The 72,089-nt window shown below is 41.6% G+C and overlaps 1 protein-coding gene and 1 long non-coding RNA gene across 2 annotated transcripts; one reads left to right on the forward strand and one right to left on the reverse strand.

The window, feature by feature from the left end:
• Positions 1 to 20,273: 20,273 nt before the first annotated feature.
• LOC128853897 (uncharacterized) lies at positions 20,274 to 27,742 on the reverse strand. The gene is made up of 3 exons (XR_008452718.1): positions 27,630 to 27,742; positions 23,999 to 24,052; positions 20,274 to 21,573 (listed from the first exon to the last, which is right to left on the reverse strand). It is a non-coding gene; the product is annotated as an uncharacterized LOC128853897 (long non-coding RNA).
• ISX (intestine specific homeobox) lies at positions 26,248 to 50,927 on the forward strand. Its single transcript, XM_054082353.1, has 5 exons — positions 26,248 to 26,639; positions 33,004 to 33,243; positions 45,506 to 45,657; positions 49,881 to 49,994; positions 50,691 to 50,927. The coding sequence occupies exons 1-5, from the start codon at positions 26,300 to 26,302 to the stop codon at positions 50,925 to 50,927; spliced, it is 1,083 nt and encodes a 360-aa protein (XP_053938328.1). The 5' UTR covers positions 26,248 to 26,299.
• Positions 50,928 to 72,089: the final 21,162 nt, after the last annotated feature.

Here is a 72,089-nt window from a genome sequence, read left to right on the forward strand (position 1 = left end):
AAATTTTTATTACCTGTTCTCTCAGTGTAAATGTCCTCTGTAACATCACAGAAAGATGTAATATTTGGTCGTTTGTGCAGCGTATGCACTGGTCTGAACTGCAATTTTATGCAGATATGTGTGAAATACAGTAGCTGACATAGCAGACTGGCAGTCTGCTTAGTCCACTGTTCTATTTCCAACAGTCATGGATACACAATACATCTAAAGAGACAGCCCCAGTTGCCACCTCACCTCAGAATCATTGCACCTTTCTTCCAACACTGCCTTAAAACTTTCAAGGTCATTGTGGATTTCAAACCCTGCTTTCATGAGAGCTGCATCCCTTGCCTGTGTTATGCAAACCGTGGCTGTCTAGAATCCCTGCTAGGTGACAGGATAGCATGGAAAATATCTTTTCAGAACAGAGATTCACAACCAAAAGAAAAACTGTCACACTGTACCACCTTAGGCAGATACCGTGGTAGCATCTGTAACAGTGCAGCTGCCAGTAGTATTTTCTTCCTTTCCACTAGACCTGGCACTGCTTTGGAATGGCTAAGGTGATACCCTCAGGGCCTCTGTTGCCATTTGAAAATATGAAGACTTTAGGATCTGGTAGACTTTGCAGGATGCAAAGTGACATTCAAGTCAGGTCTAGCCCTCAGGCAGAGAAGCGGAAAGTCAATTCGGGCAAATATTATTGAGTGATTTTAATACATTTCTTGTTCTTAGTCTTTTTTTTTTTTCTTGTTGGTATAATTGATGCTTTGGAAATTAAAAAAGAAAGGTTCAGCAAATTCATTTTGGATTATAATGAATAACAGCTTTTGGGACGATTGCAAAGTGCCTGAATTAGGACAAAATATAAATTTGTAGATGCATACAGAGAAACAGGATAAGGAGGAATGAAAATTCTAAAGTAACATTTATGATTTATGAAAAATTCTTCATTTTACTGCTAATCATAATGGACTCCCGCCGCTTATAACCTTATTGTAATCAAAGGGGTATAGTCATTTCTTGCATAGTTATGTGCACATAACTCCTATTGAAGCTAATAAGTGCTATGTGCGTGCTGTGAGGGGCAAAGAGGTGCCACGCAATTAAATCACTTACTATAGCGACATTGTAAATGAAAAAAACCAGCCTAGAATGTTATAATTATAGATAACATTGCCCGGTTTTATTTTTAAAAAAATGTATCGCATTGGCCTTTTGGCCTTGCGCTTGAGGGAAGGCAGGAATGGTGGCAGGCATTGGAAGCAGTGGTAGGATAGGTTTCTGTGCATGGTCAAGCTCTCTACAAGCCTCCAGCAAGTCGTACTATGTGCTGTAAGGTGACTGCTTAATCACTTTACTATAAAGCTTCCCACGGGTGCCTGCAGGGCTGGGTAAAGGCCACCCACTTCACCATGCCTGAAGCTCGGGAAGAACTTGTTCTTGGTGGGGCCAGACACCCCACTGAAAATATCACAGACAACAGCTTTGAAAAAAGAGCAGAAATGTCTGCATTGACCAACAGGAAATTGATATCTTTTTTTCAGGAGTATTAAGGAACTTGCAAGTAAGTGTATTGCATGTCTTTGGTATATTTCACACGTGACCCATTGGAAAGGGTCTGACATGAGAGTTCAAACCAGTGGTAGGATGTTCAGCCAGTGCAGTTATTTTGTGTGTACCCTTCTGGGAAAAATGTGTCTAGACCTAACTCTGACAATGTAAGCACAACTGCAAGTAAACTGGAAGAGGATCATATTTCTATATAAATAGGGCTATTTTGGTCGTATCATTTCAATTTTGTATGGCAGGCAGAGATAAATTTTCGATACTGAAAGTCAAAATGGTGCAGATCAGCTATTAGTCTGGAACTAAAATCTCTTTTGGTAATGCTGAACCAAAGCATTTCCATCGTGATAATTGAGATAATTTCATACAAGGTGACATAAATTAAATTGATAAACACTAAAAAAAATGCTTTGATTTTGGTAAACTGATATTTTCTAAAAGACAACCAACACAACATTGTTCAATCCTGAGCGGATTCTCCAAACTTTTGTATTTCGCTATAAAAAGAAAACAATGAAAAGTTCACAAACCTGGATAAGGGACTACACACTTAGGTATGATAGATAGTGAAAAAACAATTAATCATAGTAGAGTTCAACATGTATAGAAGTGTTTGAAGGGCCACTATCTTAGGCTCTTGTGCTTCACACCGTCCCAGGATTTTCTGACACAAGTATTCTTGAATACAGCAGTCACAGGGCATCTTAGGAAACAAGGATAACGCAAAAATCAGAAAAAAACCCAACCAGGTACCACAGCTGAATTCTTCAAAAATTTTATGTCATTTTCAATTTAGATAGCCTGGTTTGGAACAAAAAGCACTTTGTGCATTGATGGAATTCACAGCAGAACTACTCTTCCTCCTACTGTATGGTAGAAATCGACATAATTTTCTTCTCTTGTGAGACACAGCATTTAATGGAGGAGCTGTTACTAGTAATTAAAGCAGCCAAATCTTCAGTGCTTACACAGCACACACAAGCCTATGAATGTTACAATCTGGAAATAAGGACAAATATCCAAATCCCAATTTGGTTAACGAAATAAGTAGCACTTATTCACAGATGTGCCAGACCACCCAAGCCTCCAGTTTAATTGCTTTGAGAGGCTGTGGACAAACGTCCTCTTTCAGATCCAGCTGTGCTGCTGGATATTACCACTGCAGCTGCTCATTTGTTGTATCCTCTGTCCTTTTCTCCCCACCTCTTTTCTCCCTTAGTGCTAAGGAGCCTTTTGAAGAAGCTTACACAGTGTTTTGTGTCAGCATTCCTTCGTTTGTGCCAAGTAAAAGCACCCAGGTTAGTTTAATTGGTTTAAATAGGAGGTGGCAGTATGACTGTAGGCAGGAGAGGCATTGGTCTTTGGTCAGCAAGGCAAGGATGAACGGCCAGCAGGCAGCAGCCTGGGAGCTGATGAAGAGAACTAAAGAGTCGAGGAGCAGAACAAAGACAAAAAAACAGTTCAGACCTAATTCATCCTTTCATAGAGCTGGAATTAAAAAAAAAAAATCCAGGACACCGCACTGGTCACTCCCAAAGCTCTGACCTGCTGATCATATGTCATCCTGTATATCTGTTTTTTCAGCTTCTCCCAGCATCAGAGATATCTCATTTGCCATGAATGGAAATATACAGCTCAATTAGTAACTACACACAGTACCCGGAGCACATTCTTTATTCCTCTGCCTGAGAACGCTGTACCACTGGCCTTCGAGATCCTTGTTTATTTGATATTTTTCAGGGATTCAAACACTGCTAGTCAAGTATCATTGTTTAGCACAATCAGTTCAGAAAAAAGTGGCTTTGCTGCCTCTAAGATACACATTTAGCAGCTGTGATGCAACCAGGGAGTGTCCGGCCCCTCGTGTGTGTATGTACCTGTCCAGGAAACCTCAGTCAGAAATGTGGTAGCATTATCTGAATGGTACACATAACCGTAAAAACTTAACTGATCCTGAATATACTATTTATCCTATGTTTTGGGATGCAACATTTTCAACTGCAACACATGTCCTCTTTTGGTCAGTGACTCCAGACAGCAAATCCTTTATCTTTTCTCATTTAGGAGGTGATTCAGGCTGACTTTCTCCTCTCTCCCCTTTATCCAAAACCAGCTCTTTGAAGATGCTGCCATGCAGCGTTTGCTAATAATACTAGCATGTCAAAATGACAACATTTCAAAATAGTAGCACCTGCAAGAGAGACAATCCAAGTCTCCTCATCCCTATCTTTGAGGAGCTGTGCCTAGTGACCCATGAAGCACACCAGCAAGTTTCTCATCAAATGAAGTTCAGTTACAGAGAAGTTAGAAATCCCCGTCCAAGTCAGCAGACGAGGCTGGAGAGCTGGGATGTGGGAAGGACTGCAGTCCACGAGAAACTGAATCAAGAAAGTATTAATTAAAGTCACCTTGCTCTCAGTGAGGACAGGTCATAGTCCTCCCCAAGTTCCAGTGGGAACATAAAAGCTTAAATACTGAATCTCAAAGTCTCTTCTGTGAAGTACCATAATGTGATACCTCTTGCTCCACTATAGCTGTTTAATTCCCAAGAAATTGCAGCGAACTTACAGATTCTTCTCTAGTACACAGAGAGTGACGGAGCATCGACCAAGGAGTTAATATTATACTTTCAGTCATCTCCTGCCCTGCCCCTGCCAATTATGCTGTTGTAATCGTGACTGTTAAAAAGTGACTCTATCCTGCCCCAGAGCTAGCTGCATTCAGAGAGGTGAGCAAAATCTTGGCTTTTTCCAGATTCAGTGTCCTCTGGATTAAAAATTAAAGAGGAGATTCTTGTGTTAAATTTTCTTACAACCTCGGGAAGAATTTAAACAATTTGAAACCTCAGCCCACTTCAGAAAGAGATTCTGCAATTGTGCTATCAAGTACAGTTAAGCCTCGTAACCCCAAGGAAGACAGTACAAAGGCTTACAGTAACAAGTAGCCCTTTTATGTCTAGGGACTCTTATTTCCACTACCCTTACAATGGAGTGGGACCTTAAGATGAAAGCAAATATTATTTTTGCACAATTTTTCCTTGCTGTTACATCAGGGATAGACTTAGAGGGAAGAAGGTTGATGGGGCTATAGCTCTGCTTATTGCATGTATTGGATGCCGTGTATTCTCATAGCCACAAGCTGAGGAATGGCTGCTTCTCTTTCTCCATTTCCTTAGGTCGTGGTCACATGCCACTGAACTCTAACAAAATTTGTAAAAAGGCCTTTCTGTAAATTAAACCAAAAGGCCATATAGACTTATATAGATCATTGTTTTGCAACGGGTAGTGAAAGAAATTATTTCCATAGTTTCAGTTGTGTTAGAGAGTTCTTCCTGGAAACTTTCTAGAGAAGGATTACAGAGTAGCAATAATAGTATTTTGGTCGATAGAACCTGCATGTTCCAGGGTGCCTCAAAGGCTTCTGTCCCCATTATAGGAAATAATGAATGGTTCTTTAAGAAGGTCCAATAAATTATGTCCTCAAATGTTACAATGTTACTAATTTTCTTTGTACAAGAAGAAAAACATTAAATAGAGGTATAAAGGACACCTCTTTTATGACTCATGTCTGCCCATCTTCACAACCTTTTCTTCTGGACTCACTGTTTGAAGTCTTTTTTTACTCTTCACTTTCCAGAAAATATTCACACTCTGAATGCCTTGATTTGCTAGGACAAATTCATCTAATTCACTGTAATTAGGAACATAGTAAACTTCTGCTCGTTTACAAAAGATGAAAGGTAACAGCTAGCAAGTGATTATTTCTATCAGTAGGTTTCTATAGAGCATTTCAGACAAAACATTCCTGCTCTTAATAGCTTGAATGTCTCTGAAGAAATCCATGGTAACTTGATCAACAGTGTCTGAGTCTTTTTGCAGGCTGGAGGCTTTTCAAGAAATAATGATATTTGAATCATCTTTCTTAATGAAGATGATAGCACCAACACGATGTGCCAGTTCTAGTACTTAGCCACTCAAAATTGGCACTGGATTCACAATTGGGTTGTACAATTGGTGACTGAAGGGTGATAAGGCCCTGATCCAAGCAATGTAGTATAGGTGCCTAAACATAAGCCTGAGGGTCATTCTTGAGACTGTCTTCTGTTCAATGCCACACTCCTTCTCCAAGTACCTTGCAGAAACACATTGGGAAAGCCAGGCGGGAAGGGAAATGGGTGTTATTTGCAAACAATTTTGACAAACAGATCCCAGCATGGAAGAACTACTATGCAGGACCTGGAGTGGTGGTCTCCTGAGTAGATCCAGAGTACGTGAATCATTGACATTGCTCTTCTTAAATGCCTCAAAGACCAGGAGGCACAAAGCCGTTGTACTGAACTGCACTACACTGGACTGTTATAACTGACACCTCTGAGCATGATAGACCCACAGGAGCATGAGCCCTGGTACTAGTTCTGCTGGTTCTGAACCACAGACAGACGTGGAACCTGGGAACTATGTAAGCCTGAGTTCATCCTTTGCCAGGGTCTAGAGAGTTGTTCAGGGAGCCATACATCATGCCTCCAGTAAAACAGCATACGTAGCTGATCTGTAGGCAGAGAGTGAATTCGTCTCTCCCCAGTATCTCAAGTTCAGCAACCAAAAGAATCTGATTTGCCCTGTCTGCAAGCCTTCTGGCATGAGAAAATAAGAAACTTTAGCCTGAAGCAATGGGGTTTGGCCACAGAAATCACAGACTTCGAGGTTCCTAGATTGAGGGAAATCTGTGGTAATTGTTGGGGAATTATGGTTCTGCAGAGACCCAGTAAAACAGGACATGCCCGTTCAACATTAGTCTGCACAAGAGGTAGGATGCAAATGGCTGAGTTAAACAAACCTCAGTTTATGGTGACAGTACTGAAGGAGGACATTGTTGCATTTTATTTCAAGTTAATTGTGTGCATATTTCTCATCAGTATCCCACGATCAGACTAGAATATTGGAAACCTCTCCCTTTCTTTTTTCCCTCAGTTGCATTCCTATTCTTTGCAGAAGCAAAATCACTCATGAATCTTAAACAGCTTTTGCACAGAATCAGCTCAACTAATGAAAAAACACAGAAGATTGCCATAATCTCTTGAATCTAAGGAGTAATATAGAGCACTGATTCCATCAGGATGAGAAAGAAAGAAAGAAAGAAAGAAAGAAAGAAAGAAAGAAAGAAAGAAAGAAAGAAAGAAAGAAAGAAAGACAGACATGAGAAAGGTGGCCAGGTAGATTATGATTTTTTTGCAATGTATTTCCTTAAAAAATGTGAGGGAGGGAGCAGTGACAGTATTTAACAATACCATTATTTTACATCATTCTTCTCCTCATTACTTATGGACAGGCTGATGCTGAGATTTAGCACAGGAAATAGTTTTAAGAATCCATATATTCTTGGCTACAGTTCGTGTCCTCAGACTGTGCCGGAACTCAAATTGAATGTTAAACATCTGATCTACCTATGCATTCTTAATGCCTGCATTACCATAACGTTGAAATAACACTAAACATTAATGGCAACTTAAAAAAAAAAAAAACAAAACAAAACAAAATGAAAAAACAACAGAATCACAGAATCACTAGTTTGGAAAAGACCTACTAGATCACTGAGTCCAATCATTCCAAACAACCTCTAAACCATGCCCCTGAGCATCTCATCAACCCGTCTTTTAAATACCTCCAGGGATGGTGACTCAACCACCTCCCTGGACAGCCTGTTCCAGTGCCCAAAGAGCCTTTCTGTGAAGAATTTTTTTCTGATGTCCAGCCTGAACCTCCCCTGGCAGAGCTTGGGGCCATTCCCCCTTGTCCTGTCACTTGGAAGAAGAGGCCAGCACCCTCCTCTCTACAACCCCCTTTCAGGTAGTTGTAGAGAGCAATAAGGTCTCCCCTCAGCCTCCTCTTCTCAAGGCTAAACAACCCCAGTTCCCTCAGCCACTCCTCGAACAACAACAAATAAAAGTGTTACCCAGAAACTCTGTTGAAATGGTAGGTGTAGCCAAAACTGATGTACACTTCAAAAACATATGATTTCTTCCTAGATATGATGTGCCATGAACAACGTAGCAAAGAGCATGGAAATAGATGTGACCACATTTGTGGTTAAGGTTTGCTGGACTGGGAGCTTGTAATTTGGGAGACTTAAGCAGGTCTGCAATTTATTCTAGCCAGCGTGGGTTTATGAAAGACAGGTCCTATCAAACTAACTTGATTACCTTCTATGACAAGGTGACCCACTTAATGGATGAGGGAAAGGCTGTGGATGTAGTGCACCTGGACTTTAATAAAGCTTTTGACCCCACTTCTCACAGTATTCTACTTGGGAAACTGGCCACTACTGGCCTGGAAAGGTGCACTCACTGAGAGGTTAAAAACTGGCTCGATGGCTCTGCCCAAAGAGTGGTGGTAAATGGAATTAAATCCAGTTGGAGGCCAGTCACAAGTGGTGTTCCCCAGGGCTCAATGCTGGGTCCAGTCCTCTTCAATATGTTTATCAATGACATGTATGAGGGGATTGAATGTACCCTTAGTAAGTTCACAGATGACACTATAGATGGGAGAAAATGTCAGTCTCCATGAGGTTAGGGAGGCTCTTCAAAAGGATCTGAACAGACTGGATCAATGGGCTGAGGCCAGTGGTATGAGGTTTAACATGGGCAAGTGCAGAGTCCTGCATTGGGACATAACAACCCCATGCAGCACTACAGGCCTGGGGAAGAGTGGGTAGAAATCTGCCTGGCAGAGAAAGACCTGGGGGTGTTGGTTGAACATGATCCAGCAGTGGCCCAGGTGGCCAAGAAGGCCAATGGCATTTTGGCTTGTATCAGAAGCAGCATGACCAGCAGGACCAGGGAAATGATTCTGCCCCTGTACTCAGCACTGGTGAGACCACACCTCGAATACTGTGTTCAGTTTTCGGCCCCTCACTACAAGAAAGACATTGAGGTCCTGGAGTGTGTCCAGAGAAGGGCAACGAGGCTGGTGAAGGGGCTGGAAAACAAGTCTTGTGAGGAGTGGCTGAGGGGACTGAGATTGTTTAACCTTAAGAAGAGGAGGCTGAGGGGAAACCTTATTGCTCTTTACAGATGCCTGAAAGGAGGTTGTCACGAGGTGAATGTTGGTCTCTTCACCCAAATGATAGGTGATAGGACAAGAGGGAATAGCCTTAAGCTGTGGCAGGGGAAGTTCAGAGTGGACATTAGGAAAAGCTTCTTCACTGAAGGGGTTATCAAGCACTGGAACAGGCTGCCAAGGGAGGTGATTGAGTCATCATCCTTGCAGGTATTTAAAAGATGGGTAGATTAATCCTAAAAGGGATATGATTTAGTAGTGGACAGGTATAGTTAAACTTTATGATCTTAAAGGTCTTTTCCAACCTAGGGATTCTATGATTCTATGATGTTGGATCAGGGGAGGTTTAAATTGCATATTATAAAAAAAATATTTACCGAAATAGTGGTCAAACATTGGAATAGGTTGCCAAGGGAAGTGGTGATGTCACCATCCCTGGAGGCATTCAAAAAATTTGTAGATATGGGACTTTGGGACATGGTTTAGTAGGCATGTTGGTGTTGGGCTGAAGGGTGGACTTAGAGGTCTTTATCAATGTCAATGATTCTATGATTCTATGTAAGTATTTCTTTTCCATAGAAAAATTTCAGAGGCTGACCATTTCAAAAATAAGATAAATTGGGCTTGAGATCTGGAGAGAATGAGAGGAATGTTACTAAACCCTGAAACTTTCAGAATTTTAAAATGTTGTCTTCCATTTCTTTAATTATTTCTGGACAAGAATACTAGGTTTTCATTACTGCTCAATTCTCTGATCCATTAAGCTTTTCTGTTGAAAATAGGAAGACTCAATGCAAGGAGAAGAACTGGAGATCAGCTGCTACAAAAGCAATTAAAAAAAAATCCCTGGAATAGATTCCCCCAGACCAAGTCCTCTCCTTCTTGCCTTCCTAAAGCATATAGCTTGATGTATTCTGCCATTTGTATTGCCTTCTGCAACACTCTGCTTTGGTTTTAATTACTATTTATCTAAAACATTCTTGTTCCAGTAATCAGGACCCAGTTCTGAGGAGTGGTGCTTCCTCGCTGGCAGGTCTTTCTTCAATACAAGGGAATGAAACCCTAGTTACACAAAGTAGTTACAGCTCTGCAGCAATTCGCTAACAATCAAAAGTGGGATCCCTATTCAATAATCCTGCACTAAACAGAAATATTTATGCCTTTAATGTAAATACCAGTTAAGCTTTAGCTCACTCATTCTGTCGCTGAGACACCTGGAAAGCATGGGTACTTGTTACATCTCAAAGACAAATAGTATGACATTTATTTTCCTCAGGGAAATTAAGTTCTCAGCTCACGTGTTTACCCCAAAGTGTCCAAATACCATCATCTTAATTTCCTATTTCAGGTGCTGAAGAGCAGGCAGTTTTAGTTGCCTTTTTTTTCCGAAGAACATTGCATGTATTTTGTCATTGTTTCCTCTGGCAAAACAGGTACTGTGGAAACCATGTGAGAGGAAGAAGTACCTCAATTGCCTAAAGAATAAGTACCTAGTTCTCAACACCAGCTAAAGTTAGCTGAAATTAATCCCACTCATAGTCACTGCTGCTTTCTCGGTACCTCAAAGATACGTGTTACAAGCTGTTCATGCTGTGCCAGCAGTCTTGCTTCAATCAATGCAACACCTTGCACAGTGAGACATGACCCAGCTAAAGGCAGAACTGATTTCCCCGTTCTTTAAATCAATGAGTTCTGCCACTCAGTTTCCTTAGGATCAAAATATTTCTTTATCTTTAGCATAATGAGATATATTTATGGCATTGTTGGCTAAAAGCAAAGGTCTGTGCAACTCAACAGATTAAAAAAAGTGTTAGAAGAAAGGCTGGGATAGAATGATTATGCCCACCCCCGTATGTCTTTCCAGCAGAAGGCAACTAGGTTATTTACTGAGCTGGTAGTTATGTCTACATCACCAAAAAAATACAGCCTTTGTTTGGCCTAATGCCAAAAGATTTATTTAATTGTTGTTTTAATTTCATTGCAATTGGACTTGTAAATTCACCTGTGGCAATGAGTTCCACAGCACCATCGCCTCTTGAAGTCTTAAAAATTCATTTTAATCTGCTGCCTCATAAATTGCTCCTTCCCTTTGATGAACATTGTCATCTTTCCATGAAGTTCCTAGTTGTATATTTTCCACACATACCTCATAATTCTTTTTATTCTGCCAGAAGACCAGAACTGCAGATAGCATTCAAGATGTAAGCACAGCATAGGTTTGCATGGTAACAAAAAGTATGTCTTTTATTATGTTCTCTATTTCTTTCCTAATAATTTCTAATATTCCATTTATCTTTTTGACCACTGCTAGCTTTGAGTTGATGTTTTTGACAAATCATATGTAGTGATTCCAAAATCTGTCTTCTGAGTGGCAATAGCTCATTTAGAGTCCATCACTGTGAACGTATAGTTAAGGTTGTTTTCCTCTATGTGCATTACTTTGCATTTATTGACACTGAATTTCATCTGCCATTTTATTACCCAATCAGTCAGTTTCTCAAGCTCCTTCTGCAAGCCTTCACAAACAGTTTTAGCTTTGACTGCTGTACATAACGTGATGTCAGCCGCTAGCTATGCCAATTCACTATTCACCTCCTTTCCAAAGATAGTGTTTAGAATCATAGAATCATACGATTATGGAATACTTTGGGTTGGAAGGGACCTTAAAGATCATCCCGTTCCAACCCCCTGTGCCATGGGCAGGGAACCTCCCACCAGACCAGGCTGCCCAAGGCCCCATCCAACCTGACCTTGAATACCTCTAGGGATGGGGCATCCACAACCTCCCTGGGCAACCTGTGCCAGTGCCTCACCACTCTCATAGTGAAGAATTTCCTCCTGATGTGTAGTCTAAATCTTCCCCTCTCCAATTAGTAGCCATTCCTTCTCATCCCATCACTACAAGCCTTTGTAAAAAGTCCCTCTCCAGCTTTCCTCTAGCCCCTTCAGGTACTGGAATGTTGCTATAAGGTCTTCTTGGAGCCTTCACTTTGCCAGGCTGAATAAGCCCAACTCTCTCAGACTGTCCACACATAGGAGGTGCTCCAGCCTTCAGATTATCCTTGTAGCCCTCCTCTGGACCTGTTCCAATGGCTCCATATCTTTCTTATGTTGAGGATTCCAAAATTGGACACAATATGCCAGATGAGGTTTCACAAGAGAGGAACAGAGGGGCAGAATCACCTTCCTCGCCCTGCTGGCCACACTTCTTTTGCTGCAGCCTGGGATACGGTTGGCCTCCTGGGCTGTGAGTGTGCATCGCCGGCTCATATCGAGCTTCTCATCAACCAGCACCGCCATGTCCTTCTCTGCAGGGCAGCTCTCAATCACATCATCCCGAACCCTGTACTGAAACCGCAGAGTCATGCTGTGCCTGCAGGACTTCCCTCTTCTGCGAAACTGCCCCTATCTTCTAAGCTATTAAAGCACAAGGGTGCCCGGATAGCTCCCAAACTGCCCTACATCTCTGGGCTCCTCATACCCTGGGCCGTGCGCACGGCGCCCTCTGGCGGCGGCCGCGGTCCTCAGCAGGGGCCTGAACGGGCGTCAGCGCGGCGTTAGAGACGGGGGGAGCAGAAACCCACCGGGTGGGAAGGAGGGAGGGAAGGTACCAGGTCTGCGGCTGAGAGGCGATTGTACGGGAAACCTCCATGATTGCAGTGCGGGAAGTACTCCGGAACTTGAAGTTTGAAGCTTTTGGAGAGGTTTTTGTTAGTGCTACAGTCCCTGATCCCTGCTACAGTCATTGCCATTGTCCTTCCCAAGCCATGGCACTGTCACAGCGCTTTAGAATTTACGTGGGTGCAAGCAGCAGTGGGAGAGTAATGCTTTAAAGGGGAAAAAAACAGATTCTGCTTGCTGTTCTGTTCACATTTTCCTCGAATGGAGATGGGAGAAGAAAACTTAACTGAAGCTCTTGAAGAGGAATAGCTGATGAACAGAGAGCCAGGGATCACATCAGGGTAGTAGCATCTGGGAACTTCTCTGCTGTATCTCAGAGCTTTTGTTAGTGCGCTGCTAACTGCTGGCTGACTAGACATCTGCGCTGTACAGTGCTGACCGAGAAAAGCTGAGAAAGAAGGAGTTATGTAGTTAATTCTTTGCTTGCTTAGGGAGAGGTCACTGAGAATGGAGAGTTCATCTTCCTTACTCTGGGCAGCACCGTGTGCCCATGCAAAGTCAGTGCAGTAAAAGGTAGCTCCTTCCACCAGGCTTATTCCCCAGAACAGGGTTAAATAGCCTGATTCAGGCTTTGTGCTAATCCAGATAGTTCCATGAACCTTGGAAGCAGCATCTCTGTACAACAAAATTCAGCACGGTCTTACCTGGAGGGATCAGCATGTTTGAAACTAGCACGTATGTATCTGCATTGCAGGGTGCTAATGCACCCTGATGTACCTAGAAGGAAGTTCAGATACAAATTCTCAAACTACAGCCTCAATTTAACTCGTCTCAGAGCATCCTATCCCACCAAAGATGGCTTGAAGACTTAAGGTTTTTTGGTAAGATTTTTGTTTTCATAAGATCACTTCATTACTTGGATATCTCTCATTTTACATGTCTCCTTGTTCTATACTTTTACAGCACCTAGCACAATGATGTTCTTGGGTGCTAGAAGAGAGATGGTCTGTAAACTCAGTGCAGTGCCTTCAGAAGTCCAGGTGGAAGCTAAATTTTGGAGAATCAAACAAACACAGACTGCAAGCTCAGTGAATAATATGAATACAGTCCTCACATTAGCAGAATATCATGTCAATTTGTAGCATGTTTCCAAGCCCACAGCTTCCAATGTTTATTTGTGAATCGAGGATATTTGTCTGAAGGCTACGTGTTTAAACTATGCATAGAGAGTGCCCACTGCAAGACTGAACACAGCCACGATGTGATGGAGGACCTGTGAAGACACAGAGCTATTTCCCTTTTCTTCATGTGTTGTTTGATCTCAGTGAAACTTCAGGTGCCAAATGAGGCATTAAATAACCCATGATCAGAAAGCTTTTTAATAGTTGTAATTATAAGCCAAAAATCAAAACCTCAGCTGATCAATATTTCAGGCCAGACAACAGGAATCAGGTACATTGCACAAATAGCAAATGGCATAAGTCCTTTTTTCTGTGTTCATCCAAATACTCCCAACTGCACTGTATTAGTGTTAGCCAAAACCCTAATGCTTTCCTCAGCCACAAACTACCTCTATACGGGCAACGCAGAAAGTGGAATTACCTTATTCCCTCCACATGTAAAGGTCTCTAGTGGACTTATAGCCCAGTACTTGAGTCCAGCGATAAACAGCCAGCACCCCAGGCAGGAATCTTGGCTGTATGGACATAAAAAGTATACAGATTATTTTTTGGTCATGTTTTGCCATGCAGAAGGTCACTAAGCAAATGCTTGTTGTTGCTCTTTTTCTCTCTCAGGAAGCAAATAAAAGTAGTCTGAAGCTGCACTCATCACATCTTCCTCATCACACACACAAGCCTGTGCAAAGTTTCTCTCTCTCTCTCTCTCTCTGTGTCTTTAAAACACTCTGTATGTATTCAGTCTTCTAAAAGGTCACCAGGAAGATTTGCCAACAATTCCCTGTGGAGACAAAAGAGGGAGAAGAAGCTGACCATTAACTCTAAAGAGCAACTGCAAACTGGGCAGGCAGGAGCCAGGTTAAGCAACCGGCTTGGACATGAGGTTTGAGACCTTGTTTGCCTGTTTTTCTCCCTTGTCCAGCTGCAAATAGAAGAGATATGCAAGCCAGATTCATATTTATTATAAAAAAAGAGGAGTATATCAGGGCAAACAGACTAAGGACCCTTGCCCTGTCTTTGAACTGAAGTATTCTGGATTTGATTAGCTCAGCTACACATGGTGAAAAGTTCTTAATGGAAAGAGGTAGAGACCGTCTTTTTTAAGGGTGAAGCAGGAAACAGAGTGATTACACTGCAGCTTTCCTTGATTCTCTGTATGCCCATTATCCAGTATGGATACTAATTCTGCGGTCACCTGTGGATGCTTCACATGAACAGCTATGCAATTTCCACATCCAAAAAGGACGTTTACATGGTTCTGCATAGTCCCAAGAGGGACACTGTCTCTGCTGGACATTGGCTTGAGTATGTATGCACTGTCATGGTCTCTCACCAAATCCTCTTCTCTATTGCATTCTCTCTGTATTCTCTTCACTGTATTTCAAATGCATTCAGTACCTGTCTTACTGCTTTTTGTGAATTCCGTTATGCCATCTGTATCACTGTTACCTTGCATTATCAAGAGAAAGCAGTCCTTTGCTATGTATGACTCTGTTGTTTGTGTGTGCATGTACAATTTTTTTACCACTGTGTAGCTGTGACGTATTAAGGTGGGACCAACTGAATATTTAGCCATTTAGCTTGTTATGCCTGAGGTGGATTTTTATTGGAATGTGATTTATCTATTAGAAACTGCAAGCCACAAGTCCAAACGTGTATCTTCAGAATTTCTGAATTCAGAATACAGACTTGGAAAATTAGTGTCTCAGAAACATTTGGTAGTTCTAACACTTGGTTATTGATGAAAAAAGCACAGACATACTGCAAGTGTGATCCAGCCACCATTTCAGTCAGAGAAACCTTTTATTTGTCTTTCATGAGAGCCAGATTGGGCACTGAATACACAGCATTTACTTTTTTTTTTTAATTTTTAAGTTAAACTATAGAACTTCAGATATAGGCAGAAGTATGCTTGAATGCAGTGCTCAGATTCCTTGACAGTAGAGTATTGTTTATTTAGTATAATTTCCAAATAACCAATGCCAGAATATGTAAATGTACTTCCTCTGTCACTATTGTTAGTCAAGTGACAGATTACATATATTGTTATCTGAGCACTGATTTAAATGTGACAGATTTGGAGATGTAAAAATAATGTGATTTTACATTCCATATTCTTCATAGTTCCTCAAAGGAGTAAAAGAAACTTATTATTTAAAGTAAGAAGAGATGGGTAATCATAAACTCATCGTTAAACTCATTCATGTACTAACATAACAAAATTTAGAAAGGTATTTACAAGAAAAAAAAACAAGAAAAAAACCTGGCAGTCACTGTCTTATGTATTCATCCAGTCATGTCAATTATATAGGGACGGCAATTAGTATTTGGTGTCTGCAGGGAAGTTCCTGTGTATGAAGCTGTACCTGCCTTTGCAGAGGCAGATGAACAAATCTACATGATGCCCAGGACAGATTAATGCACAGGCATGTGCCTAGGGCTCCAGCTTTGCTTTGATGACAACAACATCTCTATTTTCATTATTGAGAAATGCTTTTAACCCTCCTGGACATGAAGGAAAGCTGGAAATGGCAACCTTTATGTCACAGATAGAGCAACACCTGCTTGAATCTGCTGTCAGCATCCAGCAGAAGGAAAGGCTGTACCTGAAGCTAAGGGGAAATTGCAGGAACTTTTGTTTTCCTTAAATAAATAAAGATGATGGAAAAGATTTTTCATTTTTAAAAATGTTGTTTTTATGAATTTCATTAAAAGAGCACTGATGGTCTGAAAATGTTTTCATTTTTCAAAACTTGGTCCCATAAGAATACAACTAATGGAACACTTCAGCCAATTAGTTTGATTTTTGCAAACTAAACTGCTAGTAAGCTTCGATATCCAGTCAGAAAGGAAACTCACTGGCCTGTTACATTACCACTGGTGTAGGCAGGGGTAGGGGGAGAGGAAGAGACCTGCACTAGCAGTCCCTGACAGCCCTCACTCATACTTGATCAGATTTCTTTGGCTATGCAAGGGGGCTTCTCAGAGCCATGCTTTTGCCATGAACAGCTCAGATGCTCTTGCACTCTGTTGAGGAGGGAGCGATAAATCTTTTTCTTCTCAGGGTAGGCCATGGAAACATTTAATGGATCAGAAAATAGCACTACTTTTGTAGCTCTTTTTCAGTGCCTCACCAGCAGTGACTGACAGCTCCTCACCAAAGGAAGTTGAATGAGGCAGGAACAAACCACAGAGAGAAGTGATCTACCTAGCAGCTCCTATATAGAAGTATAAGCCTGAAAACCCCCCTCTTGCCTTCTAAGCTGGAAAATGTCCTTTCATCCCTCTCAGAGCTTGTCTGAAAAAGCAGGCAGTCCTCATCTGCCTCCTCCTCTTCCCCTGTCTACAGTAGAATGCCATGACAGAGGACCATGGTATTAATATCTACTGGAAGTTGCAGAGGACACAGACAGTGGACTAAAAAACTGCAGAGGAAAAGTAGTTTGTGGGCATGGTTAAAGGAGAGTCCATGCCAACAATTCATTTTTCAGGCGGTTCATCAGTTCTGTCTATGAGACAGATCCTCCCACCTTCTGCAAGAGTCTGATTGCCTACAAAAGCTTTTAGTATGTCCTAATGCATCTACCTCTTAATATATGAGCAGAAGCAACTTCTGGCATTGACTTAGCTTTCCAGTACTTGACTCTGCAGCCTCAGCTAATAATGTCCTTAAGACTGACTTTCTGGTATGTGATTTTATGGATAAAAAGCAGACAGTGCACTTGAAGAGAGCCCAGGCTGGCATACAACTACAGAAAAGTTGCTTTCCTACAATAGACTGCAAGGGAAAAAAGAAAAAAATACTATATGGCCCAAACAATTTTCAGAGCCTGTGGCAGCGTCAAATCAGAAAATACAGAAATATGTTTGAAATGTCTGTGGTTATAAAAACATAGCATGGCTTCTTACAGGAAATTTATTTGAAATGCATGAAAGTGGCCATGTTAGATGTCACCCAGGGAACTGTATTAGGGCTTTTCTGCCCCAAAAGCATAGGCAGCTTTAGTAACTGGAGCTAAACCTTTGGCTCAGTGTATGTAGTTTGTGGGCCAGACCACAGAAGGACCTGCTGTCACATGCAGGTCAGAAATGTCCATTTCTATCGAAGTCTGAGTTCTTGTGCTACTACATGAGTGGAAATACCATGAGTCACAGAACAGCTTAAGAAGGAGAAACACCCAAACCATACTTTTGCCCTGTAATCAAACAATTTATTTTGATATGCAACTCAACCTCCTCCAGCAGATCCCCACATGTCTGGATAGCTTTGGAGATTTCTTCCCCTTCTCCAAACCCTAGTGATGTCTTGCTGCTCCTCTTCAAAGACCCTGTAATTCCCTGAGCCACAAGAGCTCTCTTTTCCCCTGCCTCTGCCACTTCAGCATTTGGCCTGTCTTGAGAAGGATGCAGCAAGGAAGCTCTTAATGGGCCCCAGCGGGACATCACAGAGAAGTCCACGAGCAAGGAAGAACATCAGGCACATAATTCATGACCTGCGTCAGGCGGAAGAGTGCAAACAACAACAGCAGCAACAACCACAACAACAAAAAAAGTTCTTCTCTCTGGAGTGGATTAGTAGGAGCTCCCACTGGACCCCATTAAACAAAACAAAATGCTGAAAGTCTAGGTATATTGTGGACTTCATCATTTTCTCAAGATCCCCAGGGAGACGATAAGGAAAGCTGCAATGCTGTCAAAGTGGAGGGAAGGAGCCTGGGAGAGGGCTGGCTCGGTAGGGAAGAGTGAGTGGCTCATATCTCTTGCATAAGTGGATCAACATCTCCTTTGTGTGCCTGCAGGTGATATTTTTCCTTCTGTAATCTGTACACAGATATCTTGTGCTCTCCCAAGATTTTGCAGGGCCTCAGTGGACTGTTTGCTTGTTCTGCCATTCTGCCATCTGGCCGGTCTGACACGACTCTCCCTGGCAGAAGTTGAAATTTTGATGTATTATCTAAATTTGGAAGTGACATTTTCCCCAGGTTTTGTAAGCAGAACTAATGAATCACTACAGTACAATCTCTCTTTTACTCTCTCTTCATGGAGTTTGACCTGGATTTTAGTACTAATGAAGATGATGTGTTAACAACACAGGTTGCAAGGATAACCTTTCCCAGACTGGTCTGCTAATCGATCTCACTCCCGCCCAGTATCTTGTTCTCTATCAAGACTTTTTTGTCTGCTGCTCTCACTTTGCTGTCAATACAGAGATTATTTTCCTTCAGGGACTATCTTTATGTGGCTCTGAGGATACATCTTCATATCCTCCTGCCATTCCTCTTCAGGACCTATAGAGAAATTTGATAATACAAACCACCCCAGTTCCCAGCTTACCCTGAAATAATACTTAAGGTCTTGGCAGGCAGGAGGCTGTTTGGTCCAGCAGGGCCTAGATCAGGACCAGTTCACTTCCTTCATTTTGTGGGACAAGTAGGGTTTGGGGTATTCAACAGAAAAAAAGAATGAAGGATTGCCATTTATCCAATTATTAATTTCTTTTAAAAATGCATATTTAAACCCCAGGAAGTTTCAAGTTTAAAGAAGACTGGACAACTCTTAGGTTGTCTTGTGCTTTCTAGAATGAGTTACATGAAAAAGGGGGGAGAGGGGGGTTGGCTTTAGTGACCGGCTTTTAAGTGATTTTCATTTACTGGCTCTTTTTTTAAATATTTCTGTAATTCTTTTACACGCAAGGCTGCAGAAGCCCATAGACGTAAAAAAACCAAGGTTATTCTTAGTTTGTAAATAATGTATTTTACTATTTAAAGTAACTGCAGGAGAATCTTTGCGTAGAACTCACACGGATGAGACTATCACTTCTCATTCTGTGACATCTTCTCACCATGGGGATAACTCGACTTAAAGTGGAAGACAGGGATATAAGACAATTTTCACTTCCCCACCTGGGCTGTTGCAGTCCCAGTGTGATGTCCCAAAGGACACACTGCCTTCTCCTGCCTGGCTCTGCGAGGCAGAAATGTTTCAAGCAGTGATCACCTACTACTATCTCAGTCAGCCTGAGCATTGAGTTAATTACTGGTAACTAAAGCACTGTTTCCCAAGGCTGTTTGCAAAGCCTATCATGAGAAAGCTGTTGACTGATTACAATCCATGAAGGGTGTCAGAACAAGCTGGGAACTTTATGACACAGTAATGTTTCTGGTTTTTTTTTTTTCCTGCAGAAATCAATGCAATTTTACAGAAAGGTAAGGCTGTCAAGCACTTCAGAGTACACGCTGAAATCTGTGTCCATCTCAGATAAATAAAGCCCTCTTGTGCATGCAATACAGAATTTCTTTAGTTCCACATAAATTATCTGTATATATGCAATAACTTCTTTCCAGTATGCCTCACAATTTGAACTGCCAGATTTGAGAATCATAGCTATAGAAATAGAGGAAAAGCCTTAGAAAAAAAGTAGATTGGAAAATATAATATGAGTAGGTAGTTAACTATGCCTCCTGTTCATCAGGACAGATAGCAGCCTTAGGAAAAACATACATAATATAACTTTTCCTGAGTGGGGTTCTCTTTTGGCAAACAGCTGATTTTCCAGTTGCATCTAGAAGACCATGAAACTGGGTCAGTAGGAGACACATGCATTTACTCTACATGCACAGAGCACTACACCACCAGGCAATGGCTGTTTGAATTCGCAATTCATTCAAGAAAAATTATGAGAATTCTTCAAATTCTTGAAATGTGCTGTTCCAAATGTTTTTAAGTTGTTTTTCTACATTTGAGGTTACTTCTTTATTTAAAAACAAGAATATTTCGTTGAAAAAATAATTGAAAGACATAATTGAAAGTTCAACAGAAAAACAAAATATTTTATTATGATCAAAATTAAATGCTTTTATTAAGCTGAGACTAATATATTGGGGAAAGAAAAGCCCTTTTTTTTTTTTTTTAACTGCTCGGAAGTTTGAATTTTCTTCCTGATTTTGTGTAGGAGCATCTCTTGAAATCTTAAAATACTCCCAGCAAAAGAAAGCTACTACCTATAGAACTGTACCCTGGATGTAAATGACTCTAAATCACTTTTGTCAGGAATAAGGAGATAGCTGGCATCTCCACCCCATTAGAATAAGATAAACATTTGCTATACAGCCAAGACACTGATGGTCAGCTTAACCTTACTAACTTCTGCCTACTGCTAGGCTCGCTTTATTCATGTATGCTTTTTTCACATAAGTGCACTGAAGAAATCTGTCTACCAAAACAGAACAGTCCAGTGCACACGTGGTGAAAAACGCAGGACAAAAACATCAGTCTCACACTTTCAATTTGTGCATTTCATGGTTGATTTGAAGGAGGGGGGCAACATTACCATACTCTAGGCTCCTAACTTTAGGTGATTAATCTGAACTACTTGTGGCTTTCGGTCTCAAAAATGGAGACAACTGCCTCCTGAAGGAGGGTAGGAGCACCTCGCTCAGACATTTACCTGAGGATAGCTTGAATGGCCCATTTGGAAGTGCCAATCCCCCTCCCATTGGCAAATGAGATAGCTTGCTGTCTTCTGCTGGGTGCCTCCATCACAGAAAATGCAGTGAAGGCCTAATTCTTTAATTGCAGATACTGCTACAAAACAACAACAGTCCAGCATAGCACTAGTGATTCATGGAAGAATTCAGTGCCTTTTCCACGTCTGGATGATAAAGAATTGTTCTGGGACACAAGAAGTTCATTTTCATGCGTTGCTACAGATACTTATTCACTACTAAACTACAACCAATTTAAAATAATGAGCTAGAGGTCAGGGACTTGCTGTTTTACTCTGTTATTGATTTCTAGACCTTTTTTTCCCCCCTGGAGAATTGTTTCTAGTTCTGTATGTGTAGATTCTGTAGTAATCTTCAGTAGGTGAGGAGAGAATTGTTGTGCTTCCTGTGTTTGCTACAATGGGCTAAAATTAAGCAAATTCCTTCTTTATTTTTAACCTTCTATCAGCCAAACAGCAGACAGATCAAAGCCAGTTTATAGCCATGACGGACACTTCTCCATGGCAATTGCTGCTCAGAGGCCTGAATTGCTATGAAAAGGACAACCTTTGATCTCTTCCGCCCGATAACAGCTCCACCTCCATTCGAAGCAAACAGCCAGGCTCCCCATCATGGATTAACTGAAGATTTTTGATAGAAGAAAACTCTATAAAGGGCTTGAGGGACCTGGCAGGGGTGAAGAAGCATGAAATACAAGAATAGATTAAACAGAGGAAGAAGTTGCTAAAAGCCAGCTCTAAACTATGTAATCAGTGACCTGCACTCAAACCATTTTTGTCCTTCTCTTGCAGTCCTGCTGCTGCTGCTGTTATTATTTTTGGCCTGGGAGAAATATCTTCCTGAATATTTTTCACCTTGATGGATTATGATGCCATTTCAAATGTCAATTGATAGTAATTGTGCCGTAAAAAGCCATAATAAATGTTACCAGTTTAAAACCACAGTGTCCCTTTTATTAATACTCTAATTTATGAGTTTGTTGAGAAATCTTTGGAGACGACAGGTTTAATAAATCCGAGGTTAAAAGGACTTCAGAAGGCAGGCTGCATGGGCTTTCCACCAGATCATTACCAGCTGTTGAACTTTGAGAAGATCAGAGCAGCTCAGCTGTCACAGGAGAGATTGTCAGAGTCCAGTAAGGCGTGAAGAATGGAAGACAACCTACAAGGACATGAGGCTCCAGAGGGCAATATGGGCAATTTGCAGCTGTACCCTCACTGGCAGTTGCTGGTTCACCTATGCACCAGTGCCCATGATTACCTGATCCCATACACATGCTCTGAACAGCTGGCTGAACACAAGCCTTCCGAGATCATGTGTTGTCAGCGGCAGCATCCATGCTACACACAAATGCCAGACAGCTCTGACTCTGAGTGACATACGAAAGTGGGAGCTTAAAGGAAAAACTTCAGAGGCATTGGGTGGCATATTGTGCCATTATCATCTTTATCCAGAGGAAGAGTCCAGTGGGGCAGGAACAGTGAAGCTCCCTGACTAACAGCATAAACACAGTTTTTCCTCTTCAAGACAGGCAATATAGAACAAAAAAAATTCCAAATATTAATCCCAATTTGATTTCAAGTCTGCACATTCAGGATTTTTCACTTTCTGAAAGCACTACCTATTTTAAAAACATTGCAGGCTTTGTAGAGATCTAGACTTGCTAGCACAGGCAGGATGAGTTCAGAAAATTGACATGGCATGATTTTGTTCTAGAGAGCTGTCTTCTGATATAAGAAGTTGCCTTCAGAGCTCAGCAACCCCAGAGGAAGATGTGTTTCCTGCCTCAAGGAATTTATAGACTAAATTAGACAGGTAGCAAAATAATTGTAACAAATGAGAGTCATCTGCATTTCCAGGTCATGCAGAAATGTAAAAATATCCCAAAACCTACCCTACAAAAGCCATCATATTAGAACTTGGCAGAAAAATAACTTCTTCATTCTTTGGTAATTTAAAAGTAAATCATTCTTGTTTTGAATATAAATAATTTGTTACATTTCAGCAACTCAATCATTTGAAAAAGGGGGTCAGCTGAACTATTTTAATTTGCAAAATGTTCATTTGCATATCAAGCTTCTATTTTTTGCCACTCATCTTTATTTTAACAGAATACAAAGCAAAGAAGTTCCAAAATAGCAGTAATTCCAAAGAAAGTATTTGATATTTAAGTTGCTGAAGTTGTATTTATCACTGTTTTTCCTTTTTTGTATTAAAATAATATTAAAACATTCGAGTTTTTTGATATTATTTAAACATTTTAATACCAAATCTACGTCTTTTTCTGAAGAAACTTTTGAATGCAAAACATGGGATTTATGCATCATTACACTGCTGTTTTCTAATCCCCTTTCAAGAGTTGTCACTTACTCATCCTATTTCCTACTTTAGTGCTTGTTGTGTTTTTCTATACAGAAGAACGAAAACATATTTCTCACTTGGCATTGCCTTCAGTTTTAATAAAAAGAACAATACAATAAGACAGAACAAAAATAAAGCCTTCACAAGGAAGCTTTCAAGTTGTAAATTTGCATCTGCACATCTCATTTAGACGCATACGGCAAATCAACCGTCCCTGTGAGCAGCAGGGAGGTTTAAAGTCACAAAACTAAGAAGGAATAGTTATACAAATACACACAGTTTGATTTTGTGACATGGGACTACAACGTTGTCTCAGCAGGTGCCTACACAGAGCGTGTTGGCAGCGGAGACAGGCAACCCGTACTCTCTGAATACGGAGCTATTCGGGTTTCACTTGTTATGTGTTGTCAATGTGATCACTGAATAAAGACATTTCACCAAGATGAAAACTTAGAGTGTGCCCGTCTCAAGTTTCTTCAGAAAAATCTTTAACATGGAGGTGAACGTGTTTCTTTAGGAGCTGCTTGTGTGAGTGTTCATGAAGACATACCTGCCAGAAGGCTGCATTTCTTCCTTTCGAAATCGTCTGTATTTAACTCAGCAAAAATGGAGCAGGTGCAAAGAGGAGGGACAGGAAGTGCATTTTTTTGCCCTGAAAGTCTCTAGGCTAATTTACCCAGCCAGTGACCTCCAAAGATATGAGTCCTCCCATAAGGAGTGTTGGACTTACCAGGCTTTCCTGTGAAATCCTACTCCTCCTCTATCTGCAGCAAAAAATGACCCCCTTGAACACACAAAAAAGCATTAATAACAAAACAAAGCCAAAGCTTTACACAGCAAATGAAAAAGTATCCTTTCTTGAACTTCACTTGGCAACTGAAGCACACAAATCCGTGGGCTTCACTCCTGCACTGACATAGAGCCTTTGAAAAATGGACAGTAGGGGAATTTTTTAAAACAAAGGCTCCTGGGCCCTAGAACTGGTTGTCCTGTGCTTTAAAGTTTACAGATAAAAGATAGCACAGTAAACATCAGAGTCCAGACACTGTCATATGTGCTAAATTAATACAGTGGAGGCTGCATCAAGGACGTTGAATGCAAGACATTCAGGGAATAAGATTTGAAGTCATTACTCTATAGGAAGCCAGTAAAAGCAAGAACTGGCCCCTTTTTTAGCGCCTTTGACAAGTTGAGTAGGGAAAGGAAGCATTTGAAAGAGAATGTACCAGGCTTCTCCTTGAGTTTTTCATGTTTTTTCAATCAGAAATCATGAGATAAAAAGGGAGCCTTGTTATTAAAGAGGCAATTTTCATCCAAGTTGTAGATTCTGAGCATCTTTCTTTCCCTTCTCTCTGCACACAGATGACGCTCTTAGCTTTTCTCAGCCTTTAAATTACCCACTCTCTCATTCTTCCTAAGCAGAGAAGGGGAAGACATCCCTTTCTGTGTGACCAGCCAGAATTATGGGCACTGACAGCAAAGCAGGAGAGGACAGCTTGGCCAGTGCCATTTCCCCTGCACACATTGACTGAAATGGCAAGGTGTCCTCTGCTTACAGAGAAGGCCACACCACCTTTTACACCCTGCAACAGCTGGCACCTCATCACACAACCAGAAACACACGACAACCTCCTTTACACAAACTGCTTCATTGAACCATTGGGCAGAGGGATGAAAGGGATAGCACTTCTCACTCTCTATTCCGTGCATTTCATCAGTGTGAAAGATGCTCACTTGTCTACCCTGTTGCCTGGGGAGAAGCTTGATTAATAAAATCGGATGACTAAATATTCTTCACCTCGACTGGCTGCACCATTTTTTACCTCTTTCATTGTTCTTTTCCCCACTGCCCCCACCGCTTTTCTAGTATCTTGAATCTGGAAAAAGCCGAAAGCCTTTCATCTTATCAGGTGTGGTTTATTGCCTCCTGGTTACACAGTAATTTGGTCTCAGCTCCATGAAGAGGTCATATGATGGGATATCAGCTCAAGAATTGACAGTTCATTGGACAAATAAGGCAGAGCCTGCCTTTACAATTATAACAGCCCAATAAGGAAGGCATAGAAGAGAACCGGCAGGAGAGGGAGACACAACAATAGCAATTTAAAAGGTGAGGAGAAATCCTGGAAAAGGGCAAGAAATGCCAGTGAGGGTAGGGAGAGGGAAGGAACGGGAGTGCATCTAATCACATGTTCTTCCCAAAATAAAAACTAACGAGAAGATAGAAGTAGTTCAGAAGAGGAATAGCTGGCATTCATCCACATTATCTAGGAAATCTTCCCCCTGCGGTAGATGCCTGGCTGGGAAGTCCAAGCAACTGGTGGGATTGTTAGCAAGCTGGCTTGCCTCATTGCTCAGGAGAGAAAGGAAATAGTGTTTTATCTTTAGAAGTATAGGTGGAGGGTAGAGGGCACTTATTCCTAAGCATGTTGCAATGGCCATCTCTTTTTCTTTTGTAACTGATAAGACGCAATGATGTTGAGAAGCACCTGTTTGGAAAGTTCAAAGGATTTCCAAAGTAGAAGAAAAGAGAATCTGAACCAAAGCTGATGCCTTGAGGGGGGTGGCTGAAAGATAAACTGTGAATTGCCATTGAGGGAAGTTTCTATATGTAACACCTTCCTGTATGCCTGAGAAATTTACAGAGTGTCTCTCTTGCTGCTAAATGGCATGAGGGGAAAGTATTCATCCTGCCAATTGTTTTCTTAACTCCGAAGTAGTACAAATCCTTGTACTATTATCATAGATTTCAGCCTGAAAGCAGAAAAGGATGGTAACTGCCCCACAAACAGGATTTACCAACAAGAAGCAACCCTTCCCCAGGCATTTTTTGCCTGGGTCTGCAAGGAGCACACCTCCTCCTGGGATAGCCGTGCGATTGTTCAGAGCTCCCTAAATCTTTGCCAGCTGGAGGATATTTGGCAATGGGTGGAGCTGGTAAGACTTTTCAACCCTACTTCTAATGCTATCTTCCCCAGACACCGGAGCCCAGGTCTTGGTCCCACGCTGATCAGCAGAGAGGAGAAGGCGCATGTGCTCACTTGTGGGTCACCTTTTTTCTCCTCCTGGGACTCCTGCGGGTCAGCCAGGTAGGGGTGGTGAAAGACGCACAGCTTCCCAGCTGCATGTTTCTCGGGGTACATCAAGAGCTGGGAGAACAGGAGAGGACTCTCTGCCCTGTGGCCACTTTGACAGGAAGATGACAGACCCCCAGGTGTGTGCGGGCCAGGGGAAGCCTAGCCTGTCCTTTTCCATTGAGGAAATCTTAAAGAAACCTTCTGCCATCACCGCCCAAAGCAGTGAAACCAGGAACAGAAGTAACTATGCTGAGAGACCTACAGCTCTAAAAGCAGGGTCACTACTGGCCTTTGGTGAGTACCAGTTATAACACGTAATGAGAATACTCCTTTCTTTTTAATCTCTAAAGCTATCCTGTTTGATCATGTAGAATTTTTGTTCTTTAGCTTTTGTAGGAATCTGGGATTTCCCTAACCAGGTAAAAATCATTCATTATACATACAGAAATAATCTTTAAAAAATAATTTGCTTTCAACCTCCCAAGAGACTGGGCTCTGCTGCCAGCCTTTGGTGGGATTTTGTACATTATGAAGCCCCAGTGTCATTGGGGAAGTGAGTATGCAACCTGAGCAGTTATTGCAGGAAACTCTCTTCAGTAACATTGAGAAGTACTTACTGTAAACAAATACAACATCCTGGTGTCTTTCCCTTTAAAAAGCAGTACTGTTGTTGTTTTTTTTAAAAAAAAAATGCCTCTAGTAAGAAAGGACAGGCATTCAAACTCAGGAAGCCAGGCAAAAACTGTTGAAACTTAATGAATTTGTTACAGTTTCACTTATATCAAGAGCTGATGGTTGTCCAGAATTACAGCCAGTAGGATTTTCTGATAAATCTGACCACTCATCCTCAAGTAGGAGAAATGATCTGTAAGGATAATAGTAGCTGAAGAGTGTTAGACTCAACTGATGCAACAAGAAAAGAGAAAGCATTTATGTATAATCATTTCTCCTTATCATCGGGGACAGCAGGTCCTTTTGTGAACTAAATCAAACCAGCTAGTAGAAAAATAGCATAACTCTGATCTTAGCCAACAAGCAAGTGCATTAGCCTTCAGTTTACTTCAGCTTCCTCAGTTTCATTACTTTGGCCTTGCATGAACTTTTCCCCCAGCAGAAATTGTCTCTTTTTTCCTTAAACAAAGAACGATGGCCAACATTTTCTGAATTTATCATTTATTCTTCTTTTTAAACCTACATCTTCCATGAAGGAGATGTTTTATGTATACAAACGTATCCAGTTAACTGAAAAATGACTTGCAGTTTTGATAGAAAATTTTCACTTACCTCTTGTTCAACTGCTTTCAACAAAGATTGTTGCTACACTTTATTCCTTTTAACGCAGAGACATCCTTCATGGATCAGGACCTCATTTCCCAGGACACTGCATGAACCATCCAGTAGCAAGGGAGATATTCTTTTTTCAAAGACCTGGCAGTCCAAGTAACTGTCTCTTATTTGCATAGTTTCAGTTCTTTTTATATTTAAACTGGATCCTTATCTGGACTGGAAAGGAAACAAGACCTAAACTGGGCAGGAAATTACAGCTGTGCACTCACCAGTTTAGCATTAGTCACCAGTCCCACTAATGCTGCCTCTCAACCATGCTTTGCACAAGATTTGCACCTTCTTGTTCGTCTTGGACACAGGGTAACACCAGTCACTCTGTTCAGAGCTTGCTTCCTGATTGTGGGTCAGAGCAAGCCAGGGTGTCAAGAGGGGAAAATGCTGGTGTGAATTTGGTGGGAGTGAGCTTTTGTGAGCTCAAAGTTTTTTCCAGAAGGCCCATAGCAGTCGTTTTGTGCCACTGGATCCAAAGTGAGACAGATAACACCACTGAAAATGAAGTCAGTGCTGTTCATAACATGGACCATAGAACTGCATTTTAACAATAGGAGACTCTGCCCTGGGAACAGAGAAGCATGGCACAGACAGGACCTTTTTATATTAAGTGTGGTTTGTGATCGATATGTTGAAGCCTTGTTTCACTGAGTGTCTTACCTAAGCGTGCTGCTCCAAGCCCAAGGTCTGACAAATTTGTATGCAAGATGTGGTGGGTTCCTAGGATTGCATTACTGCACTGCCAGTACTGTTTCATCCGAAATTGCTCCACCTGAGAGTACGGTCAGTTTTTCACCTTGAAAGCAACACAGACAGAACAGCCTTTGACTTCGCTTCATCACCTAGCCGGAGAGAGACTGTAGCTGTAGCAAGAGAATATAATGACTCTTCTCTCCCCTGCTAGAAAATAAGGTTGGATTAATATACTTAAGGCAATGTAAAAGGTTAACTAATGAAAACAGTATATACACACGAAGATTCACTTAACTGTCGCTATAGCTGGTAGAACAGGAAAGCTGAAGAGATATTCCAAAATGTTGTTGTGCGTTGTTTTTACAATTGATCAACGATGTTTTGAAAAGAGAAGGAAAATGAAACTTTTTTCACTGTTGGTTTCCTACTAACACCAAAGAAATACCTAAGCTTGTAACCCTTTGCTTTCCCAGCAGAACTGCCAATTTTTGCAGATAAGGTTTGTTTATTTTAGAAGTGTAGTACCCTATGCTGTACATCTTCGGATAACTGCTGTATTTCATCAAAGTCATTCAACTTCATGCCATATAACAATGGCACTAAACAAGTTGTGTAGTCAGCCATATCTAACTTAGCTCAGTTCTGGCCAAGGTCAGAGAACTGAAATGAGCTAGGGAACTTCTTGGAAATTCCAGGATGGGACACAAATCTAGCTGCTTTCTCAGAACAATTTAGGAGCAGCAAAAAAAGAAGTACTACTGGTCAGGGCTGATTTATATCTTACTATGGGTTTTAAAAGCTTTTCCCACATCCTATATGGTATGTATCCGAGCCAAGCCATAATCCATATGAGAGTAATACCTGGCACCACACATATTCATGACTACAATAAGGTGTATACCTAGGCTGGAAATTAGTATCCAGCTTTTGTTCTCATCTAGGCAGTCTAGGTACCAAGATCACATTTGTCCCGAAGTCGAAGTCTAACCATTAAGAGCTGAGGAGATGTGTAGGACCAGAGGACCAAAAGATGCAAAATGTTAGAAACAAGTGATACAGACAAAGCTGCCCTGGAGTCCTTTCCCAAGAAAACCCAGGAGTGCTGGACCAGATGACTTCTAGAAGTTTCTTCTAACCTAAATTAGTCTATGATACTTTTGCAAAAAAACATATTGTGCTGTACAGTGCCTGACTTTCATGGAAAAAAAGCTGGGGCAGAACTTGATAATATATGAAAAGATCTCTGGACGTGACTCCTAAGTTCACAGGTTTTTGTGAGTGTAATTCCAGTGGGACTTGGAATAAAGAGTGTGCAGTCTTCCCGGACTTAGTACACGACTTCCCAGTTGCAGCATTAGCCATTTTTTAGTTTACTGCACAAGCATAACTAGTAGACAGCCTGGAACTGCAGCTGTTGATCTGAAGTCTACTGAAATTTTTGAATTTTTTAAAGACTCTTACCAAGTTAAAAAAGGCATAGTGAACAAGAAGACATTTAGTATTCAGCCTGTGCTTTCCCTCTCTTTTTTGTCACAGTGCCATGGCCTTTCAAGGGACACAAATAAACACCCAGCAAGTGCTGATCCCCTCCCTAGTCAACTCTTTCATTTTAAACAGAGAAGATTAACAAGCCTATTTCAGAAGAAATCCTTCTTCAGAAATCCTTCTTCTGAAATTCCTGTGAACTTGATTTCAACATACTTGAAAGTACATCTCAAATAATTGTTCATTACTTCCCTGGTTTCTGCCAGTGAGACTCCACCAACAGGAGGTCCTTTATCAAGTCAAGGAGAGCTTGGGATGAGGACACTACACCTTAGAAATTAATAGTAAAAGCAGTAACAGATACAGTAATTTTGTCATTCTGCCTGTGTTATGGCCTATTATGTTAACAATATTCAAATTAATGGGACTACAACTACTGGTTCACACACGAATGTCAATATGGTGATTGTTTACTTCACCCTTAGCAGTGCTCCACCCAGCTTTATTGCAAAAGAGGGAACAGCTGAAGGAATATAACTGAATATATACCACCTGGCCAATAACACTAATTCACCCCACCTACTACAGAGAAAAAAAATCCACCTAAGAAAAACAGTGTTAGAAGTAAGAGAAAAACAGCACAATAAAAAGCTGCTTGCCCTTCTCAGTAACAGACTCTTCCTTGTTTACAGTCTTAGTAAGACCCTGAAATTATAAGCCTTATGACTGCAACAGGTCTGTCTCTCACCAGTGATTGCACAAAAAGGCTTAGATTGAGCTTAGACCATCTGAAACAACTTCTTCCCTCTAAAAAGAAATCTTGCTGTCTTGCCTGAAATTTCCTGTTTTCCTACACAATTGAAATTCAAGCCAAAAATGACCACTTTGAGCCATGAGTCAAAGTCATTTCTGTACATGACAGTAATAAATATCTCATGTTGTGCCAGGCTGAGATGTCATTGCCATCTCTAGGAAAACAAACAAACAAACAAAAACAAAATTGCACTCTCTGGAGGGAATTTTACCCCATGCCAATTCATAGGTATTTTTCAGAGCTCTCTGCTGGAGTCACATGAATATACACCAAAAAATATTGGCTGGCCTTAAGAGCTACCACTTAGAATCATAGAATGGTTTGGGTTGGAAGAGACCTTAAAATTCATCTATTTCCAACCCCCCTGCCATGCTTGTTCAGGACAGTAAGCACCAGAGAAGGTTGCAATGTAAATAGGGCTAGATCATGGGGCTCATAACTCTCAGGTGTAAACTCTAAACCCAGTGTTATTTACCTTCAATCTTATCTTCCAGAAAACTTCCTTGATTTTTGCAGCCTCTCTGTAATGTTGATTCCACTCTAATTTTCTGCTTTGATCTCAAACAGATCCTCCCAGTCTTTTTAACTAGTTCACAGAGACACTGGTATTTTCCCATCTGCATAGGACAGTGTTCTGTTCCCTCCATATTTTCTCTTCTTCAGCCTATGATAATTCTATCCATGCTCATACGTAAGTCATGCTCATCACAGGTGTATGTGAGCATCTCAGAGAAAAATTTTATGGAGGAAAGTTGTGTATGAAGAACAACGGCATGAAAAGTCTTCTCTGATGCAAACCCCAGAGCTTAGATGTAAGTGACTGCTCAGAAGTGCAGTCCGCTATTGTGTTAAGAGTTTAACATTCTTTGGTGGTAATAGCAGACAAACCTGTGCTATCACATTCACTTCAGGGTCATGTCAACCATGGAACCAAAATTCCCCAGTGAGTCCATTATGGGTATGTGTAGCCTCTTACTCTATCTTTCCAAGCAAAGAAATCCAGGCATGGAGGAAAACTAGATCAAATTCTAGGTTTGCCATCAAAGCAGAACTGACCCAGTTATCTTGACCCCGAAGAGTTAAGCCTGAGCCTTGACTGCATTTACCAAGGGCAACACATAAACACTGAGAATTGGGGCTTATGGTAAGGCTTTAATGCAGAAATATTTGGTGTACATCACTTGGGATGCTATTAGCCACACACAGCTGACTGCCTTGAACCACAAGGCTTCCCAACATGTTATATTTCAGTGCATAGCCTTGCAAGGTCTGCTTACCTTTATAAAGAAGAGTAAGGACTGATACTACATTCATGAGGGCAGAAAAATAACCTGGAAGGTCTTTACAGTGCCCCTGCTATGCACAGAGACAACGGTGCTATTAAGAAGGCTGAAGAAAGATTATTGCTTCTGTAATGAATTTCATCACCTCTTAGGGTCGGGTGTCCTGGCACATGTCACCATGGTTACAGCTGAGGCTACCTTCAGCTCCCAATGAGATTGTTTATAACACCCATGCTCAAACGCAACCTAACCTTATGGCTGTCCTTCCTGAAAATGGGCCAATATGCATTTCCCTTATGCTTTCCTGTAAACAAGAGCATGCAGGTGGTTTCCTGAGGATGAGTTGGCTGTCAGTATCTTCTATGATATCACTAGTGTCACCTGTAACAAAGGCAGATGGGAAATGTTGACAGCTTGGGCAACAGCTGCCTTTAGCATAATCCAATACACAAATCTGAGCAGCAGGCAGCCCAGATGTAGGAGAAAGGACAAATGGACCAGAGAAAAAGCTGACCTTTAGCCTATACTCTGGCCTATCTTCCTATAGATTAGATATACCTGTGAGGACATTTAAGAAAGCAACAGACTTTTATAAAAACATGTGGCATCCAGCAAGTTCCACAATAATCTTGCTGACAGATTTTCAGAGCAGCTCCTCATCCACTGTGCTTCTGAGTTCTTCAGGAAAGGCAGCCACCGATTTGGATTCTGAAGGGGAGCTGAGTTTTCTTGATCATTTGGTTGTGTTTCCTTACTTCTACAGTCCTTTTTTGTAAATCTTCCACAACGACCATTGAAAGTTTTAAGGTTGAAGTAAGCAGAGGCTACATTTTGGTGTCAAATTCACCAGGATCATGCCCCTGCAATATGGGATCATGCTGGCACTGATGGAGAGCACAGAAGGATTAAGACTATTTTCAATATGATCGGGTTTGAATGGTAAAGCATCTAGACCATGCATGTGCTTCTTTTGCTGAACAAACCAGAAGGTGCACTGAACAACAGTTGCTTTATTCAAAGTTGTCTTGTGCTTTGTTCTTTACAGATTCCAGCAGGAGTCAGTTAGACTGTGACTTGCATTCAAGCAAAATGTTTCCTCCTTCCACATGTGCTACACCCATAGTCAGAGCAAAGAATGTGCAAGCAGCAAACTGCAGGAGACCTACCGAAAGCCCAGCTTCTTTCCTTGGCGAGGACACAGGACGTGAACACCTGGAACGCAAAAGAAAACATGAGAAAGAGGAAGATCAGCTGTGTGATTTTCCAGTGGACCATACACTTCATGGTGAGTGCCTCTATATCTAGTCTTTCTCCCAGAGTACCCCAAAACACAGCTCTAATTCTGCCATGGTGTATATGGCCATATCTAGTGAAAAGACGCCACAAATATTTCTACAGCTAAGCTGCTGGCTGAGTCACAGAAATCAGGCTCACGATTGAAAACATGGAGACCCCACCCCTTGAGCTAAAGATCCAGCTCAGGTCTGTCAACCCTACCAATTGTTGTAATAGAGACTGCTTTGGGTGTTTATTGCCCTCCTACTTTGAGTAGCAATCTGTGGAGCTACCATGTTCAGCAGCCTCCCTCCCCAGGTTGTGTAATATCCATTTCCTAGTAAATGGGCATTGCACAATGAGGATACTGAGACTGCTGAACATGACGAATGAGCTCAATGTGTTCTGTACACCTTGGACCCACTGCAGAGGTGATGAAGAGGTCATGTGCACAGGCAAACTGTTGATCTGCAACAGGTCTTGCATGCAGTATGTGTCAGGCACAATTTTCAAGCCTGGCCACGTTGGTAGGGCTTCTAACGTCCTTAGTTGTGAGTACTGGTAAACTGGTCTGTCTCTTAGCCAAAGCAAAGAACAATATAAATATACTTTGCCACTATGCTGCACAGAGTAAGCAGGATGTGTGCTATGGGAACAAGAGAAGCTCCTAACAAACAGACTGCAATTTATTAGTAACGTAGAATAAAAACTGCTCTAAGTCCTTGAGTTTTAGGAAAGGACAATCATACTATGCTCCAGAAAACAGGTTCTCAGTAGCAGCAGTATGGTGTTTCCTGCATAGCTATTATTCATTCTTTTCTGGGGGAAAAAAAAAAAAAAAAGCACAATTTCAATTAAGTCCATTGAAGGCTCCTAACAAGCTCATTTGACCATAGATGCAGGATTACCCAGCTGGCTTCACTGACATCCACACATCTTCCTCAGGCCATACTCTGCAAGTTGTCGGAGGAACGATTTCTTTCTGTGAAATACATTTGAAAGAAAGCCTTGCTCCTGCTGCTGTGGTATACGAGGCTTGCAACAAGCTGTTGTAACGCTCTCCTCCTGCACAAGACGGTGTCTGTCAGAATGCAGATGCAGACAGAAGACTTGTAAAATAACTGGATTTTAGCCTACCTTTGCCCTGTAAGCTGCAGGATACTGATACCAGCAAGGCAAAATAACATTGCCTCCTCACAGAAAAGACAAAACTGTATGTATCTGGCACTTGGAGTTGCCTGTGAGTGCCAAAAAGGAGTATATTTCAGGCAGGAAGGAGTTCTCAGCCATGTGGATTACACTGGAGCTGGGAGGTGCCTTTCCCAGGGTGACAGAGAAAGAAAGCAAGTGTCCCAATTTAGCACTTAGCCTGATTGACCAGAGCAATGGTGTGTTCCAGCATCATCCACAAAAGAGGGGGAGAAGCTTGTAATTATCTGCACAAAACCGAGCTGATCTGAGCACGCCCTTTCAATAACAATATGGATTTTAAAGGCATTTTAAACAAAATCCCTCTGTTCCCTGGTGGCAGTGGGGTTTTGAGACCAAACAGAGGTTTAATGATCTGCTATTTTCTAGGGTACTGGTTCCCGTGGTAGCTGAGGCTTTGACAGAAACTGGCTGAAGGAGGGGGGAAGATCCTAAAGCACTGGATTGGCGTTTAGCCAGTGGTGCACAGACAATGGTGCTTCGGATCCCATTCACACACTGTGTCATTCTTAGCAGAGAGCTGGAGGCCTGGGTTTAAAAAATCCTTTCCAGCATCATAAGCTTCAGCCTCCTTCCTCCTCTTTGCATAAGAGGGAGAGTTGATGGCTCTTTTTTGTTCTGCTTCTGGCTGCAACTGGAGTCACCTTTCCCAGACAAGGTCGGTAGCAGCACCTGCAGAAGAGGCAGACTGCACTATCCCTGGAAGAAATCTGTAATCCTTACAGCTCAAGCTGGTAGCAAATTAACTCTATTTCCATGACTATTGACTCCACGGTGCTTCAGATATGCTTCTGGCATGGTAGCTATATGCCAGTTACAGGTCCTCTAAGAAGGCATCTGGGCAATGCTATATGCCCATAGCATAGCCATGAAGGTGTACCCAGGACCTCACTCACACCCACACTGAGGATGCCTACAGGCTCCCAGGGGAATGACACCAGCCTCAGTGGTGGAAGAGTTTTCTGACATGAAAAACTTGAGAAGTCCTTGGCTAGGCATTCCCTCACCCCTTTCTCACAGCCTGCCTCTATCTGTAAAAAACATCTGCATAATTTGTGAGGAAGGTCACTAGGCTTCAATTAAACATGCATACCTGGATAGTTATCAGGGAGCAGAAGAAATCAAGCATTCTATACAATTACCTTAGAGGTAGGAAGGCTGAGGTTTGTGTGATGCTTTTCTGGATAGGAGGGAAAGATAATGAGAAGGCTATGACAATATGCCCTTCATGACCAGGTGGTCTGAAATAGCAAAAGCACTTTGACTGTGACCCTGATCGTGAATTTGGAGCATCTTTCCAGGAGCCCTGTAATATTGTAGTGTTTTAAAAATTTGCTTTTCTCAGAAAATAGCTTCTGCGATTAAGGCATTTAAAAATGTAGTATCATTTAAACTAAACAGAATTGTGACCTTATCACAAACCATTTACAGGCAGCAATGCCTCTTGCACTTTGAACGTAGAGGCTGCATTGTAAGCAAAAAAAGAGAAAAGCCTATATGTGCTAGAGATATGCTGACAGTGACATTTTGTTTTGCTAAGCCCCCGTTTGAATTAGGAAGTCTTCATTCTGAATTTTGGGTGCTTTCACCTGTAGCTTCCTTGACAAATAGGTCAACAGATTTTTTTTTAAAAGCCTGGTTCTTGGGAAGCAGCACTGTCAGTGCATTTCAGAAGGAGACCATCCCAAGAGAGGTCTTACTTTGGATCTGTGGGTACTGACTGTGCCTGGACCGCCTCTCTATGAAATTATTAATTACTGCCACCTCACCATGTGCAACAACCATGACTGCCAGAGTCTTCAAAACTTAAGAACAAGCAGGACAAATTCCTGTGGCTGTCAATCAGCATCAGAGCAACTTGTCCATATAAATGGCCACATTAAATCCCGAGGTCCCACTTTCCTTTTAATTCCTTCTCTCTGTGACACCCCTGGGACTTGACAAGTTTACAAGAGACAAGCACTGGACCCTGAGTGGATTACACGCCCCCATGCCGGTCTGACCTATGGCTGCTCCTGACAAAAATTGCCACATACGGAATCCTAGCCTGGTTCAGATCCTAGTGGGCAATTCTTTTGCAATACCTCTTACATATGCTGGGTCTGATTTTATACAATTGTGTATGTGAGCTGTAACTATTTACATCCAAAGGCAGTGGATGTGTGTGCCCTGTATTGCACATGGGTAATTGTTCCAATCCTTTGCTCCAGTGAAGGAGCAGTCAGTGCCTCGGAGAAGCCAGATAACATCATCACCTTAAGCTGCTGGCAGATGTCCGGTCTTGTGGGATTTCTTCTGTGGGCAAAATTCAGGTACAAGGTAGATCAGGCTTCAATAAATGTAGCTGGCTCATAATCCCATCAGAAACTGAGGGTTTCGGGCCGTGGAAAAAAACTGGACTATGTTATTTCCTGGAGCTCATATCTCCTTTATTCACTGAAGAGGAGGCTGCCATAATGAGTCAACATCACCCAAATATTTCCATAGCAGAAATTCTCTGCACATTGCTGACTGGGAGCTCAGGGATCTTTTTATTAATATAATTGTTTCATTGTTATGATAGCATCTTTGATCCCAAGGCATATTGACTAATTCTGGTTGCAATTATCATAAAGACAACAGAAAATAAAGAGATAATCTCAGTTCTGGAGAACTTCCAGCATAAGTCATGTTCCCTCTATACTGATGCCAGTTGCAGGCATCTTTAGCTCAGTGTTTATGTTTTTTCTGATGCTGTAAAATAATTTCTACTGTTCATTTGTGGACAATATGGTCAAATCCATGTACCCCTGTGAAATGGCATAGTTTATCTCTTGCAGAACAGTTTTTCCCCCAATATGCTGATTTACCTTAATGCGTTTAGAAAACACCAAGAGACAATGCAGCACTGTATAATCACAATCCCAGATAAATATTGGCTGCCCAGAATATGCCAATGGGACTTCAGGAAAGGGCACAAGCATCCCATTGCCCTGCAGAACAAAAGGAAGTCATTCTAAGTGAAAATGAAAAGCATGAGAAAAATATAAATGCCTATATATGTATTTTTCTGCCATTAGCTGTCTTACCAGCCTTCTGTTTATCAGTGTGAATAGATCCTGCAACCCTGTGTCTCTGAAATGCATTATTCCTAATACATTTGCAAATGCAGCAGGCCATTGACCTTGTTTTAGTGGGTTTACCTGAGACATTGTTGAAGGCTGGTTCTTTGTTTTCCTTCCTCTTTGAAGATTGACTATTTATAATAACACCCCAGGCATTAAACCTGAATCCTTTCCTCCCATCCTTCGGTCTCTATTATTATAGAAGCCTTATTGATACAAGCAAACACTGAAGAAAGCAAAGCTGCCAGCAGTTGGGAGACTATTATAAATTCTGTTTGTGTTTTTTCTTTGTGTTTTAGGGGGTTGGTTTTTTTTTTTTTAGTTAAAGCAAATGTTAGCATTCAGTGCTTTCCGTCTTTCCTTGGAAGTTTGGATCCAAAGGGTATGTTACATGGGACCAAGACCTCAATTTGTTCTTGCTAGTCAAATCTGTAAAATGTGACCACTTGTAATGTCGATGGCACATCTTGGTAAGTTTATCTCAAAGGTCTTATAAGTACTTATTGGCTTCTCCTAAATTGTTTGAGAACTTCTCACTACATCATTGGGATTCGCTATTTTTAATTACTGCTCTTTGAAATTGAGGGCAGACCTTTTACCTACTGTATTAGCAAGTGCTTTATGCTGAAATGAGAAACAACAGAGACTACATACCAAAATAACAGTGGAATTATCCTTTCTTGGAGGGAGAATAGACTCTGAGGCACAGATGTAAATAAGCAGTCCTGATTGATGTCTAGAGGTTTGCAGGTACAAATAACCACAAAGAGCAGGAATAAAGTAGAAAACAGGCTGTCTTTGCAACATGCAATAAGTTCAGATTTCTCTATGGACAAATGGCTGTTTTCTGACAGAGATGGTGGAACGGGCGACGTGGGGAAAGTGGGGAGAGAGCTGGTTTTGTTGGCAAGAACCAACCTTTGTTGGATAATGTTGGCCATTACATTTAAGGTGAAGTTTGACAATGGCTGAATATTCATAAAAGTCTATTTCAAGGTTGAGATTTAGCTGAATGGGGAAAATGTACATATATCTATCTCAAGTCCACTTTGAGTTGAAGGAGTTCAGGAAGGCGTGGATCATTTAGCCAAGATACACAGTTGATATCAGGTGATGGAAACTAACACACACCCCTATCAGTTGCAGTCCCTCAAACCATGGCCTACAAGCTTCTTTCTCCACTGCCTTCTGGTTGTGCCGGAGTTACACACAATGCCATTTAAGAGCAGCAGCATTTGCAAACAGTCATCTTTCTTTTTTTGAAGATGGAAAGGGTTAAATTCACTAGAGGCTCAGGTTGTTGGTGAGAATCATACTCCACGACGAACTGTCTACATGCATGGTTTCATATATACAGTCTGCTCCTTGCCATCTCCTCTGACAAGCAAACTAAGAAATTCCCTTAACTGCTACTCTACAGTTTCTTTAAACAGGTTTCTAGCCTGGTATTTTTAGCATTTCTGCTGACGTCATCTAAAGTCTGTACCTCTCTGCATTTCAGCCTTGCTGTCAGATAGTTAGGCTCTCCATCAAGGAGTTGTGGACTGAAGTCAAGCCTTTAAAAGTTCGAGTAGTGCTGCTCTGGCTTAACTTTGGAAATACCTGGATGCTAAATGCTGTATTTCACTAGTAGGAATTTCTATACAGAGCACTTTGTACCTATGCAATTAGGATAATTCTCTCTGGCCATGCCAGTCCTTCTTAGCACAGGCTGAAAAGCCACTTTAATAAAGATTAGCCACACTGCCATATTCCCATCTAAATACTGCAGCACAAGCTCTTTCGAAAGCTGTGAGACTTCAAAGAAGAGGGACTGCCACGGGCACATGTCTGTACACAGAGAAGCATGTTTTGTCCTGATGCCATCAGCACTCTGTAATAAGTCTTTGATAGAGTTGCAATTGGGTTTTTTTTACTATGGGCTTGGCTGCCATGAGCAGAATGTCATCAGAAGAGAACAACATTCAGAAAAGCCACAGGAAGGAACCAACTGGGAGACCAACATATCTGTAACTGGTTGAATTAAAAAAAAGAGGGAGAGAGGAACTTCTTTTAAAGAGGCTGAAAGGGCAACCCAGAATGTAATCAGATATAATAGGGCCCTTTTTCAATGCTTCTAAGTTTCTTTCTGAAAAACAAATGATACAATTAACTTGTTAGCCAGAGTAAAATATATTCCTGATGTTATGTTGCTAAAGACACCTGCTTACTTCTGTAACTGCTTTCTCTCTCTTCTTGTCAAAGAGGCAGCAAAATCTTTGAAATTGGTTATTGCGTACCATGAGAAGGTGTCTGTCCAGGAATAGAGGACTGCAGCAAGATAAACTGATCCCACAAGTTTTCATCTACCTGAGTAACATACTCCAAAGAAAGCATGTGCCAGCACTGACTTCCAGCCCTACTCTCGGGCTTCTAGTTCCTTATCCCTCAAGTGTATGCACCCTTGTAATGAGAACAAGTAGGCTTGATATAGTCTTAGATAGCTAATGGACTAAGTGCAAACAGGAGGTGCAATTGCAGAGATCTCCCTGAGGGAGATCTGGTTCAGGTGGGCAGGGCAGATGAGAAACACCAGTGCAATGTGTGTCATAGGGTACATATGTGTTGTACTGGATAGTGGAAATAATCTGTAATATGCTAATCTAAAAGTGTGTGTATGTGTCTATGCGTAGTATTAAATCCTCAAATTTCTTTACATTTTAGGAAAGTAAGGTGGGGGGGCAGGGGAGTCATCAGTCCATGTGGATATTTGGAGGTCAGAAATTGCATAATAAAGTAAGTTGTGAGCGACCTCTGGAGACCATTTTGTCCAATCCTAACTCTAAGCAGGACCAGCTTAAATCAGGTTGCTTAGGCCTTTGTCCAGTCAAGTTTAGAATACTCCAAGGACTGAGACATCCCAGTCTCTCCAGTCCCACTTCGGATTACCTTCATAGCGAAAACATTTTTCCTATTATGTAATCAGAATTTTCCTTGCTGCAACTTGTACTCTCTCTGCAACTTGTACTCTTGTAATCTCATCCTTTCACTGTGCACCTTCAAGAAGAATCTATATTTCTACAAAGTTCAAATGTTGCAACTTGCTCTGAGTCTGACCTAGTAATAAAGCCAGATCTGCAGAGGGCAAATGGAACCTGTTACTGGATTTAAAAGAGCTATACTGTTTTATCAGCATGGAGACTCTGGCCTTTTCAATGTCAACAGCAAGACGATGTATAGACAGCTGTATGTATCCCTAAGCACCTGTGAATGCTCACATATTTAGCCACCTGCTATTTTTTAGGCTTGGTTTCAGCAGTCAGCTAACCTGCAAATGACTTTCACACAGCATAAAAGCACACTTGAATATCCCTGGCTTTTACATAGAAAATACCTCAGGAAACTCAGACAGAGTCTTATTTCCCCAGAGACTCCAGAGCCACGTTTGTAAAGCCAGTGTTACACTTCCAACACTTTCTAGTCTTATATCTTCCACCTACGTTCTTTATTAGACTGTAATTCTGAATGCTGTTGTTTGCTGTGGGATCTCTGAGCTAAGATTCCAAGGCAAAGGGCAGTATCAAAGCTATAGTCAGAGAAAGTTTCATCTTGTAAGAGAAAATGTTAACATAGACTCCCAAAGTTTTTGCATTTTTTTATAGTTCTTAAAAAAAAAATGGAATTACTGATTACTTACAGAAAAAATGCACTCTTCTAGATTTCCTACTGGCAAAAGCCTTGATTAGTTCACAAGAGTCTATTTTGTTAGCAATTTAATTTCATTTCCAGTTGAAATCAAAGCCTGTCCTTCAGATTCTACTGGCCCATTGCTGACCTCATGTTGTTTTATTTTGTTTAATCTGATGAGTTTCGGCTTTGAAAAATCTGGTTTCAGTAGGACTGACACTTCTGAGCACTGTGTAGACCACTCTCTTACATAAGAGTCTCATCTGCAAAACAGTTCACCTTTCAAGGGGGAAAAATGTGGAGGATGTAAGATTGAACCGATAGTTTCTTTTGCTCATCACCAAGTTATCTGGGTCATTTTCATACCAAAGAATGTGATATTAGGTATCAGAAACTCATAAGCCTGTTCCTTTGAAGTCATGCTCTCTAGTCTTGGATAGTTCTTAGCTGCCAGTGGGACAGAATACAGGAAAAGATTATCTGGCAGATCCGTTCCCTTTCCAGTCTCCAGCTTTTTCTCCACAGTTAAAATACTGTGTAGTTCGAGGCAATTCATCTGGCTCTCAGGTACCATAATATGTCCCAGCTCAACTAGAAGTTTCTTGTCAAACTGACAACAGCTGTGCACAGCCTTTGCCTTTTCATTCTTATATATTCTTTGTAGGGTAGGTTTTCAGCTGCTTCTAGAATCATAGTTTTCTCTACAGAGTTTGTTTCACACTTCAGATATGTAGAGATGGTATTGGATTGATTTTAAAAGCTGATTTCATCAGTCTATCTAGGTTGATTAATCCAGTGAACTCTGTACCAAGTGTCCTGCAAACACCCACAACTTCCTAAGCTGGTTGCCAAGGTTAGAGATCCACAACATCCTCTCTGTCTCTGCTGTGTATGAGCATACTCTCTATGGAGAAGTCCTGGAGCTAGCATAGTCTAATAGTGTAAATCATTCCTTCCTAACTCAGGTAGTAGTCTCTGGTTTGGGCACTGAAAGTTTTCTCTTAGCTTTGATTAACTATTACAAGGAGGAGTTGATAGCTGTCATTGTATGTGCTTACAGACAAGAAATATTGATTGCTGTTTGTATGGTGCCCACTGCAATGATGTCTGATCCAGCTGGTCTTTGGCATTCACTTCAATCCCACCATGGCTCGGTTCAGTCATCCCAGTTCTGTAGAGTCTGGTTAATATACAAGACAGAAGGGTTTATACTGGACTAAATCATTATTTGCTGTATTCTGATAAAATATTAAATATTCCTTTTTTTTCATTGTTATTTGATGTGACATCTTCGATTTTAAAATGTAGACACTTCCTTGCTTTGCATAGTCATGAAATTTTATCTCAGCTCCCTAATCTAATACGTTTTTTGCTAATTCAGAAATCTTCCGGTGTGTAGGCAGGTTTATTCTCTTTCTCCTGAAGGCTTTTTGATTGCTAGAAGGTATATAGACTGCCTGGGCATACAAAACTTAGCGGGGCAAGAACCCTGCCTGCAAACCCTGCCTGCATCCCAGATGTTTACGTACCAGTTGGGACCATAGGAACAGGGAGGTGGTCACAGTTTGATCTTGTATCTCTTGCTCCACTATGAAAAGGCTGTAGGTAGACAGCAACTTCTCCAGCTTTGTGGACCCAGTCTTCTATCCTAGAGCCAGGAAGGAGGTCACCTCATTGCTTGGGTAGACATATCTCAGGGAGGCCTCAAATTTCTGAGACTATGACGAGGTCAGGGAAAACTTCTTGTTCTGGGTCTGCTATACGAATTGCCTTGTGCTAGGGAAATATAATTAGCATACATTGTAATGATACACATACAGCAGAGAGATTCATGACTGTATGACAGAACATGATGTTCTTGACAAAATATCAGCTTGATACTTGATCATACCTGTCTGCAGTATCTCCCAGGAGAATATGGAGGCCATCCCCAAAGAGAGGTGTAAGGTAAACATCTAATACACAAGAGACACCATTATGAAACTTTAGCTCTACCACATCTACAGGGGACGTAGTGTCCTGAGATTCATATTCTCAGCATTGATGTTTCCTTTTTAATCTGTACAACAATAAATCCCCCATGCAGCGATATTTTGGGGAGATTCAAGTAGATGCAACTTTGTAATCAGGGCTTCTTAGGAAAGCATGCTAGGTTCAACATAAACGTACAAAGATATTTCTCATTTCAGGTATCTGGCCCAGCAGTGCCAACAAGATTCAATGTAAATAACGTCTTTCTCTTGGGGCTGAAGCCAGTGCCGCAGTCTGTTGAGTAGTACTTTGATAGGCCAAAGAAAAGTCTAATGATATAGATTTAGCTGTTGGATATCAGCTTTATTAAGCTATTTCTGAGATATGAGTGTATTGACAATGTTTATGATAAATGATGCTCTTTGGTTATTCTTGAATGACTAGTTTCCTTTCAAAGTACACAAAAAGTTTAGAAAAGATGAAATATTCCCAATGGAATATATTTACTTACTGGTTCCCCGGTATCATGTCCTGGGGACCTTCCTACCAAGTCAATGGACAGATATTTTCATTCTTTGTTTTTCTTTGCCAACAGAGCCACGATGAAATTTTGATTACAGAATTAAAAATGCCATTTTCTGGTTAACATAAAGCCCAATTTATATTAACCACATTGTTCAGTTAACTTTTTAACTGATTTAGCCCTCAAATGAGAAGTTTGTGCTAGTGCTTGAACAAAAGCAGAGAAAAAGTACAAAGTATATTTCGGGGACTAAGCTAATCTCCAGTTAACTGTCCCCTTTAGGAAATGTATCATCTAGTCATATATTATGAATTGGTAGTTGTCACCAGACCATGGAAGACCAAAAGCAGTTATTCAAAAAGGTCTTTTTCTCCAGCAACAGGGTGTCATTGCAATTACCTCAGGTCAAGTATTAAGCTCATCATAGTCACTAGTGATCTTAGAATTTTTATGCTTCTATCAAGATGCAGTTTTCCAAGCTCAGTAGATTACAAAAAACTGTGACTCATTACACTTGGGGAATGGCTTTTTTCACTCTGGTCATTCAATGTCAGATGGAAAATAATCCATTTCTGCCTCAGAAAATGTTCCAGTCTTGGAATAAGAACTCCACGTTCTGCAGATCGGCTACCTTAGACCTCACTTCTGCTGCTCCTTTCTCCTCCTCTTCCTTGCAAGACTCAGCCATTCAGCATCAGTTCAAAGTAACACAGGCCTTATTCTAACTAACGAAGCAACACAGAGTTCATAATCTAAAGAAAATAACCTGATATATGAGAGCATTTTCAAAAGAGTGTAGGGATGCTGAGGGAAATCTTCAGTGTGGTCACACCTCAGCAAGTAAAGGAATAAAGCTCTCTAAGAGTCTTCTTAAGAATTCACAGCACTCAAAATTCCCTGTATGCTGCTCCATGGGTTTTAAGGCCTTATACTTAAAGTTACGCTTGTTTAGAAAGTTCTCACACCACAACAGTGCAGTCAGGAGAATACTACGACCTTTCTTTCTAAGGCAACATTTTTAATGCCACTGTCACACTACAGTGAAAACGCAGGCTACCCCTAAATACTGCTGAAGGAATGATAAGGGAAGAGAGCAGCAGTCGGTCAGTCTGGAATGATTGGCTTTCCTCCACAGCATTCATGCATTTTGGGTACTCTTTGACTTTGCTGGAATACAGAAGGAGAAAATTAATCAAAATCGATAAAGTGAAAATGGAATAAAATAATAACTCAGAGCTCGAGGAAAGCTTAGTAAGCCCGGTATGACAGGAGAAGATAGGGATGGAAAATTTATGAGCTGAAAGAGAGATGGTGATTTGTTACAGGCATGAGAAAAGCACCAAGGGAAAGTGGAATATCTACTCTTTCATTCCACTTATGTTAAGGGTTTCATTACAAGTAGTTAATAAAAGATTATAAATTAGCAACAGATGTGTGCATGTGACAGACAGGAGGGGTCAAAGGTTTGTCCAACACTAAAGGACTTTGATGGCAAACCCTGTGCAGGACTTGTATGGTTAAAATACATAGGGTTTTGTAGCTCTTGACATGCAGTGAATCTGCAGAATCAGCACTGCGAATGGTCACTTTTGACTTACTCCTTGAATGATAAAGGAGTTTATTTACATTCACTGCTGTGTCAGGAGGGACTCATCTATGGTAAGTACATCTCTAGAAAGTGTGCCATTCCAGCTGCACAGAAATTTGCAGAAATTGCTGCATCTCTACATCTTTGCGTGGCCCTGTGGCCTTTCCTGTAAAATGTGATACACCTTTTTTTTTTTTTTTTTTTTGCATAGTTGAGAGAAAAGGGAAACGAAGAATCCGGACAACATTCACAGCTGAGCAGCTGCAGGAACTGGAGAAGATTTTCCAAGTGACTCACTACCCGGATGTCCATATTCGCAATCAACTGGCAGCAAAGATAAACCTCCCAGAAGCCAGGGTTCAGGTACATTGTGTCTCCAAAAGGCTACAGCCACTGCAGTAATTCTTTATTCAGAGTACATTCTTAGTAGTTTATGCCTGGGTGATGATGCTAATGAAATATGTGACCTCTCTTTTACCTTACAGAGGAGGCCAGTATCACTATTCTCCTTTTTACAAATAGGGGAGAAATGTATTTGTCACCCAGGTGGGACTAACCATATGGAATTAATCAAAGGGTTAACAGGAGCTCTAAGCATACTAAATGCATAGCAAATAGAAGTTACAGATGGTTATGAGCAACCTGTTGGACTCTGTAGCAACAGAGCAGCCATTTATGAAAATATTTATTAATCATTTATCAACCTCTTATAGGCTAACATACATCCAGTACAAACTGTCATCCACATCCATCTTCTGCAGGGTCTCAAAAACCATGAAAATAACTGCCCAAATGAAAACACTTTCTTACTGTTCTGTATTTTTATATCACAGGCTATAAATGCCCTGGCTGTAATTTCAGTGCACAGAAACTAATCCAGTTCCCACCCTGCTGTAATATAGTCTTGCTGACTGAGCTCAAAATTGACCCCAAATGTTTACTGCCTATGAAATATACTACATTAAAATATACATACCACTGTGTATTGCTATTTGGTGTTGTTTACCTGGCACTGTTGTGGTGATTTTTGCATGAGGGAGTTTCTGTGCTTGCCATAATGCCACAGTCATCAGTGTACTTCAGTACCTCGGTGCACACATCCTACTCTAACCATCAAAGTTCAACACAGAACAGTTTATCGACTATGACGTGTCTGAGACTATCAACTAACCATGATGTTATTACTTTATAGTTAGGTGACAGGGAGAATTGGAACAGTACAGCCGTAATATGCCTATTAGCAATATCTGTGCACCCATGATATGCATTTCCAGTGGCATAAGGCACAAGGTGGGTTATGTCAGTGTTCCCAACAGAACAGCAAATCACATGAAAGAACATAACAATCTTCTGTTTAAAAAAATTATTTATAATCAGGGGAGCGGAGGGGGGTAATAAAAAAGATACCATGGGAAACATCAACCTGAGATATACACGAAGGAAATAAAAAGCCCCTTGAATATGAATTGCGCATGGCAAATTCCCAATTCAGATGGTTTACACATGACACAGGAAACTGCATTTGACCTCATCTTGGCTGATAAAGGAAAACAGAACTAAAAATTAGCAGTAACTTATGTACAAGTTACCAGTTGTTATAATTTTGATTGATTGCATTTGTCACATTTAAACAAAACAGAGTGCAGAGGATTCATATATGCTCTCAGTAACCTGAAATAATAGTTTGGACAAAGCTAAAAGCAGTGTAAGTCAAATCAGCTGAGAGAGATAATTTAACTGGGAAAAAAAAGGTGACCAACTATTGGATAATCAAGTGAAACATTTCATAACTGTGAAAAAGGTTGTGTCTGCCAGTCAAGAAATAAAGATATGATTCCTGTGAAAGAGTTTAAGTGGGTAGATGGAATTATATCTCGGCACGTGTGCATGCCCACATGCAAGACAAAATGAAGAATGCTGGATGAGTAAACATTAGAAACAAGAAATTATAAAAAAATAATAAGCAAAGCAGAAGTATGAAGATCAAAGCTTTGATCATAAAAATTAAGGATCACCAGAAACTCAATAAAAGTCCAATAAGAACAAATAAAAAAAAAATAAAATGAACAGTTATGTTGATCTCACTTTACACAAACAGTAGAACTGTCAAGGATAATGCAGAAATGGCAAAGATGTTCAGTCATATTTTCTGCTTTGTCCTTGGAAATATGTCAGGTAAGGTGGTAGTATCACATGATGGTGATGAACTATTTTCCATAAGGATGATGTTGAACAGCTGCTGCTACAGACAGATATTTTTACATCCAAACATCTAGGTGACATACCTCCAGTGGTTCTTAAAAAGCTGCTTGAGAAGCATTTTGGGTCATCAGTGTTGATATTTAATCAGTTCTATTTAATCAGAGCACAAGAGACATTCCAGGAGCCTTGAAGAAATCTACTGTTGCATCAGTATTTAAAGGGTAAACAGGACAACCAGATAATGACTGGCCTGTCAGCCAAACATTGATTTTTGGCAAAACAGTGGTAAAGCCGATACGACTCTCTGTTAATGAAGAATTAAAGAAAGGGTAATAAATTTAATGCTTATCAACACTGTTTCATGGCAAACAGATGTTGTCAAGCTCATCTTTTTATGATGAGATTGTTGATGACAGTTTTAAACTGAAAGAGGGTAGATTCAGATTGGATATAAGGAAGAAATTCTTTGTGGTGAAAGTGGCAAGACACTGGAACAGGTTGCCCAAAGAAGTTGTGGATGTTCCCTCGCTGGAAGTGTTTAAAGTCAGGCTGGACAAGTTTTTGAGCAATCTGACCTAGTGATAAATGTCCCTGACCACAGCAGAGTGGGTTGACACTGGGTTGACACTGGGTTATCTTTAAAAGGTCCCTTCCAGCCCAAACCAGTCTATGTTTCTATGGTACAGGGGTGCTATAATTCTATGATTCTATGTATTTGGTTGAAACAGGTAATAACATCGATGGTATCTCACTGTAAGGACCTTGCCTTTGGTCCTTCACCTTGCTCGGATTGAGAAAACAAAGCAGATCAAATGGCATGTGCTGGTAGACAAAAGCGAGGTCTGCAACAGCTGTCCAATCTTACAGAGTAACAAATGGAGGCCATTCATCCAACATGGGGCATGCCACCCTCCTTCTGCACCCTATTTTAGTCCTCATTTCCTTGGATAACCTGCTGGCTGCTGAGAAGGCAAATGAGTCACCTGTGAAATATCAGGCGGGATTAAGGGGATACTTGTTTAAATCCCAGTAAAGGAAATTCAGGGAGGGCACTGAAAAATCATTTTAGGGGTAAGGATGTTGGAGAGATGGCTGGGCAAAAAAAGAGCAGTTCAGTCTGAGAATACAGATTTACCTCTATTTAAAAAGAAGAAATGCCTTAAATGAAGACTTAATCTCATGTGCAGACTTTAGAAAGAGCACTTCTGAGATTGAATTTTGGTTTCAGTTCCACCTCTATCCTCAAACACTGTCAGTGTAAAGAGGAGTCATTTTTACTGTTTCACCACTCCTGCATCATAGAAAGGGAATGGATCAGTTCATAGGGACTAAGCAGTTCCCAAACAGAGGCAAACCCGGATAAACAAAATTGTCCTTTCAATAACTTCAGATACTGCTAGCTATAAGCAGTATAGCAGAGAGCTCGTGACATTCTCATTACTTCCTGGGCATAAAAAGGAGAAATAATTAAACTGCTTATTATTTGGTTTAAAATACACATATATTTACACCCAGCAACATCTGTTTTTCATCACTAGTGTTCATGTGAACTACTTGCTTACATTGAAAAAGCAAGATCCTAAGCCAACTAGAAATTACAGTGAAAGGGGCATTCAACTATTCACAGCAATGCAACAAGATGCAATACTGTGCCTGCAAAATAAACACTTGTGTGCCTCAGCCAGAAACCAGACAGGTCAAATCAGCTGACAAATGAAAGAAACTCCCTTGACAAAATTTGTTGTCTGTTTTCCAGTGCAAAAGAAAATGCAGATAACAGACTGTTGAGTGATTTAGAAAGTAACACCCCCTTGGGTCTTTTTCTTAGGTCCCTATGAAAATTTCAAAATGTTACCGGCTAAATATAGGAAGAACCCTGTTGCTGCATTTCCACCTGTAACACATTTTTGTTGTGTCCCAGCAATAAATCTAGGTGGGTCTTTTCTCAGTCTATTCACTTGGCAACAGGGTAAAGGACCCCTATCATGCAACAAATCACACTTCCCAGGGAAAGCAGAATGCCTTCTGCCTTAACTACTGCAAAGCTTTGAGTGCAAAAGGGTCTGCTTTCCCAGGAGAGTCCTGGAAGACCTGCTACACCCTGTCCCACTATCTTTCCTCTAACAGGGAGATCATAGCTTTTATGTGAGCTGTGAGAGAATAGAGGTTGTCAAGATAGTGCAGAGATCCTACATACTATGCAAAACGTGAAAGGCACTGTGTTGAATACAATGCTTTCTTTTAGGTTAAGACCCTGGTTCTGCTGAGCTGGAGGTCAATGTTGTCCAATGCCCACTTAGAGAGCAGGGAAGTAATTGAATGTGAGCAGTTACTCTTTCATCTCCTGTTCATTTCTGTGCCTTTCCTTTCTTGTCTGTATCCAGATCTGGTTCCAGAACCAGCGAGCAAAGTGGAGGAAACATGAAAAATTTGGCAACTTTGGTGGCCTTCATCTGACAGAATTTGACTTCATACCTGCTTCCAAGTCAGATATCACAGTGAGTATCAGAAGCTATGTATAAAGCACCGAGGAAGAGATAGAAACCAGGTCTCCTCTTCACCTGGGGCTATGCCAGAGAAGAAGGACTGGACAAGATAAAAATGGGAATATGGTGAAGATAAATCCCATCAAATATGGTCAAATAACACATTTTTTAAAAATAAGTATTACACCATTCTTCATTAAATGAAACCTGTTTTGTAAACAAGATGTGATTTGTCTCTTGCAGGATGATCCTTCCCCATTTTACTTCTAAATCACTTCCCTATAAATCATACTTTGGATCAAAATATGTTTACCACCAGAAATTTTCAGAATGGGAAAAAAATATGATATTTGCAGTCATGAAGCCATATTGCTTTAGAGACAGTCAGTACCTCTATAAAATGTCCAGCCTAGTTAGGATGACCAGTGTTTTTTGCCATTGATCCATGTCATTGCTAGGTCTAGGACAGTTAATGTTATCCAGACCAGCACACAGGTTCTTCCCAACCAGTAGTTTTTCCGCAGCTAAAACAAAGGGTATTTCTCCTTGCTCCTTGGATGACTGCACACCTCTGTGTTTTAGGGATTCTATACTGAAGTTTCCTTCTCAATTAATAAGTACCAGCAAACCAAACAAAGCTGATCATAAATTGTATCTAATTAAAAGTCCGTATTGATTCACCTGAGACTTCATTTTTATTCTTGAAAGGCTCCTAGCTTGATGCCAAGAGAGCTCACTGCTACCATCCCTGCTGTGGGATACTACACACCGCTGCAAGGGCAGCTGACAACTACCTGGCTGCCCAGCACGCTCTCCTTCGTTCCCCACCACTTGGAGCTGCTGCCTTTCCCAAAACCATTCTTATTCTTCAATGTCCTTCCTACTTATGGCACGTCGCTATCCCACAAATTGGAAAGGAGCAGTATCTGCGCCAGCTCCACATAAAGGAGGAAATGGGGCAGTGGGGGACTTTGAGGGCATGCTTTTCTCATCCATGACTATCGTGGGAGTGCGCGATTCCTCTCCACAAACAAGACTGCCAGGACAATATGTGGCCAGTGACACAAGGTCAGCTTGCTGCAGGAGTGCCACCATGAGTCACTTCAGCCTAGTGAACATGGGTCAGAGCCACCATGGGCCAGGAAGAAGCTCCCCATCAACCTGAAGAGCAGCATCCTCTGTAGAAACTGAACTGCTCATCTGAGAACCTCTTGCTGGAGGACAGTGCACTGAGCAGCCCTGCAAAAGGACCGGGGCTTTTACTCAGCCCTGGGACATCGCTGGATGACTCTATTGCGCTGATGGCAAGATGCCTTTGATGAGATGTGCATAACCCAAATGTCCAGCCAAAAGGTCTTTCCTCCACAAGTTTAGGTCGCCTTCATCATACATTCTGGTCCTCATGTGCTGAGGAGGAAAAGAACATGTTTAGGTCAAAAATAAAACTTTCAAGATCATTTTTCCCAAGTAGCCAATGAAGGAGGGAAGTGGGTTTGATTTGCTGTCTGTGTTCTTGACTTGAATAAAGGAGCACAAACATAATTTGAGCTTATATACGACAGTCTGAGCGGGTAGCAGTGCTGAGCTCTCGATTGACACTCTCTCATGAGTGTCTGGGGACAAGAGAATTCTTCAGCTGGTTAGTTAAAATGCTTATGAAGAAGCCTCTCATTTTTTGACCTGAATTAAGAAAACTCTAAAGCTCCATCAGAAACAATAACAGAAAGAGACAGCCTAACTAAGTTTAATCTGCTAGACATAATAGGATGGTATGACCCCACAGTTTGGTTTAATTGTAGATCAATAATGAGATCATCCTGCCCACTTATAAAATGTCTGTATGCTTTATTATTTACATAATATTCATCTCCTTCCAACATATGGCACTTTTTCTCCTTGCCTATTTAGAGTCTAATTCTCTTTCCACTGATGTTTCCACTTTGGGAAACACTGCTGGTAAGTGCTGTATCAAAGGTCATGCCATCTTCTGTCTTGCAGCTGTAGCACATGTTGCACACTAACAGGGGAAGCTACTGAGCAAAGTATGTGGTGTCTGTCCCAGACATAACCCTTCTAAGTATGGTCCTTTGTGACACAGTCCAAAAGAAAATGAAAGCAAAGCAAACTATGAGGCAAAGGCTTTCTAGGGAGGCTGTCTTCTGTACATGGGTGTGTGTTTAATTACTCTGACTAGGTTACTTACTTAAAAAAAATCCCTCTGGCCAGACTGCAGCTGCCAGGTCTTCAGCCTTCTTCTAACCATTAATCGTTAGTCACATAGTGGATCAAAGTGAGTCAATAGGTTTCTTGTTGTCTGGCTGGTACTAGTTTTCTGTGTACTTCAGGTCTGAGACACCTCACTGTTGCAAGGATAAAGATAACTCCTACCCAAGGTGGGTTTCATGTCTCCAAGCCACTATTCAGCATAAGTCAGATATGTCCTTTCTCCCACAGTAGGTACGAAAGACATTTTCCCCACACCTGTAACAGCAATTCACTGTGGTATTCACATCACGCAACTTTAAGTGATTGCTTTGCAGCCACCCACACCTGAATTAAGCATTCTGGAGTCACTTTACAGAAGAAAAAGTGATCACACTAAGGTGAAATTAGGTCAAGTCCATGTTTCTATGGGCTTCCAAGATACAAATTATACCTGCAATGATTAGCTTGAATATAACACTGGCATAATAATAATCTAAAGCTAAGGGTGCATGACTCTTTGCACCAGTAGATCATAGCTGCAAGCCAGCACCAGCATTGAGATAGCTTATCCTGGGGGAATATTTGTGTAACATAGAGGAGGACTCTGGAACGTTCATAAAGTGACAATTTTTCTTGGTCGTGATATGGAGAATTAGAATTTCACCATTATTTAATAGAAAACCAGCAGCTTGTCAGGGTTATTGTTTACTTTCTGTCCACTCCACATGTCTGTATGATAACCACACAGCCAAGGCTCCTCTATATGATGATGCCTGCCCAGAATCTGGAAGCTCTGCCTCATGCCTCTGAGGTCCTCTAGAAGCCCCATTTTGGAGCAGAGATTTGAGAAGCAGAGCTGCTGAGCAAAATTCATCAACTTCATCTTGAAAAATCAAAGCCTTAGAATTCATTTTTTCTAAAAGGTTCAATAGTTGGAGTGTTTGTTTTGATGTAGAACAATATTACTCGGGTTTTGTTGTTTATTTATGAAGTTTCAGAATTTTCCACTGAACAGTAAATCCAGGTTTCAGGATATATGTAGTGTCTCCATCCATATGCAACTGGTCAAATACTGGAGGGACTTTGTTTTGCACCAATTTCATGATGTTATTCTGAGGTTTTTATTCTGCCACCAGAACAAATTAGCATGGAGTGGAGCAGTTTCTGGCACTGGCATCTTGTTAAACTCCAACATCTCCTAGTTTTCCAGTTTTCATCCCATTTAATCTCATAGTGGAATCTTTCCTTTCCTCTGCACCCTCTACCTATCTTCTAAGCAAGAAGTAAGAAAATCCACTAGTTTGATGGCTGTGCTGATCCCCAGGATGCTATTTTTGCATTGTTTCATACTCTAATGCTTTTAAAAATGCCAGGCTCGACACACCCAGTCTGTAGGACAATCTAAACTCCACAGTCCTTTAGACATACATGTAACTCAAACCTTCCAAGGAGTTGCTAGAGGAATGAGTCATCCAAGGAAGCTGACCACACACTAACAAGACCCACATATGGAAATGTTGCTGCAGATTCATCCTGACTTCAGAGGAATAGTTTGTGGTATTCCCTGCAATATTCCTCACACTTCTATTAACATTGACAGAACTCTTTTCCTCTGAAATTCAGGAAACACTTCACGAAACAGATATTTTGATCTGTGTTTTGAACAGGGAGATGCTGGGGGAAGACAACATCAGTGATTCACATCCCTGAGCAGGTGGTTTGGAAAAGGAGTCAGATTTCTCACCACCTGTGCGTGGCTCTGGCTGTGCTGCCTTGGAGGGAACTGGTCCATCTGATTGCTAAACACGTGTGCTACACCTGTGCCAGCCAGAGACACCTGACCACCTCTTAGCAGACTCATCCCCCTCCTCAAAGAAAGATGTATGGTTGTCATCTTTATCCAAAGAGCCTGGCAGAGAGCTTGGGCTTACATCTGATCATGATAACATTTTGTCCCCTTGGTGGATCTGAGTCGCTTCTCCAAGGCGGTGGCAATGAAAGGTGACAGTGTGGAGCTACACGCTCCCTATCAATGGACACCCTGAAAGGCTGTTGCAGCAGTTCAGTGGATCAGGTCACATTAGTCTAATAGCATCTCAGAAGCAAGTGATAGGAGAGCTCTATTGCGTCCTATGCCTGGCAAAAATGAAGGACTATTATTTATAAAAAAATGCTTAGAGGTTTTGCCTCACCTGTTTTCAAGTGACTCAAACAACTCAGCTTACATCCCTCTCAGTGGAGACCCCTCCAAATTCTCACTACTGTCCATGACACTCAGCTTACGTTTTCCATATGGCAGTTTCACCCTTTAATTGCCCATAAAACTCCTTGTAACCTGAACAATTCCTCCCTCTAGCTTATGGACATGATATCCGTATTCACATTGAATTCTTTCAGAGAGCCAAACCACTGGTTTCAAGAAAATTAGTCCTCATTGGCACATTGAAGACATGATCCTGCTTATGATGTTTGCACACTGCAGACACCTCTGAGCCCTCAGACTGCCCTAGCTTGTTCTTCATCTTATCTAGCTATCTGGTGTCCTTAATTTTCCCTTGTAAATCCCACTGGGATATAGATATTGAGGGCAAATTTCTCAGTTGGATTAAATACAATTAGATGGATGTCCAAGGTCTGAGAATCAGCATAAATTAGCACCAATCAAGAGGGCAGAGACTGAGGCAAAGTCCGAAGGAGGTGGTAAATACACATTAGGGAGAAGGGGATGCGGAGTGTGGCGAGTCAGAAGGGTTGAGACCAGCTTCACCCACCTGGGAGAGGGCATCCTGTGCTGTAGAAGAGGAAGAGGGCATGACTGTGCAGGAGGAAATCTTTAAAAGGGCCCAACATAAAAAATGGACAACGAGGCTACCTTACTCCTATTTAGACAATTTTAATGTGGAAAACATGCTGCATATCAGACTGAAACGTACACCAGTGTCCAGAACAAGAAAACACATGTGCAATGATTGCTTTTCTAATCAAAAGCTCATTTTGGGAATATTTTTAACTCTTAACTGGAGTTTCCAGACTGATTGGCTTTTAACTGTAGCACAGTAAGAGAGCCCAGGGGTCTCTAGAAAGCTTTTCTGTTATTGTTGCTTCTGTTGTTTTGTGGAGATAGCTAGAAAAGAGAGCTGGGATTTGGAGGGGGTTGTTTACTTTCAGAAATTCGGGGGTTTTTTTCTATCCGTATGATTACCATGTGCAGTTTGCAGAGAGGGTGCTGCATGCTCTGCAATTCCAAACAGGTACACACTAGACCCTGGGTCAAAACAAGCTGTGATTTAAAGCAGCCAGACATCTGGTTCTTCGTGCTTGTTGACCAAGAAAACTCTTCCCACTCTGTGCTCTGACATGAATTTACGAAGTGACTGCAAAATGTCCTTCCTCTGTTACCTCTCCCCTTAGTCTGGTCTACAGGTCTTTCCTAAGTGCCTACTTTTATTTTCATAGTCTGCTCCCTTTTTGCCCCTTAGTAAGTTGGTATGATTTTGTGTTATGTGAAAATGATAGCACTCCTAGCTCAGGGACCAAATGAGCCTACATTTGTGCATCTTAGGGAGATCACCCAAAAAGACTGCGTGTAAATAAGGGCTTAATTAAAAATGCAACAGTTAGTGAAATAATTCAGGTGGGGTTTTATCCAACAAGGAAAGCTTGGCTCGTCGAAGAGGGTCTCTTGTGTCATTTTCTTCTTGCTTGCACCTTCATGCTTACACCCCACTTACATGACATGTTCTTCCTTTTGCTGATATCCTCCATTTCCACTGTTTATCCAAAGATATTTGCACAGACTGATTTTGTTTTCAAGTGGCTAACAATAAAAATTCACCCTGACCTTCCGAAGCCAAACACAATAGAAAGGATGGGAAGGGAAAATGCCTTTCATTCCAGCTCTTCAGAGCTGGAGCTTCTGAAATGACTCCATAGTTTGATCAAAAATTAACCTGGTGTCAAAGCCACAAGAAGAGTTTAAATTAAATGTTTTAAAAGGAAACTCAAACAGAATTTTTTTTAATGAGACAAAAGAAAAAAACGTGTCTCAAAGTAGCAAATAATTCATTACTCAGATAACAATTTTCATAGACATTTCAAAGAAAGCATATCCCCTCATGGGGTAACGTGCAGTGATGTTGCAACCCTTTCTGGGACCAGCACGGTACATGTTGGACACCTGGACTATCTGCAGCCTGTTAAAGAACTAAGTAGTACCAGCCAGCAACCACGTGTCAGGAACTCATAGCAGCTGCCCCCATTTCAAAACTCATAGTCACATCCTTTGCCATTGAGTTCCTCATCTTTGTCACACAGCTGATGTTGAGCTTACAGGACAGAAATTCACTGACTCATTCAACATCATCGATTAAATATAGATGCTGCTATTTAAAGCCTTACAGACCCCAGGTCTTGTCAGTTTTTAATGGTTTTGAAAGCTTCCAATGGCAGGAAAGAGCCATTTCGTCTGCTTCTCAACAATAGGAAAAGCCAATTTAACACTTTTCTTTCTTTCTCTGTAGGAAGCACATTCCTAACTCCAGGACAGTACCCTCTGCTTCGTTTGTGTCTGCTGAAACTAGGAAATCATTTAGGGCCCTCAGCAATGCCAGCATTGCCTGTCTCTAATTTTCTACTCTCTGAAGCCTTGCTACTCCCCCTCTCCTTTCTTTTGTCTTTCCCATGCATTAAGAGAACAACTGCTACTGCTACTTTTTCTTCATTCTCTCTACTAATCTATTTTTGTTGCTCTGAACTTAAGGCTGTCCCTTATAATGCTGCTAGAATTTCCCAGGCAGGAATAGATGCACAGTTTTTTAGGGGCACGAATCAGTGCAAAGCACCTCCTCACTTCCATGAAATGTTTGCTAGTTCAGGGATCTGCTCAGAAGAGCCTTTCTCCTTTGTTTGTCCAGAGGAGTAGATAGGCATCTAGTGTTCAGGGTCATACCAAATGATTCCCAGAGCTACCTTTATAGTTACGGAAAAGCAGGTCCCCACCAAAGGGATCTTAAATCTCAGTCTCTGTAGCAGGTGTTTGGACAATCTTTTATTGATGTGATTTTACAGCACTCCTAGGTGCAATTACCCTGCTCTCAAACCATCTGAATTTTACCAAACTTTAACTTCCAAAAGTTAACATTTTTCATTGTTATCTATCTGCCTCAGACTGATGTCTTAAATCTCAGTAATTCAGCCCTTGAGGCTGGGTAAAGGGTATTCTTTTGCTCATGGTGACAAAATTCTGGTGCCCTCTCAGGAACAGCACTTAGAGCAGGAGCTTGAAATCTAGCATGGGGGTGGCTTTTTCTGTTAATTATGATCTTTTCTGTCACTGTCACCAACTGCTGTCATCTGGCCAAAGTATCAGTCTCTGAAAAGTGTTAGTTTCACAGGTTTATTCCATGTCCTTCAGATTACAGCAATTACATTCTTTGTGGAGTTGATGCTCCCTGGCAATGCGTATTCTGATGGCTCAGCACGACTACCCCCACAAGCTCAGTTCTTGGCTTTTATGAAAAACCTCTGGCCCAGACTGTCACGATAACCACCAGAGCCCTCTGAATGCCCCACCACCTCAATCACAGGGTCAGGACAGTGGAGGAACCTCCTCAAGCATAATAGTGGGAGCACATTCCTGTGGGAAGATGGGATGGCAGGGTGGGGATGCAACCAGAGAGGGAAAATAGGGTAAGGACTAGCATAGGCAGCAGAGGCTGGCTCGGCAAGGAGACTATGCTGGGTAGCCAGGGAGGTGTGACCAAGAGTTTGTGCCAGTGGGTTCATGGAGCCAGGATGGGTGGGAAGGAGTGGACTGCACAGGGACAAATAACTGATTTGAGGCAGGCTGAGGGGCTGAAATTTGGCCCTACCTGTTCCTGTGGGATGTTCAGATAGTGACCTGAACTGCAGGTTTCACTCATGCAACACTTTTCCACCTGCCTGACTTGGCTGGATCACACTACAGCACTATCAGGCCCAGCATACCTGCCTGCAAAAATAAAATCCCCAAAATCTGACTATAGCATGCCAAGCTCAGGAATGCTCCCGTCTTTTGCCAGCCTGTACCCCAGTTCCTATCTGCAATATAGGGATTGCAGACTCTTGCAAGACATGAGCCTGTAGCGTTCAGACACCCCCAAGGCAGAGCACTGCAGTGAGCGCAGTGGATTGGGAATACTTGTAACACCAGAGCAGGCAGCAGCTAACATCTGAAAGCTTACAATTAATAATAAAGAGAATAAAACAAGTCCTACCTGAGGCCTATTTCTCAGTAAGTCCTTCCATCCTGTGCATTCAATGAAGTCTGATACCACAGGGAAAGAAGTATTGTACAATCATTTAATTAAGGACTTCATCACAATGCCAGTATAAAAGAGGGCAGAGCTGAGAATTCACTCTACTCTCCTGGGGTTTCCTACCCTTTTCAGCACTGCATTTAGCTACTTTGATAGCTTTTTCTTTACTTACCTTTTGCCTGTGACATTGTGTGGAGCATCACTGGCAAGGGGTGAATGGTGAGGAGGGTAAGAATCCTTTGTGCCATGCAGAGCAGAGAGCTATAAATCCTCATTGGTTGAACTAGGAGGTATTTTATTATGGAATTGTATTATATGTAACTAAAAATCAGAAACAGAATATTATATAGATAGCTATATCTGATGAGTTTATATGTGTTTTTAAACGTGGGTGTATGTGTATGTGTACATTTCTTGAATTAAACTCTTTACAGTCTACTGGGCCAAAATATAAATTCCACTGGCAAAACTTCTCATTTTATAGAAAGTAAGAGCAAAAGAACACAAACCTAACCACACTGGATCTAATCCCAAATGAAGACCCAGCCCGGTACCAGACAGTGCTCAGACCATCAGCACTGGATCTTTTCAGCATGTGCTATTTCACATTGTGTTGTGTGCATTCTTCCAGCAAACAACCTGACATGCTGTCATTTCTCAATGGCATCCTCCCTGTCCTTAGCATCATCTTCTAGCTGTGATGTCTCTGCAGCCACCTCCATGACCTGGACTATCCTTTTCTTCCTCTGTGCAAAGCCTTTAGTCACAGCTTCCTCCACATGCGTATTTCAAGACTGAAAAACAGAGTATCTCCTCATCCTGCACAAGCACCTGTCTCCCAAGGTAGTCACAGTCCACCTAGACTCTTTGAGGACTGACTGAAGTATGATGTGTATGTAAGTTTTCTTATCTGAAAAGCAGATCCATTTTGAACCCCCAAATAACCAAAACGGTCCCCAGGTGTCATGAGCCTTTTCTGACCCTCAAAACCCACAAACTACACATAAAATAAGTAATTTCCTATGAACAGTCACAAAACAAGTAGGGTGCTATGTAGCAAACACTGCTTTCTGATCTTACACTGTAAAAATCCACTGTTCAGCATTTCAGTACTGGGTGCTAAGCATAGCTCCAGGACAGTAAGTCTGGCTGTGGGAATCTGGTTCTGTTAGAAAAACATCCGTCATCTTTGGCAGAACTGCAGATTGTTGTATGCTGGAAAAAAAACTCTAACACCTTCTCACTGAAAAAAAATACAGCTGGAGGCCTGTTAATGTTGCATTGGGAGTTACTCTAGAGCAGACCAGCATTAGCACAGCATTACGGGACTTAATATCATACCAGACAATTTATTGCTCTCAAATATTAAAGCTGCTGTCCTTAGGAAAACAACAGGGTATGGTGGTGTCTCTTGTTTTCTTTGTTCAGCTGAGCTGCCTTAGAAATGCTGCTTTAATAAAGTTAAATCTGTACTCATGTTACAATGAACAGCAGTGCTGAAGGAGCTATGAAAATTATTTCCTTTTCTTCTGGGAAGGTAGGTCTTCTCAGCTCTTGTAAGGTCTGTTGCAACACAGCACTAGCCTAGGAAATGTTTTATCACAGTGTTATGCAATAAATGGTTCTTACTCAGTGTAAGTATTTACCAGAAACAAAATTAATGTTGTGTCTGTGTTTTCGATGGGGAGGATGCTGATTAGGGGACAAAACCAGGTCCTGCTTCTTCCAGCAGACTACCCTGACCGCTATGGTGTTTGCTGGTCTTTTACTTTTGCTGTCCTCGCTCCACAGCCTTGGCATTCCTGCCTGCGCCATGACCCAGCCTGAAAAGGAAATACCCTCTTCCTCCAAACCAGAGCAGTGCATCTCATCTTCCTCCAGAAAGAGAAAACTTAAGGCACATGTCCTGGTGGATGAAAGCTATAATCAATAGGTCTGAGGTCCAGCCACGGCTTTTTGCCTGGGAATGGCACCAGTGGCAAAGATCACACCCTCAGTACTAGTGGTGGCAGGTACCCTCAGAGATGCTGGCTGATCCCACCTCTGAGACAGATTATGTATCACGTTTAAGTGGCAGGGGCTTTTGGACTTCAAGCATGCCTAAATCTCTCCATAGAGTCTATAGGGAGACTACTGAATTCAGGCAGCCCAGGCGTGGCCACAAACCTGTGGTTCCACAATATCTATATCAGGCACGGTCTGCATACTGTCCTCAATGTGACATATATATCTTAACTATACTTATCTTCGTAGAAGGCTGCCTTCACCATCCAGCACGGTAAATGAAAGATGCAACACTCTACCTTTTCAGGCTCACAGAACACCTGCTCCTGAATCATACGTAATTAAAGAGGACAAAAAAATTATTAAAAAAAAAAAAAATCAGAGGAGGATAGCTTAATTAAAAGATAAACACGAATGAAATCAAAACATTCCAATGGTAGTTCAACTCTAATTGAATTCTATCATCAGTAGAGCTGCTGTTGTTTTTCCCTTTCTCCCAAAACGAGAAGCTCTGGAGAGGAATTTTCCCACATCAAATTTCACATTCAGTTGAAATAGTCTGGGAATCTTTTTAATAAAAATAAAATGATAAATAAAACCTTGAAAGAAAACTCCTTAATTCCAGCCAAGGCCCATACACCAATGACCCTGTGGCAAACTGTTCAGTGAGGGAACTGGAGGGTGTCAGCACTTGTCATCTGGCCCTATTTTCTGAGAGTAAATTGAGTATGTGTCTCAAAGCCGGGGAGAAGAGGTTCCAGAGTCCTCCAAGGAACTGAATTGTGATTCTGATGTGATGGCATCAGCTAATTAGCAGCTCTAATAAACCTCACCTCCAGCCCCTCGCTGGATTTTTCCCCAATTATGGCTAAGAGTGAAGGCTGCAAGGAGGGGAGATGAGGTAGGGGAAGCTGTCCATAGTTACTGAAGGTTACATTGCTGCAAAGAATAAAAATGACTGCAGTATTTAATGACACTCCTGTTTAATTCTGACAAACAGCAGCATTAACATCCTGCAAACAGGGACAAATTAACATGGAATATACTAAGCAGAGACAAGCCCCAAAGCCCCTTCTCCAGCCCTTTGTAGCGATAAATTTTGCCGTTATCGACATAAGAGACTTTGCAGCCTTTGAACATGATAACTCCTTTACATATGTGTGTGACTATAAATATATCCTTGAAGTTCTGCTCTATTAAAATTCTTAGCTACAGACGTTTCCTTGCTGCACTCTTTTCTTATACGTATCATGCAATGCAGCAAATACTGTTTACCACAAAAAGAATAATCACTTACATGCCAAAGGCAGAAAACACTTTAATTGCTGCAGTCCTCAAGAGGGTATTCTTCAATGCTTAGAAAGTTTGAATGTGTTTTTTATCCTTTGGTGGCACTGGAAAACTCTCCACTGAAACCAGTGTAGTCTGTATTTCATTGAAGTCACAGCAGTTCCCAGCTGCCATAAAATGACGTTATTTTACCAACTCATAAAATCTCACAGAATTTTACAAACGCCATAAATGTGGCCATGCAAAGAGTGAAAAATGTTCAAAGTGTGGTTCCATCTCTCCCAAATAACTGAGACACCTCTGTCACAGTACAAACCTTTGGAACAATTATATCACCGCACATAGCAACGTAAAGTGCAGATGATGACACCAACGAATGCTCAGTGCTGACACTTAAAAGAGAAGCTGTAATAAATAGCAGTCCATGATAAAAAGCACAGCATCAGCCATTGACTTTATGCAAAATATGAATTTACTCTACAAACATACTGGGCTGCAAAATATAGCTAATAAAATAAGTGATTTTCTTGCCTGCTGCTTCCAGAAACACTCACAGTCTCCAGTAGGCACAGTTCCCTAGGGGTGATGGAAAGTATTTTCTAGCAGTAGGCAAGAAATTCTTGATTAATTCTTTCCTCTTTTACAGGCAGTGAAGACTCACTCTTGGATATCTGATTTTGACTCACTAAACTCATTACAACTTCCAGTGTAAAAAAAATAAAATCAGGAGTGCAAGTGCCAAATAAATCAAATAGATTATATCTTCTAAGGATAGGACCTGTTCCTCCAGCTCTGAAATAGCCAAATGTCATGCCAACTTATTTATGCAGTGTGGAGCATGGGCACCAGTCGTGCTAAACGTCACCTCACAGTAAGCTCGTGTGACAGTCAAGGTATGTTTAGTTTTGGCCAATTCAGAGGAATAAGTTGGTGAGAAATAAGCCACGTTCAGCCTGCAAGCTACTTAGGCACACTCACCCAGGTGCTGCACCGGAGCAAAGGCATTTTTTCTTTGGCTCAGGTGGCCCCAGACAGCATCCTTGTCCCTGTCTGTGTGTGCCTATGCCACACATACATCCTTTCTTACTCCCCTCTTGCCTGTACTTGCACTGAAGGAAACTTTTCCCTGCACAGGCCGTCAATTCTGAGATATAAGCGCTAATAAAAATTGACCTAAAAAAAATCTGTCAAGGTCAGGCCTGCCTCAGAGTTTCTCTGTTGCCAATGATGAGCTTTGCTGCATAAACACAACACAAGCAGAAATCCTTCCAGTGGTGTTCTCAGACCACCCACACTAACTTCTGAACAGAAACCAAAGTCCTTTTCCTTGGCTGATCCCCAAAGGACCTTGTTTCTCAGACCACAGGCTGGTCACCTGCATTCTGCTCACAAGTAAAGATCCAAAAGAAATTGTCTAGATAAGCCTAGGAAAAAGAAAGTCTCTCTAGAAATGCCAGCAACCACTTTGTCCAAGTGATGAGCAGTTGGTATACAGGCTTACTCTGCATGTACTCTAAGAAGTAATTGGCTGTACTCTGCTCTATTAGCTTCTTCTTAACAGGTTTGTGTTCGCTTTCAGAGGACATTATCCTGTTATTCAAGGAAGCCTTTCACCAAAATCCAAGCTTGAGGCTGGGAAAGGAAGTGGTGGGCATATTGGGCAGAGTTTCTCTCCACCACTTCATTCCTACATAAGGGCAGTCCACATTCATGAAGAAACTGAACCACCTACACAAACTTGAAAGCACTTTACATAATTTTGATGCTGGGTTCCGTTCCCAGTGATCTCACTTTGGCATTGCTACATGGGTGACGATCCATGAAAATGGGACACAATATCTGTCGAGTGCCTGGGTTCCCCAGAGACACATGGCACATCAGCCATGTACAACCGCTCAACCCTCTGTGACTTCTTACACAGCACTGATTCAGCCCAATTTCTCTCTACAGAGAGCTGCCTCCCTTAGAAAAATAATCAAAGTACCTGAAACCTGATGGGGCACTTTCAGGGTTTCCTACAAAGATTCCTGGAATTGCCCTGCTGTGAATTGACCTCTGTCATTTCAGGGAGAGTCTCCTGGAAGTACTGAGGAGTTAGCACAGAAGAAGGGGACAACAAAGCAAGTTTGCGGCTTGAGAAATATAAGCAAAAGCAAAGCAATATCCCTTCTGGAATCTCTTTCTCAGCCAGAATTCATTTTGTCCACTTAGAGTTTTTTTTGTTTGTTGGTTTTAATTTTTTTTCCTCTCCTTGTTTTAAAATACCGACACATTGACAGATGCTTCCCATATATTTCCATCCCTCGGTGTATTAAATCTTGCTGCTGAAGCAGTTACAAGTCCTTTCAAGGGATTATTACTTCCATTGTTACACCTGGGTCATCTGGAAATCTGAGGGGAGAAAGCAACATTCTCTGCTGGCTCTGTGATTAAAATGATTTATCTTGCCACGTCTCACAGCATCACAATGAGCAGAATGCTACCACCCTGTGTGGATGCTAGCTCCTGCACCAGACTCCATTAATGGCTTCTTTTCCCCAAGCAAGAATGGCTTCAAAACCCCAGAGTTTTCTTCTGAGGCTAGAAAAATGCCTGGCGCTCAAAGCCAAACTCAGATGGAAGCAACACTTTAGGCAGGAACTATATTAAAAACTCAAAGCAACCTTTTTCTCTCTTATTAGTTGGGTAGTGCAAAGGCAACGCCTGGGCTGATGACAGCAGGAATGTGTTCATTAACTGAAAGCATCACAGCTGCCTTCCTATTGCTGAGCTTTGCAACTGCATGCAGCTCTCTCACCTAGAATCAATGTTGCTTCAGTAATATGGTTTAATCTAAGCATCGCCCCATTTATCCTATTATAGACTGAAGTTTTATCTTCCATTCTACATCCTTTTTTTCTTCCCTTTGTGACAAAATTTGACTGAAAACCCCAATAACTTTAACACTTTCTTTAAGCAAGTGATGCATCGCCCACCAGAGTGGCAATGATCTCATGCCAGTCAAAAACACCACGGAGAAATGAAAAAAAAACCCAAAAACATAGTCTTCCGAGTGTTGGAATCTTCCTTTGTAAAATAAATGCTTTATCATGTGTTAACCCACATTTTGAGTTTTCTTCCATCTCAAAGGCCATTAAGGCTGGTATTTGCCCCTCAGCAGAGGCAGAAATTGTGTGCAATACATCTGTGTCTCCTCACATACCAAGGAGTACATGCCAAACACAGCCTGATCCAGACTGATCATCCCTCTCCACAGATGTTGTTTCTAAATATCTCAGCTGGTGACGCAGAAGACTTACAGGGAACTGACAGTCACTGGGGAAGTTTGGTGCAGTCGCACACCCTGAGAACAGCCAGGAACAGCATTGTGCATGACATACACCCCACGAGTCCTTGCTTTTACATTCCCTGAGCAGCACCACTTACAAGCTGTAACTGTATCTTAGAGCCTGGCTTCATTCCCACTATTTTTTACTGCTTCCTTGTAGTGAAAAAGGCAGATACAGAGGTCAGTGCATGAAGCTGGACAGCTAGTTGCTCCACTGATTCCCCAGGAGGTGACTGCCAGCATTACCCTGCGCTGCCCATTAGGTGAGAAAATGGGAACAAAGAGGTCATTTCATGGAACTGCTCATTGCACAGGCTTTTCTACCTGGGACTAGTTCAGAAGGATGCCCAGTTGTCTCTCAGCTCAGCCAGCAGAGCAGATGCTAATTAGAAAGTGCGATTTAGCAATGAACTGTGCGTGGCACACATTCTGCAGGGAGTGGCACTTAAAGCTCCTTGCCAGTATCAGGGTATCAGGAAACAAAGGCTGCAAAATGCAAATAATGTGGATTTCCAGAGGCTGTTGAGTGTGGCTAAGCCAGAGGGAATGCCTGTCATCCACGCTCTACTCCTTAAGGCAAGAACTTCCTAAACCCACCGAACAGCAGCAACCTATTAAAAAGCTCACAAAAGGCCAGTTAGCTCCACATTCTGCAAACAAGTATCTGATGAGCAGGCAAGCCAATGGACTTTGCATTTATTTTTTTTATCAGCACCCTGCTACTTGACCCAGTCCTGCACTGTACGTGTGGGATGGGAGCAGAGAGACCTTCCTGTTATCTGTACAAAGCAATCAAGTCACTTAGCAACAATTAGGCTCCCAAACAACTTAACTCATTTACAATTATACAAGCTCTGGAGTTCTAAGATGTTATTTGAGAGAGGTTGTAAACTTGTCAAGGTGTTGGCAGAGCTGAAACGAAGTGTGGAGCTAAATGAGGAAAAATAAGATGGCCCATAAAAAGATTTAGCCCTGAGGTGCCCCAATGGAAATCACTGCTATGTCATTTCAGGGAGAGTGAGAAACATTATGCTTATCACTCTCTTTCCAGAGCAAAGAATATAGTGCAAGAAGCTGACCAACATTTCTAAATTCTGCATTTGTGTCTATACAACAAGAGAAGTTTTCTTGTCTTCCTTAATGAAGAAAGGGTAATTTTTTCTCTTCCCTAAGAAACAATACTGTATAGTGCATTCCTAACATTTGCTGTAAGCGTGATGCTATTTGCATTCATTTACCTGCTACTTTTAAAGTATCAGGACACCAGGATCCCTGAAGCTGCTCTGGTTAGCACTTAACCTCACACGTTAGATACGACGTCAGGCTCTCTCAACAGTCTTCCAAAGACATGTGCTGCGTTATAGTTGCTCTAAACCACTCCATGCAGAGTATCTCCTGATTGCATAGGGAGCTAATTTTCAGAGGCTAAACTGACCCATCACACATTGGGAATCTGCTACAGAGAACCTTGCAGACCAGGATATCAAGTATCTGCTCTCCTACTCATTACATTTTGGTGTTTTCCCCTTGCCAGTGTGTTGTCCGCCTGTATAGGACATCTGGTAGGCTAGGAATAAAAGCCCCCACAAGCCTTACAGCAGCAACGTCAATAGCCCTGGTGTGTGCCACCAAATATCCACCTGCAGCTTCTGACATCCATGGTGATGAAAGCTACTACAGAGCCGATAAGATCTGATCTCCTGTGCTGTCAACAGCTCTCTCACTGACTCATGATGTCCTGGGGGACAGCAAGGATGTGGATAAAATGCTGCAACAAATTGTGAGTCTGCCTGAGTCGTTGCTAAATTTGTTTTATAAGCATTTTCCCTGAGTTCATGAGCCATCCTGTGTGTGGTGCTTTTTCTTGGTTGTTTATGAAGCTGCAGGAGCTCTTTTGTCCCAGTTGCCTCACGCAGTAGTGCTTAGAGAGTGGAGCTGTTCCCTCGGGGAAATGAGGCTACCTGGAGATCCAGGGGAATGCAAACTGTGGAGGGCTTTGCTCATCTTCTTACAGGACACTGTCTCAGGGCACTCGGCTGCACTGAGGATTCAGATAACCAGCTGGAAGATTTTACTGAAGAATGGTAAAGGCATATATGAGAAAAAGAAGATAAACCCACAGGTAGATAATTAATGTCAGGAAGCAAGTATTATAATTCAGAGGTTAATCAAATCACTGATGAATTCAGGGTCAGGCTCTCTGTTGCTGTCCAAGGGCACAGTTCTGTCAGTATGGGCATGATTCAGTCTGCTTGTGTCTCTGAAAAATCAGCTTAGGCAGCAAACCATCCTCTCTAGATTTACCCAGCTGCATCAGTAGCCCAAACCATTGACCTCCCATCCCAGGCAGGCAGCAGTTTTTGATCTGTTTGCTTCTTGGCCTTTCCAAACAAAGCTAAGAAATGCTGCAGCCAAAACCACTGGAGTTTAACAGAAGATGGCATACAGAGGGAGACATCAAGGCACTCCAGGCAGACAAAACATTGACTTTCCTTGCCTTCCAAAGAACTGGCCTTGCAAGCTTACTCCATGTGTAGCACCATTTCTCTACCTGCAAGACTGCATAAACTCTCGAAAGATGTCTCTGTTGGCTGCAGAGTGAGAGCAACCCACCGAGACGTCCTTTTTCTCCAGCCAGTGACCCTGTGCTTATCTTCTGTGACCTGTCCTTCAGAAAAACGCTGTACAGAAGAAAAAGAACTCACACCAGGAGACAGGACTAAAAGAAGAAAGAAACAGCACAGAGATCAAAAAAGAGGAAAGGCAGAGGGAGCAAAGCAGGCAAAAGAAAGTAACACTGCCAATATGATAACTGCCACCAGAACTAAAGCCTCCTCTGATGTTTTTCCAAACAACCCCAGAAAGGACAGCCTGGCCATGTGAGAAACCCTTCGCCTGCTCCCATCCTCCTTTGAGCAGAACAGGGCTTCACTTTCATCAGGGAAAGGTTTTGACAGTTTTCTGAGCTGCTGCCTGCCTGTGGCATCCTCTAAACACACCCAGCGACCCACCAGGAAGCTGGTCTGGGAAGATTGATCCCCACCGAAATATTAGTGCAGAGGACAAGATGGGAAATTATAATATATTTCTATATGCTGAAGGACTAATTGGATGTTTGCTGAGTGTTTATCGCAGCAACAAAATGGCAGGCTGTTTCAATAACAGCACAGGCTGTTTAGATAAGTTTTGTGCTCACTATTATGACAAGGAACCTCTTAAATTCTCAGGAAAAACCTGAGTGTTCAACTGGTCTTGAGCAAGTGGCAATATTTCTTCAGATGTGCCAATAACTGAGGCTTGTCTGGGAGTCCAGCCTTGATTCTTTGCATGTAGTTTAGATTGCCAAGTTTAATTAAGATAAAAAATGTCAAGGACCAAGAAATGCTGAAGTTCTTGTCTTGCACATACTGTAGCTGTCTCCTTTCTTCTAGCCTCCTGAGAAATGTTCTCTGAAGAAACTAAGTCCTTCTTTTATTGAGAGAAACTGCACTCTATTAGTACCTCTCACACCTTCTAATCATTTCTTTCTTTACAAAATAATTACAAAACGAAGCATAGGGCAAAGTTATCTTCTTATCCAGCGAGCAACCTTATAATTTATTATCTGCCTCCACCACTAGGGCAAAGTTCAGGTGGGATGTGAAGTAAAGCAGCGGCAGAAGCAGAGCTAACAACAGCTCTGGGATTCTTACAGATTTCCTGACCCAGAACTTCAGGCTGGCATTACCTGACATGGAGGACCTTGAGTTTAGAACCAGCCCCCTGACATGCTTCATGGGGCTCCTAAAGCCTAGATTTTATTTGCTTTCATTCTTCTGCTCCTTAAATTAATAAGCAACAGAGGCACAAAAGAGGTTCAGTCTCTTAAGGACAGACCAGGTATTTTTTGCCTTGGCATGGTGAAGCCATTTAGGAATGTCATTGCCCAACTTAGAGTGGCTACAGGTAGTAAGTAGTAGTTGCTATAAACAGCTACTTGATAGAGATGGCAGAGACTGTAGCATAAGCAACATTCACCCAAGCATTTTAGTGATAACATAATTTAAGTCTACTTGGAAGGGCACTAGATAACAGTAAAAAGTACCCAGGCCTGCTTGTACTACCCATTTGCCTTCAGGTATTGCCAGTGGTCTCCATCTGTGCTGTACTGTGTGTTATGTTTCAAGTAGAAAGTTAAACCCCTTTTCATGGGGCTGGAGAGACAGCATAAAGGAATTTGGATTCTTGTGGTGTATGCAGTGACCTTTTCAGTCACTCCTCACTACTACCCATCTGAATAACCTGACCCATAGAAAGTGTGCTTAAAAAGCAATAAAACCAAACAAGCCATGAACTTGAAAGGAGAAGTGGAACATTTGAGAACAGTTCTGGGCTTTTGTTACTGGTACCAAGTCAATAGAGAATTTGCTGATTGTCATTGGAAACTGCCAGGAAATTTATTTAGATGCTGAACTTCTGAACTTCTCCTTTCACCTGTATTTGAACCCTGCTAAATGATTTTACAAGCGTTATTGCTTTATAACCCATGACTGTAAATTCTTCTATTAGATTTTATTACTTAAGGATAACAATGTGTGCCTGGGGTTTGTATTTGTATTTAATAACATGTGTATGCACTCATATAAGAAGTGACTGATAGATAAGATAAAAGGGACGAATGGCAGTTTGTATCCGAGAACTGCGGCGTCCCTTGCTGAAAGCCCATGTTAGGGGTGCAGCGGGGAGATCTGAAACACCGAATGCCTAATCACCTCCCCAAAAAGCCCTCAGAGACCAGGAACACTTCATACTGGTAAAGAAGGGAAATACCAATTTTGCCAGCTTCAAACAACAAGAAAATTATGAAACTAGTCCTATAAAACTTCTGGAATGTTTAAAAGTATCATTGAAAATGTGAGTCTTTTGGATTTGTTCTCTTTTCAGAGGCTGTAGGGCTAACAGTTTTGAGCTTTCCCCCATCATCTAAAGGGCTAGGCATTCATCTCATTTTAACAAACCCTGAGATTATCCTATAATAGCAGGACTCTAAAGGTTAGGGCTTTATGAGATTAAAAAAAAAAAAAAAAAGAAAGAACAGCTGTAGAAGAACAGTGAGAATAATGATTGTCATTAATATTATTTGGTCCTCAATGCATTCTTCTACATGCATGCATTGTCCATCATGTAATGAACTTTGTGGGGACAAAGCTGAGTTTCATTCCTCAGGGGTTTTTTGTTTCAGCTCTTTTTTTTTTTTTTTGGTGAGTTGTTTCCAATTAGAAATACCAAGAAAGGGTGAAGTTTTCCAGCAGTCTCTGGCTAGGAATTCCTCTGAGTGCTGACGTCTGAGTAGGAATTTTATTTCCCCCTCTCCGTCACTTGGCAGGGAGTCAAAACCTTGCAAGGTGCAGATGGGAGCCCTGGTCAGGAGAAGTGCAAATTGTGGTGTTGCAGCCACAGACAAAAAAGCAGAGTTTGTGCAGGGAAAGCACAAGAGATTGGCAGCCTGAGAGGCAGACAGCCAGATATCCAACAGGCTTAGCCTTCCTTCATCTGACAGTAATATTGCCACTGCTGGGACAGGGCAAGCTTTGCCTCAGGACAGCTTGACATCTTTCAAAGGCCTCCGCTTTGCTGTCTTAATGGAATACCTGCAGGGGCTCTAGCCAAAAATACCCACTCAGTACTGAGCACCAACTGCCTTCCGAAGGTCTCAAAGAGCTCACTTGTGAGGGAGGTCTAAAGTACAGAGAAGCTCAGCTTCAGGCTGAGAAATAGGTAACTGTGAAAGGGGAAGGAGGAGGATTTCTGCTCTTCCCAGAATAGTTCTCTCATGTCTTCTAACACTTCTTTAAGGTAAAATCAGATTGAACAAAAGAAAAGGATTACCACACAAGGCTTAAAATAGAAGAACTACTTCAAGAGAGTAGGGAAAGTCCACTACCTGCTGGACAAAAAATACTTAAGAAAAGACAGGGATCTGGATGGTGACTGAAAGTTTGGAGAGTGCTTCAGGGTATTTCAAATTCACCAGCATGTCTTCTGTTTCAGATGATACAAAAGTTGCATTTCACAGCTTACTCCCTGTTTCTCCACCTCATCTGTCTCCATTACTCAACTGTTCCAAGTAAAACTCTAAAGATTTTGCTCTGCAAAATGAAGAATTGGTTTGCAAGATCCCAAAAGACAAGAATTGTGCATTGATGGCATTTTTTAAATGGTATGATCACTCTGCTTTAACAAAGTTTAGGCAATTAACTCCCTAAGAGCCTCAGGTGGCTGATTTCCTGATTACTCGGCCAGAGGGAATGTCACTGCAACTGCAGCAATTAATTAATTAACTCACACCAATTGATTGGAAGAGTCACTCCATTATAAAGCCCTTAACTCCAGTCTCTTGCTACTTTTCTGGTACTGTTGGGAGGTTTTTTTAAGAGTTTCCTGAGGTTTTGTTTCAGTCCAATGGCAGACTCTTTTATCAGTTACAATCAAAGCAGTATGTCAACTTTTTCCTTGTGCTAGGATGAAAAAGGTTTGGGCACGCATATCAGGTGAGCACCAAGTAAGCTCAGATATTGTGACTAAATACTTAGAAATCAAGAAAAGCCATAGGGTTGCATGTCCAACCAGGACTGATTGTACTGGCCCTTGATTTCTCGCCATCAGATAGCAATGCAAGGAGCAAAGCAATGGCATCACTGTCAGATTCAACACTGTTAGAGGAGGTGTTGCCTCCTGCTGCCACTGTTTTCATCTGAGACAGCAGGATGGAGAGACGGAGCTCTCCATTCACCGCTGGGGAGATTTGGAAAGCGTGGGGAGGCAAGCTGGTCATACACGCCAGCCTGGATGTTGAGGACATCAGTGTTCCCTCAAAGGTCAGCAGAAGGATGGGGTCTTTGTCTTCAAGCTCCTTGATCCTCTCTGCTGAGCTCAGATAGTGCTTACTTTCTCAGGGAAATTATCTGAGATGCACAGACACTCGCGTCCTGCCAAGAACTAGCT

The sequence above is a fragment of the Cuculus canorus genome, chromosome 1 (assembly GCF_017976375.1).
Source record: "Cuculus canorus isolate bCucCan1 chromosome 1, bCucCan1.pri, whole genome shotgun sequence".
NCBI classification, from domain to species: Eukaryota; Metazoa; Chordata; class Aves; order Cuculiformes; family Cuculidae; genus Cuculus; species Cuculus canorus.

Bases quoted from the DNA above. Each gene is read 5' to 3' on its own strand.
- ISX (XM_054082353.1), top strand. From the start codon at position 26,300: ATGTGCTCACTTGTGGGTCACCTTTTTTCTCCTCCTGGGACTCCTGCG. The intron at 33,244-45,505 runs GTGAGTGCCTCT...TTTTTTGCATAG, and splicing joins AGTGGACCATACACTTCATG to TTGAGAGAAAAGGGAAACGA. The intron at 45,658-49,880 runs GTACATTGTGTC...GTCTGTATCCAG, and splicing joins TCCCAGAAGCCAGGGTTCAG to ATCTGGTTCCAGAACCAGCG.